The sequence below is a fragment of the Vombatus ursinus genome, unplaced genomic scaffold (assembly GCF_900497805.2).
Source record: "Vombatus ursinus unplaced genomic scaffold, bare-nosed wombat genome assembly UNPS02014799.1, whole genome shotgun sequence".
Classification (NCBI taxonomy): domain Eukaryota; kingdom Metazoa; phylum Chordata; class Mammalia; order Diprotodontia; family Vombatidae; genus Vombatus; species Vombatus ursinus.
Window position 1 is genome coordinate 26031992 of NW_020954577.1, and position 72089 is coordinate 26104080.

The following is a 72089-nucleotide window of genomic DNA, read 5'->3' on the forward strand; positions in this document are numbered from 1 at the left end:
GCCAGTACTCTATCCACTGCACCACCTAGCTGCCCCAGGCAGCCCTTTTCTTCTGTCCTTGAGATTCTCATCATGTCTCTGGCAACTAGTGCTCAGGCATTCAAGGTTCTGAAGTTCCAGGCAGCCCCCAAACACACCAGAAACACTGGAAGGGGGAGGGACAGAGCTAGAAGATTGGCTGTTCTTTCTTCTAGTCAGGAAAGGTCCCTGTCACCCTTCCTAGAGTGCGCTTCTTTGCCAGTCTCTGCTAAACTCTGTCACCATAGCTACCACTGGCTGAAGCTCCGTCCTGTGCTCCTGCTCGATGCCAACTCTAAACCAATTGGCGGCTGCCCTTTTGTTGCTGAATTTGTGGCCATAAGATTGAAGTTGGAATCCTGGCTCCGCCGCTTCTTAGACCTCAGGCAAGTCATTTAACTTTTCTGGGCCTCAGTTTCCTCATCTATAAAATGAGGGAATTGGCTTTACATAATCTCTAATGTCTCTTCCATTTCTTGGTTGAAAGATCTTATGATGACTAAGTTGGGTTTTGTCTAAGGCTGGCTTTTACTTTAAATTTAGGACCTTCCCACAAGGGCAGAATTGCCAAGAACCATGTGCAGACCCAATTCCCTGAACCAACGACCAAAACCCTGATTTAAAAAAAAAATACATTTTTTTTTTACTGATTTTGGGATTTTTTTCTATATTATCAGAATTTCTCTCGGTATTTATACCCCTCCCCCTAAGAGAGCTGTCCCATATAACAAATAATATTTTTAAAGAAAAAAAGAGAAAAAAATCAGCAAAATCAAAATCAACATTGAACTAGTCCGAAAAATCGATGTAATATACCACACCCATGGACCTCCTACTTCTGCAAAGGAGGGAAGTCTCACTCAGACTTTGAAAATAGTGGGGATTTTTTGTAATTCCATTTAATTTTATTTTCAGCTCTGGATTCTTTCTCTCCCACCTTTCCCTACCTGCATTGAGAAAGCAAACTACACAAACATGTGTAGTGAAGCAGAACACATTCCTGCATTAGACACAAAACAAAAATGTAGATGCCTCAGTCTGCATTGAGTCCATCACCTCTGTATTCGAAGGTGTCTGATTTTCCATCTGAGCCATGCAGATGCAAGGCACAAAGACTTTATTAAGGCTAGATAGTCTCAGTTCCTCTTTACACATTTGAGGAACTCGTCCTCCTTGACAATCATCTAGGATAAGGTCTGGCCCCACGTATACAAACAGAAGTTCTAACCACATGTTTGTCTTTGTCTGAAATAGTTTTTGTATCCAACACACACTTCTCTTTTTGGGCCCTTCTAGTCTCACTACTTTCTTTCCTTTCCCATTGCCCCTCTTGTTTTTGTTTTGCTTTGTTTGCTACTATTCTCCAAGTATGTATGCTTTCATCCCTTCTATTAAAAGAAAATGTCTGAACCCTTCACCTGATCATAGTGGTTGTTTCCAACTTCAGAGAGGGGAAAAAAGAGAAGGGAATGAAGGCTAATCAGCTGATCTCCTGAAGTACATCAACCTCAATAACCCCCATGGGCTTAATCGACTAAGAAATATTCCCCACATCAACGAATTCAATTTTGCAAAACTCAGTTTTGTTTATCTATTACTAAATTATTGGTCGGACTCAATATTCCCCTTTTAAGCCCATTGTATTATAGGATAGGGAGACAGACCCACCAGAGAGCTGGAGTGCAAACACAAATCCTCTCACTTCAAATCCAATGTTGTTTCAGATACATCAGGGGCAGAACCCTCCATTTCAAAGGTCCAAGTAGAACTATTTTATAGTCCCTGATTTCTGGTCTTTCTATAGTTGTCCATGAGCTCTTCCTTTTCTTACCAGCAGCATACAGACAAACACACACTGAGATACAGACTGAATAGACCCAGTTGTACCTACCCCCAGAGGGCGAAGGGGAACATGTTGATAGGAACAGCTAGAAAGATGGATGAATCCATGGATGCAACCTCTGATATCAAAAGAATTTTAGGAACCTATGTGTTCATTTCTATCTGACTTCCTAATGATTGGTTCATTCAGCCTCTGGCATCAAAGGAATTCTACCAACCTTTGTGCTTAATCCTATCTGATTTCCTGATGACTAGTGTATTCCAAGAGATGTGGGGTCTTCTTAACCTAGATGGGCACATTTTCAAGGCTCCAGCTCACTTTATCTACTTCAGTATTTAAAAAAAAACTACACAGACACTAAAATCCTAGGGTCATCCAGAGTCAATCTGAGACTGGATAGAGCCAATTTCCTGGGAACAGTTTATATGGGCAACTTCATTTCCCCAAACCAGGGGATTGGGACCAGAGAGAAGAATGAATCAGAGGCATATGTTTCTTCTCGTGTGTCAGTAAGCCTTGTAGTAGCTTAATGTGAACGTTACTGTGTCTATTCTTTGAAATCTTTTGTCTGACTGGAGACAAACATGTACTTACTCATGTGCATGTGGGTAAGAATTTGGTAAGTACTTATGGAATTTCTGTTTGATGAAAAGCACTATGCTAGATGCTAGGGAGATCAGCAGTAATGAGCCATGACTTAAAATGTAGTAGGGAGAATAAAGGTATATCTTAATTGTCTGTATGCACATCCAAGATACATATATAAGTATACATACCCACGTATGTACACACATATATATATATATATATTCATAACATACATACTTATACTCTGTACTATATTTTAGGACATAAACCATTACATATATATGCATATATGTATTATGTATGTATGTATATATATGAGCCAAAAAATTCTAGACCATGATGGATGGGGTCCATGAATTTGGTTAAAAAAAATTTTTTTGACAATTGTATTTCAATATAATTTGTTTCCTTTGTAATCCCGTGTGTTTTATTTCCTTCATTGAAAAACATTATTCTAAGAAGGAGTCTATAGGACCCATGACAAAAAAACCACAAAAGGTTAAGAATGGCCTATTTTAGTTGTAAATTTGGGCTGTTAGTCAGGAGCCAATGTGAAGACTCGCAGAAGTGGCAAAGCTCAGAATTCAGCTATATTGACACTACTCAACAGGCCCCCAAGGATGCTGAATGGCCTCTTCCATACAGTTCCGTCTCAAGGTAACAACAGTCTCCCTGAGATGGAGTATAGCTGTTCACCCCTTAGCCACAGAGAGGAAAAAAGACCTCTTCTGTTTTCCATTGTCAACAATACCTGCTACATGGCAGGAAGGGGGAAAGGAAATAGCATTTATTATGTTCCTACTATGTGCTAGCCACTGTGTTAAGCTCCTTCTGGAAATATCAGGAGCCAAGATCTTTCTCCCTTTTCTCTCCATCTCTTGTTTGAGTATCTGATGAGAATAAATAGTTTCCTATCCTGAAATGGGTTTGGAACTGGATAGGGCTGATACCACAGTGAAGATTGAAGGTCAGGAAAAGAGGCAAAGAGGAAGGAGAGGTGGCATTCAGATGGAGGAAGAGAACAGTGGAGGTCATGTCCTCCATGGAAGATCACAGAACCCTGCAGACTTATCCTTGAGTAGTCTACTCGTCTCCCCCTTAACCCAACCCAACTTCCAATCTACAGAGAGCAATATGGCAGAGACAGGACTTGTGGAAGGAGCTGCCAGAGGATCAGTTCTAGTTAGGTCTATAAACGATGCTGGGCTTTACATGCATCTTTGGGACTGGCTGGGTGGTTACGTGGCACAATGTACAGCGTACTGGTCCTGGAGTTAGGAAGATTCCTTTTCCTGAGTTCAAATCCAGCCTAAGACACTTACAAGCTGTGTGACCCTGGGAAAGTCACTTCACTCTGTTAACTTCAGTTTCCTCAACTGTCAAATGAGCTGGAGAAGAAAATGGCAAACCACTCCAGTATCTTTGCCATGAAAACATCAAAAATGGGGTCACAAAGATTTGGATATGACTGAAAAATGACTTAACAACAACAAATTGAGACTAGTTGTTACTCTCTCTTTGGTTTCCTCCCTTTAAAGCAATTTTCTCTGTAATATTATGAACTTACTCATTTGCTAAAGGGCAAACAGTTTAAGTGTAGTGTGTGTGTGTGTGTGTGTGTGTGTGTGTGTGTGTGTGTTCATATAGGGAGGACATGCAGAGTGAGTACATTTTTCCAGTTATTTTGGGAAGAGAGGATACATACAGAACCTGTGATTTCAATGGCTTATGGAACTTCTGAATGATTTAGTAACACAGGTTGGCATCTTCTTTGCTACTTATAGTCTTAGAGAGTGGCCTAGGACACTAAGAGTCTCAGTGACTTTCCCAGGTTAACACAGCCAGTATGTCAGAGATAGGATCTGACGTCGGGTCTTCCTGGCTTCAAGGATGGTTCCCTAACCACTACACCACATGGCCAACAAGATAAGAGAAGTGAAAATAATTTCCCAAACTATACTTGGTCTTTTTGTGTTCTTTGGAATCTCTGGCCAAAGAGTTACACGTGTGCTATTATGACTTGCTTTCCAAAATAGCTATATTCACTCTTTCTTACTGAGGATCTAAGGATCTGAAACAAAGTGGTTACAAAGGGGCTTGCCACTTCTTAATTCTGCTGTAGGGAGAATAGTACTCATTCATTCATTAGTTTATCCATTTAGCAAGTATTTGTTGAACAAAGTAAATATTTATCTGTGCAAGGCGCTGTACTAGATGCCGCTAGGGGATAAAAAAAATGAATAAAATAAGGTCTTTGCTCTTCAGGGTCTTACTATCTGTGATCATGAATAAGTGACTTAACCTTATGAAGTTTCACTTTCCTCATCTGTGAAATGGGAATAATAATAATAATAATAATAATAATACCCATAGCACCTATCTCACTGAACAGTTGTAAAGCTCAAATGTGATGCTTTGTAAGCTTCTAGTACAATATAAATGTTGACTATTATTACAATGATTATTATTATTGTTGTCATTATTATTATTATCTAGTAGTGGGGGGTATATAGGGTGTCCAGGGAGGATTAGCACCTCTGGTGAGAGGGCTACTGAGCCCTTTTCAGGGCTGCTCTCCACCTTTGGGGTCTACCTGTCACCCAACTCTCACCTGTGGTTCCAAGAAGCTGTAGCATGTGCAACAGCCACACTTCAGTAATACTGTCTCAGCAGATGGGCTAAACCAGGGTGAGGGTGACCATCAGACCTCAAACCCATTGGTGAGTTAGGGGGAGGTCTACCTCAAGCATGTTAAGACTTCCTCCAGTGGAATGAGCAGAAGAGAGCAATTTGTTCCAATGGCCAGGAAGGCAGCTGAAGCAGGCACCATGGAGCACTTAGAGCTTGGTCAGACATCAAAGATGCCAAGGCCATCCACTGTATCTCTGTCCATCACCTGTCACCTTGACTTTTGTTCTGCCGATGGACTTTGATGACTCTGGAACAGAGAGTGAGGCTGATTACTTTGTGCAGCTCTCTGTCTCACTTCCATTGACCATGGGATGACAGTGGTCCTCTCGAAAAAAGAAGGATGAACAGCAACAGTGGGGAATGAGGCAAGTCTACCAATAAGCAAAAAGAGCATGGTAAGTGACATCATGGAGGCGAAAATGCTGATTTTGTCTCCTCCTAATGATAGCTTACATTTGGAGAATGCTTGTTGATTAACTGGTGGTTGTACCAATTAATCAGTCAACAAACATTTGCTAAGCACTTACTAAGCTCCAAAAGTCATGTCAAGCACTTGGGATACAAAGAAAGGCAAAGTTGACATTTGAAAGGGGAGATGACAGGTGGAAGTGGTGTGTACAACATAAGATCCTAGTTTTAGAATTTGAAGGGACCTTAGGGGTTATGTACTCCATCCCTCTCATCTTACAAATGAGGAAACTGAGGCCCACAGAGGTGAAGGGATTTCCTCAATATCCTAGAAGTAGTAGTGACAGCCCCAGGATTAGAATCTAGATCTTTGACTTCCAATCCAATATTCTTTCCAGTGGACTACACTGCCACTTATTCGTTATAATATTTTCATATCCATCACTTCATTTAATCAATCAGTTATCCAACAACTCTCAGAAATAGGTAGTTGATTTATAGAAACTAAGTCTAAGAGAGAGAGAGAAACAGAAAGATACAGAGACAGACATCTACAAAGGCATGGGTTGGGGGGAGAGACAGAGGGATGGGTGTGGTACTGTCATGGGGAGCTTCAGACAGCAGAGGGTAGCTTCTTGGCAGGACAGTGGACGAGCACTAGAAACAAATTTGCCTAGGGTTGGCTCTGCTCTTAATTATGGAAAGTAAAAGCCAAAGAGAAAGAGACAGGATAACTCAGGCTCTGACTCCTGCCCATGAGAGGACCTTCAGAAACCTATATGGGGATCCATGCCCATGTCAACTTGCAAAGGGCTTTTAGTAAAGGATAAGCTAGTCTTCATTAATCACCATGAAGTACTTTTGAATAGCCTTGCAACCAAACCCTCAACTTAAAAAAAAGTTTGATGGTGTGAGATTAAGTCAGTCGACAATAGTACCATGAACATGACCCATAGAACTATCTACATCTCATTCCATTCATCTTTGAATGCAAGGCCCTTCTATGGGTCACACTATCCAACAGGTACAGACAGCAAGGCATTTTTATCATACAAAAGTTTTCACCTGTTTTTTAAATAATAAAAACTGTAACAAAGATTTCTTTTGAATATATATGTATAATGTTCCTCTTTGTGTCCCAGAGGGGAGAAAAGGAGAGACAGAGAGACAGACAGAAAGAGACAGAGAGAGAGAAGAGGGAGGGAGAAAAAGAGGAGAGAGAGGAGGGAGGGAAGGAAGGGAAGGAGGGAGGAAGAGAGAAGGAGAAAGAAGGCAGAGAGAAAGAGAGAAAAAATGAGGGAGGGGAGAGAGGAGAGAGAGAGGAAGAGAGAAAAAGACATACACATGTAGAAAGACAGAGATAGAGAGAAAGAGGGAGGGAGACAGAGACAGAGAGAGAGAGAGACAAAGACAGAGAGAGAGACAGAGACAGAGAGAGAGAAGGAGGGAGGCAGAGAGAAGGAGAAAGAAAGCAGAGAGAAAGGGAGAGAAAAGGAGGAAGGAGAGAGAAGAAAGAGAGAGAGAGGAAGAGAGAAAAAGACAGAGAAAGGGATGAGAGGGAGGAAGGAAGGGAGGGAGGGGAAAAAGAAAAAGAGATGGAGAGAAACAGAGGGAGAAAAAGAGATGGGGTGGGTATATATACATATACATATACATGTGTACGTGTATGTGAGTGTATGTATATACTTTACCATTTTTTACTTTACAATTTGTGTGTATACACATATATATGTATGTGCTGCCTGCCTCACTCTATGGAGATAAACTGAGATCATACACATAAAGTGCCATATAAGTGTCAGAGTTCTTCTATGTGTTTGGGGTCCAAGCCTATGTTTTAATTAAAGTGGAAATTCCTCGAAGATCCAGCTCAACAGTTCATCTTAGCCTAGAGTTTTAGAGGGTTGCCTGAAGCACTGAGAAATTCAGTGATTTGCTTAGGGTTGCTCAGCCAGTATTAGTAAGAAGCAGGACCTGAATCCAGGTCTTTCTAAGGTCCGAGCCTCCTCTCTATCCTCTACACACTTTTGCTCTTGTTTTGTGTTATTAGTAGTAACATATCTGTAATTAGTAATTAGTTATTAGTAATAACATAACATACAAAAATAATCTGTGGTCAGATTTAAAGGCTATGTTTCTGTTACTCCAAATCCTAAAGTAGCCTGGCATGGAACCACTGGCCTGATGACCTCTAGAGTCATCTATCAATTCTAGGTCAAGGTCACAGAGTTAGGGGGCAGAGTCTGAATTCGTGTTTCTTGGTTCTTAAGCCATTGTCGCCTCAGAGATCCCTGAAGTCTTTAGGCCATATTTATGAAGCATTTAAAATATTTATTATTTTATCAATTTTATTTTGAGCATTTTTACTCATTCAAGTAGATATTTTGATTCACTAAGTCAATATGGTAATGGCAAAGAAATACGGTCCTAAAGAATGTTGGTTTAGAAATGGTATGTGATATCTAAGTGCTTTGGTGTGGGATAAAGGAAGCTCACCTCTTGCACCCTGAGAACGTAGACACAAAGAGCTCATATCTTAGCATAAACAGGAACAGCCTTGCATAATGCTATTACCAATGATCTCTGTGTGTACATCTTTTGTGTATTTGTAAACAAAGTCTAACATGGTATTACTTTATACAATAAGAAAGGCATTCTGGAAAACCAACTATCGAAGTCATGGTATTCAACAACTGTGCTAGCTTCTGGGTTCCTGTCCTGAGAAAGGAAGGAGGAAGAAGGTGAAATGGATTTACGTAGTAGTTAAACCAGCACATGAGGGAAATATCTCCTTCTTCCCTAGTCATGATGCCTTGTCAGGATAGAGAGAGGGTGGATGAGAAAGAGCAATTAAAGAATTTACGAGCATAGATTCCAAGAAGAGTGACTCTGCGGGAATGTCCTGCATGTGGTATGGGATTATAGAGTAAGAGCTGGAAAGGACCTTAGAAATCATTTTATTCAGCCTCATCATTACCCTGCAGATGAGAAAACTGAGGCCCCAAGGAATGAAGTGGCTTGCACGATATTATGTGGGGAATAAGTCTCAGAATCAAGATTTGAATCCATATCCTCTGGTGCACAAACCCTCTCCCCTCATGTTGCTCTTCTCACTGCACCATCCAGTCAGGGGGATAGCCCCTCCCATGCCCACTGTGTCACCTCAGAATCCAGTGATTCGATCTTTGAGCATTTTCTAAACCATGGAGTTCATAATCTTTATTGCCTCATGGAACCCATCTGGGTTGAATACCTAACCAGCTAGCACAGCTGGCATAATTCCAATCCAGACTATTCAATTGGACTTCACTACTGCTTCATGCCTTGTTTCCTATACCAATATAAATGCTGAGTACATGAATGATTCTGAGAAAAAAACAAATGCCTTTGAGTAACCAACATATACCCCAAATTATACCACAAGGAAGAAAGAAGAAAATGCTTTACTGGTGAAAACTCTGGACCTCTTCTCAGAATAATATTTTTCAATGTATAAAATAAAAGGCATAGGATTAAAAAGGAAATCAATTATATTATATTATATATGTCCAGAAACAGACATTTCCACAGTCACCCTGCCCTGGGCACAGGCCTGGTTACCTGTCACCAACACCCCTTGAGGTGATGTTCACTAAAGATCCTCCCAATTCAGACCAAACATTTAAGATCCATCTGCTATCAGAGCTGATGGCTTCACTTGCTAAATGACTTGACCATCCCCTGCTGATGCTCTTTGTGAAAAGGATGCAGTGAGAGAGTGTTATGCTTCTGTCCTTGATTCTAATAAGCATTTCCTTCCCCACGGTTGTGTCCTCTGTCTGATCTGTTCTTTCTTTTTCTGAGAAATTGGTAGTACCATCCATAAATTTTCTGAATTCTTAGTTTTCTCCCCAGAGCTCTTCTCCCTCACATGCTGCCATGGGAATCCATCATCTTCTCTTGTTCAGAGGTTTCTCTGATTTGTTTTAAGGTGAAAGCAGGATGTTGGACTTTTTAAAGAGGCACCGCTGGGTTTTTCCAATGCTTTCCCTTGACCAGAAGCTTGGAGCTAGAGGCATGAGGCAAAGCAGCAAAGGGGCCCTGCCTGGCCAGCTCACACCCAAAATCTGGTGTGGCAAAGCAGAGAAGCTGTGGAGCCAGAGAACCTGGGTTCTAGTCCTGGGTCTGCTACCTGTGTGACTTTAGGCAAGTCACTGACCCTTTCGGGGCCTCAGTTTCCTTAGCTGTAAAATGAGGAGGTTGAACTTAAATGATATCCAAGGTTCCCTCCTGCTCTAGCCCAATGATCACTGGATGAGGAAGCAGAGGCCTGGGTGTGAGTCCTGGCTTTCCCTGTAATTACTTGTGTGAGCTGGGGGCAAGGCAGAAGGGACCCCAGAAACGATTTGTTCCAAACCCTTCCTGAACAAAATCTCTTCTACAGCCTGACTGCCAAGTGGTCATCCCCCCTCTGTTTGAAGGCCTCCAGGGATGGGGAACACGCAGCCTCCTGATGTGCAGCTCACTCCACCCTAATTGTTTGGTTTTTGAAGGCATTCTTCTCCTCATTGGCTTTTTGGACCTCTTTTGCCATTTGGATTAGGCTATTTTTTAAGGTGTTATTTTCTTCAGTATTTTTTGGGGTCTCCTTGAGCAAGCTGTTGACTTGTTTTTCAAGATTTTCTTGCATCACTCTCAGTTTTTCCTCTCTTTCTCTTACTTGTTTCTCAAAATCCTTTTTGAGCTCTTCCATGGCCTGGGACTGATTCATATTTTTCTTGGAGGCTTTGGATGTAGGAGCTTCGACTTTGTTGTCTTCTTCTGGTTGTATGTTTTGATCTTCTTTGTTACCAAAGAAAGATTCTATGGTCTGACTTTTTTGCGAGGTTTGGTCATGATCCCAGTCAATTACTTGAGTTTTAAACTCTTTGTTAAGATAGGGGTCTGCTTCCAGTGTGGAGAATGTACTGTCCCAAACTTTGGGGGTTTTGTGCAGCTGTTTTCAGAGATACTTCTAGGGACTCATGAATTTTCAGTTTTTCCAAGGTGGCGTGATAAGGGGGGAGGTGTTTACTCCTTTCCTGGCCTGTGCTCTGGTCTGTGAGTGACCACAAGCACTCTTTTCTGTCTTGGAACTGTGAGGAAGATTACCTCTCCACCACCACTACAAGCTCCACCATGCCAGCACTCCTCCTCGCCCTGGGACCACCACCCAGAACTGTGACCCAGATCCAAGCACGGGCAAAGCAAGAGATTCCTGCCTCAGCACTGGCAAAGAGATTGCTGCAATCCCCCTCCAATCAGCCACTTGATTACCCCTCAGTCTGTGGGCCGGAAGTTCCGGGGGTAGCTGCCGCCCGGGGACCAAGCTCTGTGACTGGGGCTAGGACCGAGTTTCTCTCTCTCACCGAAGTCACAGACCTTTCCCACTGACTTTTTAAGTTGTCTTTAGTGTTCGTGGGTTGAGAAGTCTGGAATTGGCTACAGCTGCCCATGATTCAGTCCTCTGAGGCCTGCTCCAGTTTTGCTGAGGCCTGTTTTGCCAGTGCATCCATGCCAAACTGCTCTCCTCTTCCCGCCTGGCTGATACTTTCCAATCAACCATCTAGGCTGTTTTGGGCTGGAAATTTGTTTCACTCTGTCTTTTTGTAGCTTCTGCTGCTTTAGAATTTGTTTAGAGCCATTTTTTACAGGTATTTGGAGGGGTTTGGAGGAGAGATCAAGCAAGTCACTGCTTTCACTCCGTCATCTTGACTCTGCCCCTCACCCTAGTTGTTTGGAAGTTCTCCCTTGTATCAAGCCTAAGTCAGCCTCTCTGCAACTACCACCCAGCATGCCTAGTTCATGTTCTGAGGCTGAGCAGAGTGGGTCAAAGCCCTCCCACTTCCTTCCCATCTCTCTGACCCTCCAATTTTTCATTTGTAGAATGAAGGGATTGCAATAATTGACTTCTAAGGTCCTTCTGGCTCTGGTGTTCTGGGCCTCAAGGACAGGGCAACAGAGAAGCTTTGGGGGCTGCTTTTTTACCATTCAGTCCTGACTGGCATCAAATCCATCCACCCATCCATCTCCTCCTCCTTCTCCTCCTCCTCATCATCATTATTACCAAATGGTGTTCTATTAGCATCCTATTTTATGTAATTATTCTTGCTGGCTAAATGTGATCATGCTCAGTTATTCCTAAGCTATAGAAACCAGCATTCTCGGCACTCCAGCACTCTAATCACCTTCACCCTAGTTATGCCTCTAGTTTGAGGGGTTTGGGGAGAGAGGACACATACATAAACAGATTGGGTGATATAGACTGTCAAGTGGGAGGGAGGATGGTGTGAAGGGCTGTGTTGAACTTTGAATTCACAGGACACAAATTCAAGCTCAAGTTTGACCTTTGCCATTTGCTATCTGTGTGACCCTAGGCAAGTCACTTAGCCCCGTTTGCCTCAGTTTCCTCATCTGTAAAATGAATTGGAGAAGGAAATGGCAAACCACTTCAGTATTTCTGCCAAGAAAATCCCAAATGCGGTCAGTAAGGGTCAGACATGACTGAAAAACAATCGAACAACAACTGTCTGTGTGACCATAGGCAAGTAAGTTAGTCCATCCAGACCTCAGTTTCCTTATCTGTAAAGTGGAGAGATCGGATTAGTGACCTCTAAGATCCCTTCAATCTGTGATTCTATGATCCTAAGTAAATGATACCGATGATTAGCTCCCTAGAAGCTCAGAGGAGAGTTTGATTAAGAGAGAGGGCAACCTGGAAAGATTTCATAATGGGAATTTGTTTCATTCCCATCATGAAATCTTTCCAGTTGGACATTGGAGGAAAGGGTGCAAGGGCACGCCAAAGAGAGGCCATATGATAATCAAGAGTGTGTTGGTGTGAGGAGAATACAGTGCTCTAAGAAATAATACACAGCCTACCTAGTCCAACTTAAAGGGAACTTATATGAAGGAACAAAGATGAGGTAGGAGACCTAGACCAGAGAATCGGGGCATCTGGAGTGACTTTAGAGGTTCCCAGCCCAAGCTTCCCCAAGAAGTCTCTTCTGTAGCATCCCTGATTGGTGGCCATCCCACTGAGGTTTGAGAAGCTCTTTCATAAGTCCATTAGGAGTTTCCCCAAACACAGCCATATTTTGGTTGGTCATCATTCCCTGATGTTTCAGCTTTTGTTTGCTTGTGGTCATTAGAAAACAGAGTGCTTGGACCTGTGGTGAGAAGGAATTGAACTGCAGAGTACAACTCAAATTTCAGGTTTAAGGGGATGGTATAGAGTGCCTTCTTAATGACAATTATTTTATCCTTGTAAATTTCATGATACTTCACTGCTGCTCATTCTTGTGCTCAGAAACCTTCCATGGATCCCTGGTGCCTGCTGAATTACATTTACACTCCCTGACCTGGAATCTAAGGCTTTTTATATGAGGGTAGCAGGCTATTTTTTCAGCCCTATCTCCTATCATACACTCACTCAATAAATTACAAGCATTTATTAAGCACTTGCTATGTTCTAGGATCCTTAGGAGAAGGACCACTGCACTTTGCATATGGCATCCCTCTGTATTTTAATGAATCTGTGACATCTCACCAGGTCTGATTCTTGCCCAAGTCCTCCCATGAAATCTATAGGAAGGATCTAACTAAGGTAGGTGATGGAGGCTTTTCTCTGGGTCTTTCCATAATCTGTGGGTGATGCCTGGGGCTATTTTTACATAGCTTTCCAACCTCCCTTTCCAGTCCTACTTTTCCTGGATGGTATCTTTTCTACTGCCACTTAGTCAAATGCTACAAATTACTTACACCCACCATGTATCTCTCCATTACTACTTGGGTCAACCACAACTTTGATTCTTCAGAGATTGTGGTGTGCTATAATTCACAGGCATCACCAGAGAAATCACTGGAAGAATTTCAATTAAAAAAAAACAACACCAAAACACTCCCTTGGGTTTTTGTGTCGGGAAGCATTTGAGGACCACTAGAAGTGCTGAACAACTTCCCAAATGCAATTCAACCTGCTTTCTACCTCTTATTGATTTCAGGGCTTATCTCATAGTCCGCCTCATGTCCCTTCTGAGATAGATGGACTCACTGAATGTGCAGCCCATTCAGCTGCATGTTACAGCCGGGGAAATAGGCATTCTCCACCACGTTAGTTTTCCCTATATTTGTTGTCAGGATTATTTCTTTGGAGTGGTCGGGAATCTTGTGGAGAAGACCTTATCATATTTTCTGAGGCTTGATACAATCAATACCATATTATCTGCGAGTATAAACACGTGGATAACTTCACCATATGGGAATTCCCTTTCAATTAGGACTCTGCACAGAATATATTTGTTCTACTCGGTCCTAGAGGGCAGAACCAGGAACAACAGTTCAAAGTTGCAAGGAGACAAATTTATGTTTCATAGCAGAAAAAAACATTTCTTACCAGTAAGAGCTACCCAAAAGTGGGGGCAGCTACATGGCACAGAGCATACAGCACCGAGACTGGTGTTCAAATCTGGCGTCAGAAACTTACTAGCTGTGTGACCCTGGGTGAGTCACTTAACCCTTTTTGCGTCAGTTTCCTCAACTGCAAAATGAACTGGAGAAGAAAATGGCAAAGGGCTCCAGTATCTCTACCAAGAAAACCCTACATGGTGTCACAAAGGGTCAGACACAACTGAAGCGATTCAACAACAACAACAGCAAAAGTGAAACGGGGCACCTCATGAACTGGTGGGTTTCTCCTTCTCCTCCAGAAAGGTCTTCAAGCATTGACTGGACGACCACATGCTAGCTAGGTTATAGCAGGGGTGCCTTCTGAGTGTAGACTGGACTAGGTGGACACTGAAGTCTCTTTTAACTTTCATCTACTGTGACTAAGTCTGTGATCTTTTACCGAGCCATGTGTAAATAATACCCCCCAACCTGAGAGAGAAGGAAAGGACATATGGTCATCAATACTTTGACAGAAGCAAAGACAAAGCAAAGAAGTTTGTCCATAGGGATAGGAATTGGATCTGTAATTTCATTAGTACAGGGAACTCCTAGATAAGGAAATTTCCTCTACCAATGCAGGCCAGCATCTTCTCCGCCATTTATAGTCTTAAAGAGTTTCCTAGATTGCTGACTTGCCTCGGGTCACGCAGCTATACATGCAGCGCTCAATACATTTTTATTGAATTGAATACTCCCCCTCGAGGTTGTCTATCACTTCACTAGACCGCTAATTGCTAGAAGATTCTTGTTTATGTCAAATGGAAACTTCCCTCCCAGTAACTTCCCAGTGATAAAAGCATAATTCAGGTAATACAAATCTGAATGACTCTGGTGGGGAAGAAAAAGGACAGGTGCCTAAAGAGACCACAGGACGTAACTGGGGATAAATACAGAAGATTAAAGGGAAGACAAAATCCAAAAGACATGGAAATTAGATTAAGAAGGCAAAACTGCAAATAAACCGAGCTTACGGGTGAATGCTAAAGACAACAAAGACATTTTTTAGCTAATCTGGGGACAAGAGGAAGATTAGGATGGATGGGATGATGGCAGCAGATGAGAGAGAAAGTGGAGGCTGCCCTAGCTTCCTTCAAGTCCCAACTAAAATCCTGTCTTCTACAGGAAGTCCTGACCAATCCCTCTTAATTCTAATGCCTCCCCTCTATTGATTATCTGCTATTTACCCTGTGTACATCTTGCTGGGTGGTTTCACCATCATTAGAATATGAGCTTCTTGAGAGAAGGGACTGTCTTTCACCTTTCTTTGTATCCTCGATGCTTAGCATGGTGCCTGGCATTTGTTAGGCACTTAATAAATGTTTATTGATTGATATGTATCCTTTCTCTGATTTCTGTTTTACTATCAATTTACATAAATCAGCTTATTTGCTATTTGCTTCATGTGTTCATTGTAGAGCACCTGGTAGGAAGGGACTTAAGTTTTGAATATTTAATTTGGGGGACTCTTTCCACATTAAGGGATAATAATCAGGATACCAGCTTGAACCTAAAAATTATTTCCCTTAGTCTAACAACATTTATGTTTAGTGACTGACTGAAAAAAAATTCACTGAATTATTTTGCTCCTGTTTTCCCTACTATAGATAATGATCTTTAGACTGAGACAAGAATAGAAGTTAAGGGTCAGAAGAAATTTCAGTCCAACATTTAGTCCAGCCCATGCTTCCAAAAGAATCTTCTCTACAATATAATTGGAAAATGGCCAATATTTGCTGAAAAAAGAATTGATTAACAGGTAATTAAAAGCGGGTAGTCGGTGCAGTGGATAGAGCATTGGGCCTGGATTCAGGAAGACTTGTGTTTAATTCCATTAGATTGTAAATTCCCTGAGGGCAGGGACCATCTTTTGCCTTCTTTTGTATCCTTAGTGCTTAGCACAGTGCCTGGATCATAGTAGGCACTACATAAATACTTACTCCTTTCCCTTCCTAAAACCCAAGATTGATGAGGAGAAGGTAAAAAAAGTTCAAACTATCAGATCCAAATGAGTCAAATCCTAGGTTACTAAAGGAACTGGTGGTTGTGATTACTTAACCACTGTAAAACAAAACAACACAACAAAAAGCAAAAAAAAAAAAAAAAGAAGTGAGATATGACAAGGGTAGACATGGGCAAATGTCCAACTGTTCAAAAAAGTAGGTTCTGCTTTTTACTAAAGGTCAATAAGCTTAACTTTGTGGGGGAAAAATCTAGAAAACATTAAAGGGATGGTTTGTAAGCATTTGGTAACAGAAGCAATGATCACTCTGAGTAGCATGGTTTCAGTAAGAATAAGTCCCAATGCATATGAGGGATTCAGAGAAACATGGGAAGACTTTTATGAACTGATTTAGAGTATATTGAACAGAACCAGGAAAACAATATATATATTGTGCCTACAATAATGTTAGGAAACAGAACAATACACTATATCATTAAAATGGCCACTTTTTGGCCACTTTGGAGAAGTTATGAAGATCTACGACTCTGCTTCTTTCATTGGAGAGGTGGTAGAATATGAAAGTGAGCCCTGTCACATAGGGTTGCTATGCTGGGTTTTTTGTTTGCTACAAGGGAAAACTTATGGGCTGTGAGGTTAGGGAGCATATATACAGAAATGACTGTAATATAACAATGAATCTTTTCTTTAAAAAAAAAAAAAGACTAAGTCATAGCATATTAAGCTCATCTCCTTTTTCGGCAGGGTTATTAGACTACTAAGTAGGTGAGGTGTCATTAACTTAACTTACTCAGATTTCATCCAGGAATTTGACAAAGTTCTTGTGATGACCTTCTGGAGGCAGGGGTGGTGAACCTGCAACTTGGAGGCCACATGTGGCCTTCTAGGTCCTTGGGTGCAGCCTTTTGACTGAGTCCAAGTTTTATAGAACAAATCCTTTTATTAAGGGGATTTGTTATGTGAAGTTTGGATTCAGTCAAAGGGCCACACTTGAGGACCTACAGGGCCACTTGTGGCCTTGAGGCTATGGGTTTCCCACCCCTGTATCTAGACAATGTCATGGCACAGCTGGCCTGGAGCCATGCTAACATGTCATTTCAGAACAAGAGCAGGAAACACAAATAGTCATGTTGAGAAGAGAAAAAATTAAAGTCTGGGGAGATCAGTGGAGTCAGAGTTAAGTCCTCTCCCAGCCCCTCCCGTTTCAGTACTGGTCTCTCTAGAACTGCTATTACCTCCAGACCCAGAGGGGCTGGCCTCTTGGCTTTCATCTGAAGTGTTTGCCCCACTCAGCTCAGTCCCTTGGACTATGGCACTGCCAAGAGACCCTGCTACTAATCTAGCCTGTCCTTCTGGTTTACATTGGCACACACGCCCTGAGGTCCCTTTCAGCTCCAGATTTAGGAGCAGAGAATCCTACGTATTAAAACAGATCCTCTCTCCCCTGGGGGAGGTAGCACTCCTGCCCTACTCTGATTTTCTTTCTTAACACCAGCACTTAACGGCCCTTTCATGAGCAGATTATTACTGATTCTATCTACCATCCTAGCTTTACTTAAGGGGGCAGCTAGGTTGCTCCATAGATAAGCTCTGACCTTCGGAGTCAAAAAGAGCTGAGTTCAAATCCAGCCTCAGGCACTTACTAGCTATGTGACCCTGGATAAGTCACTTAACTTCTGTCTGCCTCAGTTTCCTCATCTATAAGATGGGTAAAAACCTATCTCCCAGGGTTGTTGTGAAGATAAAATGAGATAAAGTTCATAAAGCACTTTGTAAACCTTGAAGTGTTATATATCAATACTAGTTATTATTACTATTGTTGTTGCTATTATTGTTGTTACATTTTGGAAAAACATAGAGCAAATTCATGCATTTTTTTAATATCCCAGCACTTCAATATTTGAAAATGTCTTTCATGTATGCCCTTAGCTTTCTTTCCCTCCTCCCCTCTGCCTCCTGGCTTCCCTGGCTTCCTTCAAAAGACTTGGTTAAATCCTACCTCTGCAAGAGGCCTTCTCTGGTCTTTCCCTCCTGTCTCCTATATCCTCACTGTTGGCTCCTTCCCCTCTGAGGTTCTCTCCCATCTACCCTGCATGTATCCTCTATGTACATAGCCATTTGTGTGCTATCTCCCCCATTAGAATGTGAGCTCCTTGAGGACAGGCACTGTGTTTTTGCTTTTCTTTGTAATCTCCATGCTTAAAATAGTACCGGGCACATAGAAAGCATTTTAAAAATGCTTGTTGACTGACTGACTCCAGTTCCTTCGACTTCTCCTTATATGACACAATATGGCATCATCATTCCTTCTAGATGAACTCAAGTTTGTCAACGGTCCTATTTTTCAATGTGGCAGCCAGGATTGTCCTTAAGACTCCAAATAGGCTCAAGCCAGTACAGAAAACTCAGAGCACAGTAGAATCTTGGTAGGTAGGTGGGATCAGATTGTGGAAAACCTTGAATGCCAGACTAAAGTAGATTGGCTTTATATCATAGAAAACAGAAAACCATTAAAGACTTAACAAGATGCAGGTGGTAGGGATGACATGTATGGGGCAGTATTTTAGGAAGATAAACCTAGTCTTTGACCAAAGGATGGATCAGAGAAGTGAGACAGAAGAAAGGGAGAAGCACCAGCAAACTATTGTTCTAGTTCAAACAAAAGGTGTGACCTAAAAGGTGACGGTGAGTCAGAATTTCCTGCCCTTATTAATCTATGTTGTTTTTAGTGACTTGGAAGGCGGAGGAACTGTGGAATTATTACTGCTACTGCTCAGGGAAAAGGAGAGAGGTAATCAATCAATAAGACTTTATTAAGCACCTGCTATGTTCCTGGCACTGTGCTAGGCACTAGAGATACAAAGAGAAAATTGAAATAATCCCTGCCCTCAAAAAGTTTGCATTCTACGAAGGAAGGCAACACATACATAGTAAAGTATATGTAAAATATATAAAAATGTGTGTGTGTGTGTGTGTGTGTATGTAAATTTGAGAAGGGTGGATCAGGACAGGTCTTACGCAGAAGGTGTAACTTAGATTAAAAGTCAAAGGAAACTAGGGATGGTTATTCGCCAATGAGATCCAAAAATCAACCAGACTGATATTAACATACTGATGGTGGAAATGTGAATAGGTCTGGTCATTTTGGAAAGCAGTTTGGAACTATGTCCCCCCTAAAATATTTCTAAACTGTGCAAACCTTTTGACTCAGTAATACCACTACTAGACCTATACACCAAAGAGGAAAGAGGGAAAGAACCCATATGTACAAAAACATTTATAGCAGTGTTTTTCTTGTAGTCAAAAATGGGAAACTGAGGTGGGGGGAATATAAATTGGGAAATGGCTGAACAAAGTATGGTCTTTGAACCTAATGGAATACTATTGTGTTATAAGAAATGATGGGCAGAACTGGGAAAACCATTTATACATAAAGGAATATGTCATAGCACATAGCACATTATACAAAGGAAATCAATCCTCTACACAGAAAGGAAAAAGAAAACTTTGAAAGACTGACCAATTCAGTGACTAATGACCATGATTCAGGATGGAAAAAGAGATGTGCATTTTTGGATATGGCCAATGGGGGGATTTGTTTTGCTTGAGTACCCTCCTCCCACCACACCCCCGGAGGAAGATGAGGGGAAAAGAAGATAAAAGCTTTTTAATTGATTTTTTTTTCTAAAAATCGACCAGACTGGGTGAACATACTTTACTAGCACACTGATACTTATTAACGTGGTTCTCAGTGAAGTTTCTGATGTGAGTGCATGATGTCCTGAAGAAGCGTAGTTACTGATTAAACTATGGGTTCTGGTTTTTATTTCAGTTCAATTGTATTTGTTCTCTAATTTTTTACTGGCCCATGTTCATTTCTTTTGAGTCGCTGACTTGGCTGTACAATGACCATAGCTCAAGTGACTCTGGTAAATAAGGAGAAGGGCACCTACCCAAAGAGACTCAAGTGTCTGCGTAGGATGAAGGTGTCTTCATAAAGAATGAAAGTCAAGTTTCCATTCTTAATGTAAGGGGGAAATTTTAAGCGACTTTCATAATCACCTCACCATACCCAATAAAGTTCAAAAAAGTGCAGAAATGCACTTTGTGACTTGAAAAACTGTTAGCCCCCTTATTAACATCTCCTGATGACTTTCTAGATGCACAGCACTTACAGTTCTGAAACCATGACCCTTATGATCTCCTGGGAGGGAAACGCTGCTCAGTAGGAAGATGGAGCAATGATGCCAAACTGGGTATAGCGATGGTAGGAAGACGGACTGTAATGTTACTGAGAGCATGGCCACATGGATCCTTGATGCCTTCTAAATAAAAAGAACATCAATGAAAGGCAGAATGAGAGGCAAGCAGCGCAAAGAAGGGCTAATAAAACCCACCAGGGATGGATGAGAATGGCAGAGGTGTGTGTGTGGGGGAGGGGGAACCACCAATGAAGAAGAGGCAGAAAGGTAAAGAATTAGCGTGGGAAAGAAGTCAGAAAAGATGCGAATCCCAGGGAGTAGAAACCAAAGGAGAAGTCTTCAAAAGAGCCACAAAGATCTTTCTTGAAGAGAATACCTAGTCCTTCTCCTTTACTAGGGCCCAAACCAGAACAGTATTTACTATACAAAAGAAGGATGGTGAAGGTTCCTAGGAGGAGGTTAACTGGAAGGCCACTTGTCTCTTCTGCTTTTGTCTCTCTAAGGGCTCACTAACTAACTTTTGCCCCTGTTGGGGCCACACCCAGTACTGTAAGTCAGGAGGATTTAACAAGTCCTTGAGGAGAAGCAATAAACTACTGGAAAGGAACTAGGATTTATGAACTTGCTATGGATTCCTTTCTGAGAACTTTCTGGTCTCACATTGTGTGAATAAACCTGTCGCATGCCTTGTGACCCTGAGTGTTTATAAGGGGAAGTGATGGCCATCTTTGGGAGAGTGTAATACAATGAAGTTCCTGGCTTCCACATATATGAGGCCAAATGTAACACAGAGGAGTCTGGAATACTAACTGCCCTTGGGGAAAGTGCCAGATGAGGATATTTTCAGGTTATACCTGGATGGAGGCAAATGAGTCAGATAAATACAGCCTAGATTCCCAAAGAGTACTTGGGCTTTTCATGTCAGTTAAGGGCTATATAATTACACATAGACCATTATAAGTCACAGCCAGCTTCCTGATCTCTGAGATGAGGTGTGAGCTACACTGACGTCACATGAGTGTATGTAGGAACCCTGTACCGAGCTAACACTCTTCCCTTTCATCACTCACCCTCTAATTGTATCACTGCAGTAAGGAGTGTTCACAAAAGCAGCATCAGCTAGTCCTGACCACTTGTCACAGTGGTCATTGATAGGTCATTCTCCAAGAAGTCCCTAACCTAGTCTTAAGGGACCCATGCTGACTCCATGTTAGGCCTGTATTCAGTACATGCAATGTGCTAGACCAATGAAGAGAAGTGTGCTTCTATTCCTTTGTCCTTAACAGCCCAAAGGGTCAATGTGTCAACAAGTATTGTTACTACTAATTAACAGAATATGAGGTAAGAAAGAAGAACAATGTCTATGACCTAAAGAGGAGTCCACCGGCCACTTCAAGACCAGGCATGGAAGTCAATAACTCTGCCCCTAACCCAAGTTATGTGATTCCTTTCTAAGAGGGTTTTTTAGAGTATTTCTAAGGAGGGGTGACAAACAGGGTGCCGGGGAAGTGGTATGCATCTGCCTTATCTCACAACATAATAGAGGACAGCCTTTCCTACAAATGAAAGGAAAGTTTAAGTTTAAGAATATATCAGAAAAGAAGAACTGCACCATGCCTCATGTTTTTCTAAAAGTTTGTCTCAGTCAAACTGAGACCTGGGAAAGACCTTAGCTTAAAAAGGCCAAGGTCTCCCACTGCACCCAGGGCCATCGCCAGTCGTCTGATCCATATCTGGCCACTGGATCCAGATGGCTCAGGAGGAGAAAGTGAGGCTGATAACCTTGCAGAGCCCTCCCTCACTTAAATCCAATTCATTTGCATGACATGGCATCACCTCCCTGATGTCAAGATCCTCGAAGGACAAACAACAAAAACAACCTGAAGCATGTGTTTATTAGCACCTGGAAAGTAAACAGCAGCCCGGGATTTGGGCCTTGGGAGCTGATTCACAGGCTAATTAATAAAGCTTCTGTCCTCTACCTTTGACTAGGTTTTGGTGGTTCTAAACCTGTTTTCTGCATTGTGGACCTTTTTGAGGCAGTTTGGTGAAGCCTGTGGCTCCTTTCTCAGAATCATGTTTTTAAATTCATTAAAAAAAAATACATAGGATTACAAAGGAAACCAATTCTATTGAAGTACAGTTAGCAAAAAAAAAATTGAGTTCCTAGACTCCAAGTTAAGAATTCTTGGTAAGGTATCCTTAGTCCCTCTCTTCTAAAAATCTCTTCCACACTGTAAGAGCTGTCATGCAAAGGCTGCAAGGGGAGGGAGAAGGGGTGCTTAGCTCTTATCTACATTATGTGGTAGGTTGTCCCACCAAGAGAATGGTATTCTCAAATATCAGAAAAGAAGAACTGCACCATGTCTCATGTTTTTCTCAAAGTTTGCCAAACATTCTTAAACTAAACATCTCTAAAAGAGGAAGCTAAGTGTTTCCTAGAATCAAAAGTGGTCTCCTCTTCACTGGTGACCAGGTCCAAGATATCATTGGGACGCATAAAGGACTTCCCCACAGTGTCAGGTATTTGCTCTTCTCATTCTTTTCATCCTGGTATGGGCCAGGATAGGGTCAAAGTCAATACAGCCCATTTATGTGGGAGGGGGCCATCTGTATCCAGTGTTCTTTCCAGAACATTGTGCATTCTTAGTGGAGGGAATGGCAAGGGACTGGCAGAGATGTGTTCCAGGTGGTGGTGGGGGGGGGGTCGGAAGATATGTAGGGATTATGATAAAGAAACCTGGTGCCCAGGAATCTCTGGGTGGGGAAATATGTAGCTGGAAGTACCCTTCCTTCTATGTCTGACTTCTTTTGCCATTAATTTTGCTCATTTCTCCAATTCCACCCATCAAATTATCAAATGAGTTAATATTTGTAAAGCACTTAACACAGTGCCTGGAAAACAGTAGGCATTTAATAGATGGTTGTTCCTTTCCCTTGTTCCCTTCCCTTGCCTGTTCTGTGTGTCTTTAGTTCTTAGAAGTTGTTTTTGTTTAGTCGTTTTTCAATTGTGTTTGACTCTTTGTGACCCCATTTGAGGGTTTTCCTGGCAAAGATATTGAAGTGGTTTGCCATTTCCTTCTCCAGTTCATTTTATAGATGATGAACTGAGGCAAACAGGGTTAAAAGACTTGCCCAGGGTCACACTGCTAGTAAATGTCTGAAGCCGAGTTTGAACTCATGAAGATGAGTCTTCCTGATTTCAAGCCCAGTGCTCTATCCACTGTGCCATCGAGCTGCCTCTTAGAATTAGAAAAGTCTTTTTTTTTTTCCTTTCCTGATGCTTGACCAATGTTCATTTCATTAGCAGGGGAAAGGGTAGATGTCAAAGAGAGTACAATTTTTAGTAAGGGAAAGATTTTTCAAAATTATTTTTTACATAGAAGCAATGGCTGCAGGGCTAAAAACAACCTTATTCACCCTATCTCTCCTAAGCACACACTCAGGAAATTGCTTATGATTCGAATTTACCAGTGACCAAGATAACAGCAATAATAAAAGCTAGCACCAATATAATGCGTAAAGTTGTCTCGTGTTATCCTCACAATAACCCTAGGAGATCGGTACTATCTTTATCCTCATTTTACAGAGAAGAAAACTGAGGCTGAAAGAGGGTAAATTACTTGCCAAGGGGAACAGCTAGTAAGCATTAGAAGCAGGGTTGGAGCTCTGGTCTTCCTCACTCTGACTCTAACAGATTATCCACTGAGTCACTTTGGCTGCCTATCCCTGTAAGGTTCTAAAGATAACTGCATGTATTCCTTAGATGAAGAAGTGTCTTTAATCAATTCTTTGATGACCAATTTAACTATTTTTCTCTTCCCCCCCCCAAAGAATTGTCTGAAATAACTGGTTGTTTTGGCTGTAACTGAAGCAACTAGAAATGTGTTGGGGAGTTCTTTGAAGTAAGCTTCAGGTGAAGATGGTGAGAATAGATAGTTGTTTTTGTAGCTTACAGGGTCTAAAGCATTCTACAGCTCAATGCTGACTATGAAGTTATCCGTAGGGTCTAGTGCCTAGACTGTCTTTATACATCTACCAGAGAATGAGTCCTTTTTATAAGAGCCAGAAAAATGAGCTCTTAGAGATCTCACTTAGAATTCACTATTCAACATTCCCCACCCAGGAATGCTCAGCCCATGACACAGCACAGTATGCACAACTGCCAGAAATTTTGCAATTCCACTGACTTGGAAATCCAGGAATATCACCTCACTCAGTAGGGAAAGATCTAGGATTACAGGATCTGAGTTCGGATCCTGACCCTTGAGATTTGTGGGACCTTTATGGTAGAGTCACTTCATCTGTAAAATGAGGGGGCCAGTGTAGATGATCACTAGTGCCCCATTCTAGCACCATTCTAGAAATCTATGACCTTTTGGCCCAGATAGAATGAATGAGATTACACAGATGTCCCTCCTGGATTGTACTGTGCCACAATGGATTTGTTTCATCCCGTAAGTCATTGATACTATAACATCGATAATTACCTCTTTCTTGCTAAAAAATTGTACTATCTTTAACATCTGCCATTGAAGAACTGAAAATCTATTTCATTGGCAACACCTGCAGGTGGATCCACATCCAGTCTTTGAATTTCCTGTCATAAATGTTAAAAATATCAACAACTTTTTAGCAGGTGGATGAAACTGGCTAGGTCAAAGTGGATCATGTGTTAAGTTATTGCTCAGGGTAGGATGCAGTATAAGAAAATAGGATAAAATCCCTTATTTCACTACTCAGTATTTAATGTTTGAGAACAGTGGAAACCCAGTAAAGACTACCCAAAGTCACCTTAAAGATCAAATGCTGGTTGATGCTGGCAACTAGCAAAAAACAAGTTAAGCAGTTATCAGAAGAATTGCAGAGATATAAGGGACTTTCAAGGTCATCCATTCTAACCGTTCATCCCATACAGGAATCCCCTCTGAAGGCACCTATTCATTGAGCCTCTGCTGCAAAGCTTTCAGAGACAGACATTTTATTTTTATTTTATCTTATTTATTTATCTATTTATTTATTTATATCATTATTTTACAGGGCAGTCCATTCTATCACTGGTCAGCTTTGAATGTTAGAAAATTCTTCCTTACATTAAGCCCAAATTTGCCTTCCAATGACATATTTCTTAGACATACTTCTAGCCTCTGGAGTAGGCATTCTCTTTTTTTTTTTTTTTTTTTGGCTAGGCAATGGGGTTAAGGGACTTGCCCAGGGTCACACAGCTAGTAAGTTGGAGCAGGCATTCTTAACCTGAGTTCCATGAACATTTTTAAAAAAATATTTTAGTAACTATATTCCAATACAATTTGTTTCCTTTCTAATTCTACGTATTCTATATACATTTAAAATATTATTCTGAGAAGGGGTCACTGGGCTTCACTAGATTGCCAAAGGAATCCATGACACCAAAAAATTTAATAACCCCTGCTCTAGAGATATTTATAAGTCTATTTTCTCTACTACATAGCCTTTGGAATTTTAAATATAGGCATTTTAGCCCCAGCCCCCAGCCATGTCTTTACCTTTCCAGATTGAACATCTCTAGTTCAGAACATTCATCATTCTTTTCTGAACATGACCCAGTTTGTCCGTGTCTCTCTTAAAATGTGGCAATCAATCAATCATCAATCAATAAACCCTTATCAATCACCTACTATATGCCAGGCACTGTGCTAAATGCTGGGGATATGAAAGAGGCAAAAGATCATCCCTGCCCTCATGGAATTTATGGTCTAATAGGGGCACCCACAAGCCAACTCAATATTCCAGATGTATTAAACCCAGTATGAGGTAAGTGTGCGTGAGATGAGGGTGGGGGGAGTAATCATCACCTCACTGTTCTGTACATTTTGCTGTACAGTTTTGCCACAAGCTAGTCTTGAGATCTTAGGCAAGAAATCACCTAATCTCTCAGAACCTCAGGCATCCAATCTATAAAATGAAGACGACAAAAACACTTGCCTTACTTAACTCATTGGGTTACCATGAGATCAAATAAGATCATGGGTAGAGCTTTGCAAACTATAAAGTCTTACTTATACCATACAATAAACATTTATTAAGCACATACTGTGTGCCAGGCACTGTGCTAAGAGCTGAGGATATAAAAGGAGGCAAAAGACAGTCCCTGCCCTCAAGGAGCTTACAGTCTAATGGGAAAGACAACAAGCAAAGGAATATATACAAAGCAAGCTACACACAGGATAAACAGGAAATAATTAACAGAGGGAAAGCACTGGAATTAAGAGGAGCTAGGAAAGGATTCCTGTAGAAGGTGGGATTTTAGTTGGGACTTAAAGGAAGCCAGTGAGGTCTGTAGTTGGAGTGGCAAGGGAGAGCATTCCAGGCATGGGGATCAGCCAGAGGGAATGCCTCCTGCCAAGAGATGAAGGATTTTGTTTGGGGAACAGCCAGGAGGCTAGTGTTACTGCATTGAAGAGGACATATCAGGGAGCAAGGTTTAGGAAGACTGGAAATGTAGGAGTAGGCTGGGTTATGAAGCAGAATATTTTGTATTTGATCCTGGAGGTAAAAAGGAACCACTGGAGTTCACTGAGTAAAGGGGTGACATGATCAGATTTGGGACATGTCATATGTACACATTAATTAGCAGTAGCACTTCCATAGCCTTTTTTACATAGCTTCATACAACATTAGCTTATTTAGCAACCAAGTCACATGACTGACTCATCTTTAGCCTGCATTCCTCCAAAAGCCCCAGATCTTTTTCAGATGAATTGTTGTTAAGGGGGAATCTCCTTCATCTTTTATTTGTGCACTTGATTTTTAGAATTTCATTGCACTATTTTATCATTAATTCTCATTAAATTTCATCTTGTTAGCTTCAGCTCATTTCAGCACATCAAAAATAGCTTTGAATCTGGATTCTGTCATCTAGTATAGGAGCTGTCCCTCTGAACTCTTCCTTCAGTCATCTGGAAGGCTTGAGAAGGATGCCTCCTTAGGAGCTCGAAAAGCACATCTTCATGAGAAGTTGACTTTGTTTTGTTGTTGAGTCATTTCCAAGTGTCCAAGTCTCTGTGACCCCATTTGGGGTTTTCTTGGCAAACATACTGGAGTGGTTTCCCATTTCCTTCTCCAGCTCATTTTACAGATGAGGAAAGTGAGACAAACAGGATTAAGTGACTTGCCCAGAGTCACACAGTTAAGTGTCTGAGGCTGGATTTGAACTCAGGTCCTCCTGACTCTAGTCTCGGCTCTCTATCCTAGCTGTCACACATACCTAAAACGGGAGTGTGCTGGAACCAGCTCATGCTGTTTTCCAGAGCTGATTGTTAGATGTTTAGTGTGAGCATTTACACTTCAGAAAATTCTACACATCAGAACTTGAGTTATTGTTTTATTAATTGTCTAGACTTAAGATGCAGAAAATGTTAATAATGCAGATTAAACTTAGAAGTGTGTCATGTATTCATATTTTTCAGAGAGCCGGTTGTTAAATATTTATCAGCAGATCCCTATACCTAACTATTAATAAAGGGACTAGTGCTGGGAACATTGATAAACCACTGGAGACCTCCCTATCCAGTTGATAGTGTCTGAAAGTAGAATAACTATGGGCAGCAGTACATGAGGGCACTGGGATTTCCTGCTGTTTCCAGTTATTCCCCAGATCTATTTGAAAGCATCCGGAAGCTCAGAATCTATTGTGACTTTCCCAAGGTCACACAGGTAGTATGCAGAAAAGCCATGATTTCAAACCAGGTCTTCTACCTTTAAATCTAGTTCTCTTTACCAGACAATACTAGTAGTTTCTACATGGAAAAATGGGAATACAAAGAGAAGAACAAGAGAGCCCAGAGCTCAGGAGGCAACAGATCCAGGAATCAATAACATGCAGCCCTCCCCTTTTCTCAAGGAACAGGACCACCCATCACTGTGGCTTTATAAAAAAACATTTTTAGAACCTTACTCTCTTAAGCAGGCATTCTTAATTTTATTTTATTTTTTTGTCTCATGGTTCCTTTAGGCAGTGAAAGCCAAAGTGAAGCTTCTTCATAGTAAAATGTTTTTAAATGTATAAACTATATAAGATTACAAAGGAAATAAATGATAATAAAATAGAACTATATATGTATATTTACATATACTTCCATATATATCTATATCATCTATATCTTTCCATCCATTCATCTGTCCATCCATCTATCTATCATATCTGTCTGTCTATCTATCTATCTATCTGTCTGTCTATCTATCTATCTATCTATCTATCTATCTATCTATCTATGTAAACAAGGTCATGGACCCCAGATTTAAGAACTCTTGTTACTTTACCTTCTGAAAAAAGCCTTTCCCACTCCTCCATAACCTTAGTGCTCTCCCTCCAATTTACCCTCCATACATCTTGTTCATAAAGAGTTGTTTTACCCCTTGTCTCCCATTAGACCGTGAGCTCCTTGAAGGTAGGGACTGTCTTTCGCCTTTCACTGCATCCCCAGTGTTTAGCACGGTGCCTAGGACACAGTAAGAGCTTAATAAATACTAGTTAACTGTTTCTGAGTGATTCAGGTAATTTAAAATTTTTTGTCATTTTGTTTGAGGTGTGCATTTCACTGTGCTTATTCTCTTTCTAGGCAATTACAAATTCTAGGGTATGTCTCCTTTCTTACAACACTCATGAAGTTCCTACCCTGTGCAAAGTAGATACAGATGGAGACCAAGGCCCTCTGTGAGAACAGCACAAGGGGAAGCTGGGGCAACCCACTGGGCCCCATCCTTTTTCTCGTGGTTGGCCAGAATTAAGTTGAGACAGTCAAGGTCATGAACAGCAAAGCTATTGCCTACCCCGAGCAAAGGTTGAAGAGCATGGCCAACACACTCTCTCTGATATGGTTAGATAGCCCAGGGCCTTGCATCTGTCAACATTCTGGTTTGATATGACTCTCAGACTCCCCCCTGCTAGCTTCCTGACCCACCCCTTTGGTTCCCTAAAACAGGAACTCTGTCTATATTATACAGCACACTGAGTACTACTGATTGCCACTTCCCTGACGGAACCATGAGCTTGACTTTTGGTCTTGAATGATTTGCCTTCCTTCCACAGTGCTAGTCTACACACAGGTGCAAACAGACCCTGTGTTCCAGCCTGGTCCGACGAGGCAGTTCTAGATTGGTCTAATGAAATCACTTATATTCATGCTTTTTTTTTTTTTTAAAGAAAGATGATCTTTTACTTACTTAGGTAAGCATCTATGTCTTCATCATAGGTGTCAGTAAACTGACAGGTCATGCAGTTTGCAGGGTAGCAGGTTGGATATGAAGACATGGGTTTGAAACCTGACTCAGACCCTTACTAACTATGTAACTCTGAAAGAGTCATTTAACTCTTTTTGGGCCTCAGTTTCTTCATTTGTAAAATGAGAAGGTTGGATTTCTGGTCCCTTCCAGCTATATATCTCTGAGCCCTGTGAAATGCAAGATGTGTGAGTTTCAAGTATATTTGTGAATTTTCAAATATATTTCAAACATATAATAATAAATATATTAGTAAATATAACTTACTAATAACCACTTTCATGAAACTAAGATCATGGATGGTGTTAGTTAAGTTATTAAATAACAACAGAAATGTAAACAAGACCCTGATTAATCAATTAGGTCATTGCTTTTCCCTAAGATGGATAGAATTCCATTCAATTGTTAGACCTTAAGGGCAGACTAATTTTTTTTTGTTTTTGTAAATTTAGTGAAGGACAATATCTTTGTAAACTGTAGGCCCTTAATGAATGCTTATTGGATCGAATTAATTATAGACTTATAACATGTTAAACTTAAACCCCTAGTTGGTCATAAGAGGCAATTCAGGACCAAAGAGGGGTCAATGACTTGCTCAAAGACACATGTTAGTGGCACTTAGGCCTCCAGCCTCCCTGCTTAGTGGTCTGTTCAATGTGAAACATTGATTCTCATTGGTTGGCACTCAGTCATTGCCATGATATATACATGTCTATTGGCTTGACCAACAACCATACTATATGCATTTAGTAGACAGTAGATAAATTCATCACATTTAACATATTCTCTGCACTGGCCCTGGATTCGGGAGGACCTGAGTTTAAATCTGGCCTCAGACAAGTAATACTTACTAGCTGTGTGACCCTGGGCAAGTCACTTAACCCCATTACCTAACCTCCCCCCCCCCAAAAAAATATATATATATACACACACACATATTCTTTGCACTCTACACAAAGCTTAGGAGTATAGTCAATAAATAGTATCTGGTTTTAGCCACCTGGCAAGAGCTCATGAATATTTTAACCCCTAAAGAATCATTGAGAGAAGGATGAGTAATACAGAGATTGTTGAAAATTAGCTCAAAGTGCTACTTGAATGTTTTGCTCATTTCCTAACCTGGTTATATATGGGAACCTTCTTATATATGAAAAGTCACAAGTTTTAAGCACATTGTTATTAGAAATCATCATTTATTTGTAAAGTATAAATCCACAAGGGATAATGCTGAAGATGTTGAAGGTAGCTTTCCGTAAGAAGAGTCACAAGACATTAGACTTTTAGAGCTAGAACAAATCAATTGAGCAAGCATTTACTAAGGGCCTATTGTGTGCCAGGCTAAGCTATGGGGATACAGAGAAAGGTAAAACCAGGTCCTGCCTTCAAGGAGTTTCCAGTCTAATGGGAGGAGACAATGCTATGTACAAATACTATATACACGGGATAAACTGGAGACCACTTCGGTGGGAGGGCAGACATATTAAAGAGGACCAGGGAAGACTTCTTGCCTTCAGCTGGAAGAGATCTTAGATGCTACCTCAAACAGTCCTCTTATTTTATAGATGAGAAAATGGAAAATACAAAATCTTGTCCAGGGTCATCAAGGAAGTACATGACAGATTCTAGACAAGGTTCCCTGCCTCCTCTGGTCCCAATGTTTTTACCTCTCCATTTTTACCTCTGCTACCTCTCCATCTCAGGAATAAGTCAGAGCTTATAGAGGTGTAATTTCTGTATAGACTTCCCCAAGAGATAGCATGGAGGAGTGGGTAGAGTGATGAACCTAGAGGGAAAATCCTGCCTCTGACACTTACCTGCAGTGGGATCCTGGGCAAATCAGCTTCTCTGAGCCTCAGTTTCCTCATCCATAAAATAACACCTGTTATTGTTTAGTCATTTGCAGTTATGTCCAACTCTTGGTGACCCCATTTGGGATATTCTTGGCAGAGATACTACAGCAGTTTGCCATTTCCTTCTCCAACTCATTTTATAGATGAGGAAACTGAGGCAAACAGGGTTAAGTGACTTTCCCAGGCTCACACAGCTAGTAAGTGTCTGAGTCTGGATTTGAACTCGGGTTTTTCTGACTCCAGGCCTGGCACCCTATCCACTGCGCCACCTATGTTACAGGAAAGTTCAAATGAAATAATGTGTGTAAAGAAACTTGAGAGCTTGAAAGCTCTATATAAATAAATGCTAGTTATTATCATTACAGTGTCAGACTTAGCTCCACAATGAGAAACTCAACGCTAGAATCCTAGAAAGCGCTTTCTGTAATACAGAGAAAATTCACAAGATCATAGATTTAGATTCCATCTCCAAGATATTTTTGTCTGTTTGCTGGCTCAGCAGTCTTCCCCAGAATCAACAAGTACCTTATTATTAAGAGCCGACTATGGGGGAATACAATGAAGGGACAATGCCTACGCTGAAGGAATTTGCAGTCCATTGGAATCATGGGAAAATCTCTGCACTGGACCCTTATAAGCACACTGGCCACAAGTATCAGAAACAGCCAGGTTTCAACAAACAAAGAACAGCTTCCCAAGTGGTTTATAAATGACTGCTCAGTTCACCTGATCCTCCAGGAATCAGAGCATCAAAGCCCATAACCTCAGCTGAGGACCTTGTTCAAGTCACAGATCCTTTAGGAGCTCGATGGGCTGCTCCAGACTCCCCTTGTGCTGTACCTCAGTCTCCCTCTGTCTCTGCTCTGCTCAGGGTAGGGACTTAATGAGTGTTGTTGAAGTGAATTAAATTGAGACTCCATGATGTCTGGTTCTGGCAACTGCTGAGCTCTCAGGTAATCCCCTCTCTCATCCAAGGGAGATACCCTTCTCTGAGGTTCTCTCTCCCTTCTAATTCCTTCTGCTGGGCCTTTGGGTTTTTGAGTTCTCTTGGACACTCTGTTTTGAGAACTGGAGAAATGTCTTTGTAGAGAAAGCATAGGATACTGGCTCAAGATGGAGCCCAAAGAACTGGACTCAAGTTTCAGCCAGACATGGGCTTTGAAGAGGGCAAATTTGGGGGGACTAAGGAAAAGGAAAAGGACTAAATTTGAAGGAGGAGAAGTAATTGAAATTAAGGAGAAGTTGTAAGACTAAAGCAGAAGCAGAAGGAGAAGAACAAGAAGAGAAGGAAGTGGGCAAGTCAAGGGAAAGGAAGCTGGGCATGGCTCTCAAGGTGCTAAACGGCTGTGAAGATAACAGAGGTAAGAAGAGTGACACCTTCAGAGCTAAAACCCCTGTCCAAAGTGTTTCCCACAGGAGGGAAGCTACTAGCAAAAAAACCCCCCAAAGGCCTGATTATCTCACTTCTAGCAAATAGGGAGATTAGGGAGATGTTTGCAGTGACTTGCATAGAATGTGCCATATTCGGTCTTGGCTATGACCAAGTGATAGATATCTGTGCCTGCTGTGAAGGTAGGCCTGCTCCATAGAAGAATGGATAAAGGGACTCAAGGAGCCCCTTTTAATTATTAATTTATTTTTAGTTTTCAACATTCACTTCCATAAGCTTTTGAGTTTTAAATTTTCTCCCCCTCCCTACCCAAGACGGCCTGCAATCTGATATAGGCTCTACATATACATTCCTATTAAACATATTTTCACATTAGTCATGTTGTAAAGAAGAATTAGAACCAATAGGAGAAACCACAAGAAAGAAGAAACAAAAAAAAGAAGAAAAAAAAAGAGTGAATAGTATGCTTCGATCTGCATTCAAATTCCATAGTTCTTTCTCTGGATGTGGATAGCATTTTCCATCATGAGACCTTTGGAGATGTCTTAGATCCTTGCATTGCTGAGAAGAGCTAAGTCTAATAAAGTTAGTTAGTCATTGCACAGTGTGTTGTGTACAATGTTCTGCTTCTGCTTAGAGAATGAAGTATTCTTTTTAAACAAAAGAAAGAAGGGCCAAAACTTAAAAAAAAAAAAAAGGCTTTAAAGAGACACATGTGAATCCTGAACTCTGGAAATTGGGGAGTAAAAGAACATAGTACAGAGAAGAGGAAGAAGGACCACATGGTTTCCCACCCGTATTCTAAGCAATAGACGTGAAGCTTTTCTAAGAGAGGAGACAGACGTATCCTCTGAAGAGAAAACAGTTGATTGTCCTCTAAGGAATATGATGTGAATCCACAGGTACCATAATCTAAAAGACCATTCACAAAGAGTCAAAGGAAGGAGAGATGAGTGACTGTATTTGAAGTCAGGATAATCTAGTTTCAAATCTCGCTTCAGACACTTACTAACTATATGACCTTAAGCAAGTAACTTACCTTCTCAGGGCCTCAGTTTCCTCATTTGTAAAATGAGGGAGTTGGGTTTAACGTCCCCCAGTTCTAAATCTATGATCCTATAATCTATCTCTGTATTCCTATAGGTCTATGTCTTCCCCAGGGTATGAATTTGGAATAAGATGGAGAACCTCCCAAACCTTGTCAAATCTGACAACTACTACCCACTTCTGTTAATTCTTGTGAGCACAAATGATGTTTCCAGAAGGATTCCAGAATATATTTCAAAGAATTATGTCTTGGGAAAGAAATATAATCTTGGGGCAGCTAGGTGGCACAGTGGATAGTGGAGTCAGGAGGACCTGAGTTCAAATCTGGCTTCAGACACTTGACATTTACTAGCTGGGTGGCCCTGGGAAAGTCACTTAACCCTGATTGCCTCACCCCCCCCCCAAAAAAAAACAAAATAAAAAAAGAAATATAATCTTAGCAATTCAGGTGCTGTATGAACCATTGCTGCCTACTGAAAGGCATCAAAAGGAAATTTAGGAATTTAGGAAGTGAGCAGCTGGTTGAGAACATGATGTCTGAGAACCAAAACTGGATTTCTGGATCAAGGCTTAAAATAAAGGCATGATGAATTCTTGGCCATGGATGGGGTGTATCCCAACACTAGACAATCACTGCCTTCTCCAAGCTTACCAACAATCTCATAATTGCTAAACTTAATGTTCTTTTTCTCAGTCCTCCTCCTGACCTAAATATACCTTCAGAAGGATGCTTTCAGTAGGTTTGTTGTTTTTGTTTAGTCATTTCAGTTGTGTCTGACTCTCTGCAACTCCATTTTGGTATTTCATTGGCAAAGATATTGAAGTGGTTTTCTATTTCCTTCTCCAGTTCATTTTACAAATGAGGAAACTGAGGCAAACAGGATTAGGTGACTTGACCAGGGTCACACAGCTACAAGTGTCTGAGATCAGATTTGAACTCAGGAAGATGAATTTTTATGACCTTCTCCTTTGACCTCCTCCTCTTCTTAGACACTCTTTGCTCTGTCACTTTTCATAATGTGGTTCTCTCCTGGTTCTCGTCCTACCTATTTAACTGCTCCTTCTTAGTCTCCTATATGGTATCATCATCCATGTCCTTCCCTTAAGTTTGGGTGTCTATCAAGGCTATGACCTGGGGCCTCTTCTTTCCTTTTTCTATACTCTTACTCAGTAATTTCATCAGCTCCTATAGGTTTAATTATCATCATTATGCATATGGCTATTCAGTCCTAATTGTTCTCTTCAGCTCCAGTTCCATACCTCCAACTATCTGCTGGATATCTTCACTTGAATGATGCATAGGCATTCCAAGCTCAAAATGTCCAAAATGGAACTTAGTAAATTACTCCATCCTTCAGATTTCCCAATATATTTTTTTTTAGAGGCAACTGGAGTTAAGGGACTTTCCCAGAGTCACACAGCTAGGAAGTGTCTGAGGCTGGGTTTGAATTCAGATCTTCTTGATTCTTGCTGCTCTATCCATTTGTGCCACCTAGCTGCCCCAAACTTCTCACTATCTTCTGAGAGTACCATCATCCTTTCACTCACCAGGTTCACAATTTTAATGTCATTGTTTACTCTTAGCTCTCCCTCAATATCAATATCCAACCAATTGCCAAGGCTTGTCAATTCTACCTCTACAACAGGGGTTCTTAACCTGAGATCCATGAACTCATATTTTTAAAAATATATTTTGGTAACCGTATGTCAATGTAATTGATTTGCTTTATAATCCTATGTGTTCTGTTTATGCATTTAAAACAGTATTCTGAGTGTTCTCAGGCTTTGTAAGACTCTCAGAAGGGCCCACGACACAAAAAATGCTTAAGAACCTTTGTTCTAACTGGTAAGAATGGTCAGGCAGGTGAGGTTCAAGGTCCTTTATAAACTTACATGATTTGTGCAAGTTTCAGTCTAGTCATATACGAAATGAAGTCTGTGCTCATTGATTAGACACTTGGGGAACGGAATACAGCATGGAAATGTATGCTACTTTAAGGAATGGGGTGGTTTGAGCTCTTGTAAACCTACTATCTGTATGAGAGCATACTGAGTATATATATATAAGGGGAGCTAATTGATGCTGCAGATGGAGCACCTAGCCTGTAATCAGGAAGACCTGAGTCCAAACCTGCTCTCAGACACTTACTAGCTGTGTGACCCTGGGCAAGTCACTTAATCTTGCCTGCCTCCGTCTCCTCATCTATAGCTGGAAAAGGAAATGGGAAACCACGCTAGTATCCTTGCCAAGAAAACCCCAAAATGAGGTCACAGAGAATCAAAACAACAACAACAACAAACCTACTGAAAGCATCCTTCTGAAGGTATATTCGGCAACGATGGAAATCATTCCCTACCCTTTTCCCCTACTATATTCAAGCACTTGCATAGCACCAGTATTCAGACTTAGTCTAGACCGCCTAACTTCAAAAGGATCATAGATCCAGAGCTAGAAGGCAACTCCAAGGCAACAAAGTTCAGCACTCCAATTTTACAGTTTTACTTACAACTGAAGAGACTGAGGACCAGGGCAGTAAAGTTGTTTGCCCAAGGTCACACAAGTAATAAGCCCCAGAGTTGGGTTCTGAGTCCAGGTCCTCTGACTCCAGAACCATTGCTTTTTTCACTGTATCATACTATAGAAAACAATTCAGGGGTTGTGGCAATTCTGTACCAAATATTATCCTCATCGAAAAATGCGAGAAGGAGGGTGTAGCTAAGATGGCGGAGAGAAAGCAGTGACTCGCTTGAGCTCTCCCTCAAACCCCTCCAAATACCTGTAAAAAATGGCTCTAAACAAATTCTAAAGCAGCAGAACCCACGAAAAAACAGAGTGAAACAAATTTCCAGCCCAAGACAACCGGGATGGCTGATTGGGAAGGCATATCACACCAGGCGGGGAGAGGAGCACAGTTTGGCGTGGGCACGCAGGCTGCAGCAAACCTGAAGCAGGCCTTAGAGGACTGAATTGCGAGTACCTGTGGCGGTTTCCAGACTTCTCAAACCACGAACACCAAAGATAACTTACAAGGTCAGTGGGAAAGGTCTGTGACTGTGGTGAGAGAAGAAGCTAGGTCTCAGCCGCCCCCAGGGCAGCGGCTGCCTCCTGAGCTTCCAGCCCACAAACTGAGGGGGAATCAAGTGGCTGATCAGAGGGGGATTGCAAGGATCTCTTTGCCAGGGCTGAGGCAGGAATCTCTTGCTTTGCCCATGCTTGGATCTGGGTCACAGTTCTGAGGGGCAGTCCTGGGGCGAGGAGGTGGTGGAGCTGGTTGTGGCAGTGGAGAGGAAACACCTCGCCCCTTATCATAGCACCTTGGAAGAACTGAAAATTTTCATGTCCCTAGAAGTATCTCTGAAAACAGCTGTACAAACCCCCGAAGCTTGGGACAGTACATTCTCTACATTGGAAGCAGACTTTTACCTTAACAAAGAGTTTAAAACTCAAGTAATTGGTTGGGATCATGAGCAAGCAGTGCAAAAAGAGTCAGACTATATTATCTTACTTTGGTGACAAAGAAGATCAAAATATACAACCAGAAGAAGAAAACAAAGTCAAAGCTCCTACATCCAAAGCCTCCAAAAAAAATATGAATCAGTCCCAGGCCGGGGAAGAGCTCAAAAGGGATTTTGAGAAGCAAGTAAGAGAAGTAAAGGAAAAACTAGGAAGAAAAATGAGAGTGATGCAGGAAAATCATGAAAAGCAAGTTATCAGTTTGCTAAACGAGACCCAAAAAAATACTGAAGAAATTAACACCTTAAAAAATAGCCTAACCCAAATAGCAAAAGAGGTCCAAAAAGCCAATGAGGAGAAGAATGCCCTAAAAAGCAAAATTGGCCAAATGGAAAAGGAAGTCCAAAAGCTTATTGAAGAAAATGCTTCCTTAAAAATTAGAATAGAACAATTGGAAGCTAGTGACTTTATGAGAAATCAAGGCACTGTAAAACAAATCCAAAAGAATGAAAAATTAGAAAACAATGTGAAATATCTCATTGGAAAAACAACTGACCTGGAAAATAGATCCAGGAGAGAGAATTTAAAATTTATTGGACTATCTGAAAGCCATGATCAAAAAAAGAGCCTAGATATCATTTTTCAAGAAATGATCAAGGAAAACTGCCCTGATATTTTAGAACCAGAGGGCAAAATAGAAATTGAAAGAATCCACCAATCTCCTCCTGAAAGAGATCCCCAAAGGAAAAGTCTTAGGAATATTGTAGCCAAATTCCAGAGTTCCCAGGTCAAGGAGAAAATATTACAAGCAGCCAGAAAGAAACAATTTAAGTATTATGGAAACACAATCAGGATAACACAAGATTTAGCAGCTTCTACATTAAGGGACTGCAGGGCATGGAATATAATATTCCAGAGGGCAAAGGAGATAGGATTACAACCAAGAATCACCTACCCAGCAAAACTGAGTATAATTCTTCAGGGGAAAAAATGGTCATGCAGTGAAATAGAGGACTTTCAAGCATTCTTGATGAAAAGACCAGAGCTGAATAGAAAATTTGACTTTCCAGTACAAGACTCAAGTGGAACATAAAGAGGTAAACAGGAAAGAGAAATCATAAGACACTTATTAAAGTTTCTGTAAAGTAACTGTTTGCATTTCTGCATGGAAAGATGATATTTATAACTCATGAGACCTTTGTCAGTATTAGGGTAGTTGGAGGGAAAAAATTATATGAATAGATAGATAGATAGATAGATAGATAGATAGATAGAGGGTACAGGGTGAGTTGAAGATGAAGGGGTCATATCTGGAGGATAAAATTAAGGGGTGAGAGGATTTATACTAGGAGAAGTAGAAAGGGAGAGATAGAATGGGGTAAATTATCTCACAAAAACAACAGAAAAGAAAAGGCTCGTACAATGGAGGGGAAACAGGGGAAGGTGAGAGGGAATGAGTGAATCTTATTCTCATAGGATTTGACTTAAGGAGGGAATAACATACACACTCAATTGGGTATGGAAATCTGTCTTACCCTACAGGAAAATAAGAGGGGAAGGGGACAAGAGAGTAGAAGGATGATAGAGAGGAGGGCAGATTGAGAAAGGGGGTAATCAGAAGCAAATACTTCTGAGGAGGGACAGGGTCAAAAGAAAGAATAGAATAAATGGAGGAGGGTGGGATAGGACTAAGGGAAATAGAGTTAGTTTTTCACAGCATGTCTACTATGGAAGTGTTTTGCATAACTGCACATGTATAGCCTATATTGAGTTGCTTGCCTTTTCAATGAGGGTGGGTGGGGAGGGAGGAAGGGAGAAAATTTGGAACCCAAAGTTTTAAAAACACATGTTTAAAAAAAGTTTTCACATGCAATACAGGAAATGGGTTACAGAAATCTATCCTGCCCCACAGGAAAATAGAAGGGGAAGGGGAAAAGAGAAGGGGGGGAGATAGAAAGGAGAGCAGACTAGGGGAAGGGGTATTCAGAAGGCATGCCATCTTGGGGTGGGGGGAGGGGCGAGATGGGGTGAAAATTTGGAACTCAAAATCTTGTAAATGTTGAAAACTAAAAATAAATTAAATTTATTAATTAAATTAAAAAACTGCTAACAAGTTTTTAGATGGTTCTTGGGGGGAGGAGCAGGTGATCTTATTATATAGAATCACTAACCTACTGATCATGGTATACTCTCTGGAAGTACTATAATTTAGGCCTCGTTTGTTGGTGACTGCCTGAAATTGCCCTACAGGGATCACAACTTCAGAAAAGTAGCCAACTCCCTAGCAGAGGTAGACCAGAAGCCCAGTTGGAGTAGAGCCTCTAAAAAGATGTCAAGGGTATATTTCCTTCTGGAGCCTGGATGAATCTCTTGTAGCCTTCTCCTAAGATTGGAAGGGAGAGTCAAGACGATGGCTACTCATATCTCTGAATCTCTTTTCTTTTAATTTTAGAGTGTGGCTTCCTCTTCAGTTTTTATCAGATCAAACTTCAACTTGTGGTTTCAAGTTCCGAAGGATGTGCTCTCCTCATTGGCTTTTGTGTTTCATTTGTAGTAAGCTTGATTTTCAGAGAGGCCTCATGCCACCTCTTCTAGTGACAAATCAGGGGGAAACACTTGTTTTTTTTGGTAGGAAGAGTCTTGGGCCATAGTTTTAAAGCCCCCAATCCAAATCCCTTCTCATCTCAATTACTCTTCTATTTTTGATATAGGCAATATAGACTGCATTTCTAAGGTCTTCTCTAGTGACTTTTTCCCATTGTTATCCCTGTTTGTCTATCTCTAGAAAGATGTGGGTATTATTCCTTTATTTCTAGAAAACCTCTAGTGTTTAGGCCATTATGAATGAAGAAGGCAGAATGTATTAATAATAGAAGTCAGGATTTGTCACAGAAACTCTCAAAGATTGTTTATCAAGTTGGAAAGGGATTACAATTTATATCAGTGGAGGAAGGACATACATCAACAAAATTGTGGATCCTACAAGTGTTGAAGCTCAGCTTTGAGCATAGAAAGTTCCGTATCTCATCCTTGCTTTTGATTAGAACAATTCGTGACAAGTACTAATGAAAGGAAGTAGCCTGGCATAATTAAAAAAGCACTGAACTTGAAGTCAGAATCCCTGGGTTCAAATTCCTGGCTCTAACACTTTCCAGCCAGGAGACTTTAGGCAAGTCATTTAAAATCTCAAGATGTCAGTTTCCTCATTTATAATGTATGAGAATTAGACATGATGGTCTTTCAGATCCCTTTGAGGTCTTATGTTTCATGACTCAGGGATTATGAAGATAGTTACAAATATTGTATCATGACTGGCAAGACAATAGAACTGAAGATCATGCTTCCTCTGAGTTATCTGGATGATACAAGTAGGCACAATAACTACTAATAGTGCCCTCCACCCTATCTTTCTAGCCTTGTCTCATACTATTCCCATCCACATATTCTGTGAATGGTACCAGATTGTGGAAAATCTTTAATTCTAGGCAAAAGAATTTGAATTTTACTTGGCAGGCAATAGATTTTTGAGCAAATCAATCAATAATATTAATATGGCAGCAATATAAAGGATAGAGGTGGAGAGATGACTAATTGTGGATAGTAATTAGGTCTTGCACTAAGGGAGTGGTAGTAGGTCTAGAAAAGAATGGATGGATGCTAAAGACAGTCAAAAAGGTAAAGGCTATAGGACTTGATAACTGATTAGATGTGTGTATGTAGAGAGAGAGAGAGAGAAGAAAAGAGAAGAGAAGAGGAGAGGAGAGGAGAAGAGAAGAGGAAAGGAGTCAAAGATTACACCAGGTTCATAAAAATGGAAGACTAGGTGAAAGGTGGTGTCAAGACAAAAATAATGATAAATAGGTTTAGAGAAAAGATAATGAACTTGGACAATGCTGAGTTTGATATATTGGTATAAAATGTTCACTAGAATGGTGGAGAAGTATGTCTGGAACTCAGAAGAGGGTCAGAGATGAAGGTACAGATTTGGGAGTCATCTTCATAAAAGTGGTTATTGAAACCATGGAGGTGTATGATATTGACAAAGGAGAGACTATAGAAAAGGAGAAGGCCAAGGACAGAACCTTAGGAAATTCCAAACTTAACCACCTTAAGGAGGTAAGAAGATACAAAGAGACAGGAGAAGAGCAGTTAGAAAAATAGATGGAGAACCAGGACAGTGTGGGATTTCTGAAGCCAAGAGTGGATGGAGTCAATGGTGTCAAATACTTCAGGGAGGTCAATAAGGATGTGCAATGAAGAAAGCCACTGATTTGGCAAGTGGGAAATAATTGATGACTTGGAAAGAGAAATTTCAGTTGAGTGTTTCAGATTACAAAAGACTAACAAGACAGTAGGTGCTGAGGAAGTCAAGGCATTGGGTCTACTTAACTTTTCCTCGAAATTTTACAACAAAGGAAAGGAGAGTGATGGCATGGTAGCTAGAAGAAGTAGAAAGGTCCAAGGATAGTTTTTGTTTTGTTTTGTTTTGTTTTATGACTGGGTAGAGATCTATGTATCTTTGTAGGTAAATATAAATGAACCAATTGTGGAGATAGAGATTAGAGATACATCAGAATGAAAGGGATAAATGATGGAGGCAAGGTCCTGGAAAAGGTAAAATAGAATGGCATGAAGGGTTTAACCTTGGTGAAAAGAAAGGACAACTCCTCTTCTGTGGCCAGAATGAGAGGGTTATAGTATCTAGAGTTGAAAGGAACCCCTGAGGTCATTAGTCTAAACTCTGATTTAACAAATGAATAAACTGAGGCCCAGGGAGCTGAACTGATTTGCCCTAGGTCTTTGAACCCAGGTCCACTGAATACAGTGCCATCACTCTTTCCAAGGTACTCCAGGGTCTTACATTTGCAAGCTGTAACTGTAACTCCTGGCTCCTATTGTGAGTTTTGGAGTATGAGAAACAACTAAGTGCCTATAGCACCAAACAAGGAAGGAAGAACAGAGCATTAGAGAGAGAACTGAATTTGGAGTAAAAAGATTTGACCTGGCCACGTGCCACCTGTTTTACTTAGACAAATAAATCACTTTACTTCAGGGCCTGACTTTCCTCATTTGTAGAACGAGGAGGTTGGATAGGGCAGCTAGGTGGCGCCACAGTGCATAAAACCCCGGGCCTGATGGCAGGAAGACTCATCTTCATGAGTTCAAATCTGGATTCAGACATTTACTAGATGTGGGACCCTGGACAAGTCACTTAACCCTGCTGGCCTCAGTTTCCTCATCTGTAAAATGATCTGGAAAAGGAAATGACAAACAACTCCAGTATCTTTGCCAAGAAAACCTCAAACGGGGTCACAAAGAGTTGAACACAACTAAAATGACTGAACAACAACAAAAGCTGGGATAATCCCTAAGGTACCTTCCTATAAATCTATGATCTGGTTGAGAAGTTCTAAACAACAGAGGAAAGGAACTTTCTTTCCAGTAAAGTAGAATGCTAAATGATCTGCTGGGAATGTGAGTAATGGAGTGTAGTTGGGGGCTTTTGGAAGAAGGAAAGGGTTTGTAACAATGACTGTGGAAAATGAGATACAGAAGGAGGATTAATGAATAGCCCTGAGGAGCAAAGTGGGCTACTGTACCATCAGTTTCACAATGCCATTTCAGTTTTGTGACTTTCTCCAAGGGTGTTCAGCAATCTAGCGACAGGAGCAGAAAAATCAGATGTTGGGGGTTACTCAGGGCTGAAGATTAGAAGGTTGAGAACAGGGAGAGGTTAATCTTTCCTGGACTATTGCAATGACCTCCTAATTGATCTACCTGCTTCAACTCTCTTCTCTACACTATCCACACTCTCTTCACAGCAACCGAAGTGATTTTCTAAAAGTGCAGGTCTGACTTTGTCATTCCTATACTCAACAAAATTCAGTTGTGGATGTTGCTGAGTTATTTTTTAGTCATGTCCAAATCCTTATGACCCCATTTGGGGTTTTCTTGGGAAAGATACTGCAGTGGTTTTACCATTTCCTTCTCCAACTCATTTTAGAGATGAGGAAACTAAGGCAAACAGGATTAAGTGATTTGCCCAAGGTCACACAGCTAGTAAGTGTCTGAGGTCAGATTTAAACTCAAGTCTTTCTGACTCCATGCCTAGCACTCTACCCATTGAGCCACCTAAAATCCAGTGGTTCCCATTATTTCTAAGACAAAATATAACTTCTTCTGTTTGCTTTTAAAAGCTTTTACAGTTTGGTCCCAACATTTCTTTCCAACTTCATCATACATTACTCTCCATCCTACATTCACTCTATGATCCAGCCAAACTAGCCTTTTCCCTGTAAATCTCATGCCAGACTACACATCCCATATTTGCGTCTTTGCTCTAGCCATTCCCTACGTTTCCCCTCTTTCCCCCACCTCTTCCTTCCAGCTGCAGCTCAAACACCACTTTCCATACAAAGCCTTTTCTGATCCCCCAAATGTTCATGCGCTCTCTTACTATCTTGTATTTAACTACTTTGTATATGTTTTGTATTTATTCTGTATGTATTTAGATATGTTCATGTGTCCTTCAAGTAGAATGTAAGCTTCTTGAGGGTAGGAACTTTTCTGCTTTTATCTGTGTATTCCCAGAATCTACCACAGTTCTTGGCACATAGTAGGTATTTAATAAATGCTTGTTGAAAGAGGACAAGGGATTCTAGGGTAATGGCTAAAGAAACAGTAAAGTGTCTGACCACTGGGTCAAGTGGTAGGGAGGCAAGTGAAGCAAGAGTAGGGATGTGAAGATAGAGATGGAGCATGATAAGGCCAAAGGGCATGATTGCTATAAATGAGTGAGTAGGAAAGGAGGAAGGATATATTATTATATTTAAAAAATGGCATTTTAGAATTCAGGATCCTAGACTTGGCATAATTTTGAAGGATCTTAGATATTAGCTACAACAGTGAGTTACAAGTGACCTTAGGGATCATGAAGTCCAGCTCCCTCATTTTGCAGATAAGGAAGTTAAGACTGAGAGAATGTGAAATTTAAGATGAGGCTATGCCGGTGTGTGTCTGAAGCAGAAGATTAGAGAAATGGAAAATAGATTCTTTCCCACAAAGTTTGGAAGTTTCTGTCCTAAAGGCAGACTATAACTTGATAAATACGATATTTTATATGGGGGCGGGGGAGAATTGAGGTCTATAAACATTATTCTGGGCTCAGCAAGTTAAAAAGAAGTGACACATTAAAGAGGTAGGAAAATGAAAATCTCTAAAAGAAGAAATGGAAGGATTAATTAGAAAAGGAAGAGAACTAGGAGAATGTGGTATCTCCAAAGTCAAAAAACTGGAGTACTAAGTATACCACAGTAGACAACCAATGCCCAAATCCTAGAGAGAATTCAGGGAGGTTGAGGACTGAAAAAGGCCATTGGATCTGAACAATGGTGATCTTTGAAATGGTCATTTTAGTAAAGTGGTAGGGGTGAGAGTAAGAGTGCAAGAAGTCAAGGGGTCAGTGAAGGAGAGGCATTGGGTGCAAAAAAATTTTTCCAGAAGTTTAGCAATGGGCTAAATGAGAGGGGCGGTCAATGGGGAGGAAAGTTGGAGGACTACTGGTTATGGCAAAAAGTTCTGATAAACAAGTCTACTACTTCTTCCAGTAAACCTTGAGTGTGCAGTGGACAAAAAAGCAAAACTGGACCAGAGCTATTGTCCACAACCTCTATTCATCTTTCATGTTTACTTCTTTATCACCCTAAGTCATTGGTTGCTTAGCCTGTTCTTTGGTTACTGCCCTCCTGGAAGGACTTAGCATCTCCCCCAGCTGCCATGTCATTGCAAAGAGTTTGATAAAAACATTTCACTTCTCCAGAATAAAAATTTAGACTGTTTCCCAGTTCAATATTTCTAGAAAGGAATGATAACTGTCTTAGCCAAAACAGTAGTTTGTTTCTGACTTTCTAGCATTCTGTTTATTCTTTCAAAAATCAATTCTACCTCCCTTGACTTTTTTTTTTTTAATATTGAAGGTCGGTGGTCAACGTCTGGACTGAAAGTCAGAAGACTACTACTGATTTGCTGGTTGGTCTTAGGTAATTTGTTGTTTCTTGATCTCCACCATAGGAATAAGGGATCTAGTAATCCTTGTGATATCTCAGAGAGATGTGATGATTTGGCATTATGAAAATCACAGAATTTCAGAGCTAGTGGGAACTCAGTAACTGGCTTTTAATTGAAGACTTCCCAGAACTAGGAATCCACCACATCCCAAGGCAGCTCATGTGACTTTGGCACAGCTCTCACTGATTGGAATCCTTTTTTGAAATCAAGCCTAAGTCTGCCTCTTTACAGGTTTCCCCCAGCTTTACTACAAGATCACCATTATGTTCTGATTGGTGTTGCTTGGCTATTTGCTCTCCTTTTTGTTTCTTCCCTCCCCACCCCGCTTCAGGTGCTTTCAGGGTCATTATTCCTATGGCTCTTTTCTTCTTCAGTTTCCAGTTCTTGGCTTCCTTTCTCATTGCACTCTGCACAAAACTACTGAATTTCAGTAGTTCTAGTTCCAGCTCTGGTTTTCCCTCCCCTCCTTCCCCTCACAGAATATCTGAGCTTCCTATGAGATCTGTAGGAATATTTTACTTTTAAGAAGTATAAAGCCTGTTTAATCATGGTGCTTCTACTGGGATATAGAATATTGCCAGAATTCCATTTTATTCCAACTACATGTTAAAACAAAGAAAAATCTCTCTCTCTCTCTCTCTCTCTCTCTCTCTCTCTCTCTCTCTGTCTGTCTCTCTCTCTCAATCTCTCCTTTTAATGTCTATCTTCATTTCTCTGTCTGTTTCTCTCCTTTCTGTTTCTGTCTGTCTCTGTCTCTCTGTCTGTGTCTCTCTTTCCAGAACACAGCAACATGGCAACATCTCTCATGGACACCAGTGAGGAAACAACCACATTTGACTATGACTTTTCAATGCCTTGCCAAAAGATGAACATAAAGACTCTAGGAGCCAAGTTCCTGCCTCCTCTGTACTCCTTTGTGTTCATCGTGGGTCTACTGGGCAATGTCACGGTGGTGCTGATCCTTATTAAGTACAAGAGATTCAAGAGTATGACCAACATCTACCTCTTCAATTTGTCCATTTCAGACCTGCTTTTCCTGTTCATACTTCCCTTCTGGATTCACTATGCTAGGAAAAATGACTGGGTTTTTGGTCATACCATGTGTAAGATCCTCTCTGGCCTTTATTATGTGGGCTTATACAGTGAAATTTTTTTCATTGTCCTGTTGACCATTGACAGGTATCTAGCTGTAGTCTATGCCGTGTTTGCCCTGAAAGCCAGGACAGTTACCTTTGGCATCTTCACCAGCATTATCACGTGGGGCTTGTCAGCCTTGGCAGCTCTTCCTGAGTTTATCTTTCATGAGTCCCAGGAGGACTTGGAGACTCACATATGCAGCCCTCGTTATCCCGAGGGCCACGAAGACAAATGGAAGCGCTTCCAGGCTCTGAGAATGAACATCTTGGGACTTGCTATTCCATTGACCATCATGATCATCTGCTACACAGGAATCATCAAAAAACTGCTCAGATGTCGTAATGACAAGAAGTATAAGGCAGTCAGGCTCATCTTTGTCATCATGATCGTCTTCTTTCTTTTCTGGACCCCCTATAACCTCACTCTTCTTGTCTCTGCTTTTCAAGCATCTTTTTTTAGCGGGGACTGTGAGAGGAGCAAACAGCTGGACATAGCGATGCAAGTGACTGAAGTAATTGCCTTCACTCATTGTTGCATCAACCCCGTGATTTATGCCTTTGTTGGAGAACGATTTCGGAAATACTTCTGTCATTTTGTCCGCAGACATATTGCAGTTCATCTGTTCAATCATATTCCATTCCTGCTTGGTGAGAAGCTGGAGCGAGTCAGCTCTATTTCTCCATCCACAGGTGTACAGGAGCTCTCTGCTGCATTTTAAGTCAGACTTACATCAACCTTCCCTAAAAAAAACAAAACAAAACATGATGGAGACCATAGTTATCTTGGGCACTTGGCTGTCCAGACCAAAATTCCAGACTCCAAGCAAGAAATATAGGCTCTAGGGGCAGCTAGGTAGTGCAGTAGATAGAGCACTGGCCCTGGATTCAGGAGGATCTGAGTTAAAATCTGGCCAGAGATACTTGACACTTACTAGCTGTGTGACCCTGGGCAAGTCATTTAACCCTGATTGCCTCAAAAAAAAAAAAAAAAGAAAAAGAAAAGAAATCTTGGCTCTGGGACAAGGTCAAATACATAAGCAGAAGATGGAACTCTCACAGAAGAAATGTGCTTTCCATTGATTCACTAATCAACAACTAACCTTGGAAAGCAAATGAAAAAATAAAAAAGGTTTTTTTGATGTCTTTTATTTTTATATAATTTTCCTATAAATTGCCCCTGTACTCCAGAATAATCCCCTCTTGGGACAAAGAAAAACAATTAAGCAAAATCAGCTGGAAATGACTATATCTGCTATGGTGTACAATATTCTGTCCTGGTAATCTTCCACCTTTGTGTTATAAAGGGAAAGGTAGGTTTCATCATGTGTTCTACAGGACCTTCAGTTTTCAGTCATGGAGGGTTCAACTTCACTTTAGGGATTTTTTCATTCATATTGTTGTAGACACTGTGGATCCTTTACTCTTCGTTCTACTTATTTCACTCTGTAGCCATTTGCATAAATCTTCCAATTCTTCTCTGAATTCCTCATCTGTCCTTTTATATGGATAGTAATATGCCATTATATTCCTAAATTGTAGTTTTTTCAGTTATTCCTCAATCAATGGATACCCACCCACTTTGTGGGAAGCAGACTTTAAATTGATTCTTTAAATCAATTCTAGTCAAGAAACTTAATATACTTTGTTGTTCAGTAATTGCCAATTACAACTTTGTAAACATGCAAGAAGGACTCTATTTTTCAGTATCATTTTTTTGAATAATTTTTTTCAATTTTCTGTCTACATAATGCATTTAAGTTAACTTAAATGAAATTAGTCTTGTGTATGTGGTTTCTCAATTATTTTATTTGAACATGCATCTCTCTTCCTCTGAAGGGTCAATGTCTAATATTTGTCCCTTCTTGTTATGAAGCAATACGACTAAATAGCATATCTATTTTGATGTTAATAGCATTCTTAATAGTTAATTGATTTGATGCATATTTAGGCAAGGACAACTCATGGAGGACTTGATTTTCCACAATCGTGGGAGGGTGAGAAATTCTCTGTCCTTAAGAGGAAAGTCATAACACTACATCTCCCAGAAGGCTTTGTGTCACCCCATGCTAACAGACTTGCTACCTATGCTCATGGTAAACATAGTCCTGAGACTTTTCGCCTAAATGGCAAAGGTCACAAACATTACTTGAGTGTTTGTAGAAAACAAAGTACCTCCATGGGCCACCCATTCTGCATACAAGACGAATGACAAGGCATTCTCCTGATTGAAATTATAGGAAATGAATAGCAAGGTGGTGGTCTCAACATGAGAGCTACAAACCTTGTACCTAGACCCTATACCTAACCTTAACAAAGGACAGGCTAAAGCCAGCCTGTGTCTCAGTTGGGCTAAGACTCTAATTATAAAAGGGGACTCGTTAGGTATGGATAAAGGTTGTTAGGCTTATGGACAGTCTCAATATCCCTGACTGAATCATTCATAGAGACACACAGGCATCTTTGAAACTAAGACATATGTGGATTTTGTACTTCCCAGGAGAAAGTTGTGGAAGTCTTTTCATCCTAGTTTATAATAAAGAGAAGAAAGGAAAATACCAAGCTTGGATTGTAATTCCATGAGGCCAAACAGTTAATCTGTAGTGGGGGGAAAAATCAGTCTAACCAGTTTCAAGATTGATTTGACCTGACAATTAAGTCAAAATTGGTGAACTAGACATATGTCTAGTTCACCTACAGTGATTTCCAAGATTAGCTCTGTCTATGTCATGTTCCAGAAGAGATGTGTGGAGCTCACAAAAGGGAAAGACCCTTTCTTTGTGGTAACTAAGGAGACAGCCCAAGAGACTATACCAGAGAGAAGCTCAAGGGAGCCTTTGAAAAACAAGAATTTCAGGACTTCCACTCTTCAGCCATGATAAAAGACTAGGATCCTGAAGCTTTCATACAGGTGTCCTTCTACATTTGAAGAACTTAGGTTGTTATTTACAAAACATCAGACAATAGAATCTCTTTAATAAAAACTCCTGGAAAATGAGACAGCTAAATAGCCAAAAATGGATTCAGGGTCATACCTTGTACCATATACCACAGTTAACTCTAAATGGATTTAAATATGTTTTTCAAAATACTGAAAGACAAAGGAATAACATATACTATTAACTCTGAAGAGAAGCAGCATTTTTATCTATGATACTTATGAACCGTATGTAACATTTTGTATGTATACCACAAGATGCTTGGGGCTCTGCAGAAAAAGCCATCCAGGTAACCCCAGTGCTACTTTCCTTAAGCTTTCCAAAATGCAGGCCAAGTGACATCATGGATAGAGTGTTGGATTTGTAGACAAGACTAGAGTTTAAATCCAGCCTCAGACACTTTACTAGCTATGTGATCCCGGGCAAGTCATTTAAACTCTGCCTCAGTTTCCTCATTTTGTAAAGTGAGGATAATAACACCTACCCCACAGGGTTGTCATGAGAATCAAATGAGATAATATACATTAAGTACCTTGTAAATCTTAAAGTGCTATGTAAATACTAGCTATTATTATAAATTTTTATTATGAAATTTTGGTCAAATATTAAAAATAAGAAATCTAAGAAAAAATAGAGATAAAATCAATAGGTTTGATTAAGTAAAGATAAAAGGATTTTGTACAACAAAAATAATATTTCTAAAATTAAAACAAAGATACATATTGGGCAAAAGAGTTGAAATAAATAGATCAGATAAAAATCTGATGTCCAGAATTTGTAAAGAATTGAGAAATATCTATAAGACTAACAATACTTCTTAATATAACAACGGTCAAAGGACATGAATGGAAAACTTACAAAAACTATAAATGGTCACATAAGATGGTCAAATTTCCTCATTTCAGAGACAAAACAAACTAAATATACCATCTTGAACCCACTAGAATGGCAAATGTAGTAAAATTAATGATAAAATTCAATATTGGAGGGAGGATTATGGGGAAAATAAACACTCTGACACATTATTGGTGGGACCATAGGCTGGAGCAAACAATTTGAGAACATGGCAATATACAAAAGGACACATAAAACTGATCATATGTTTTGACCTAGCAATTGAATTGCTGAGACTGTATCCTAATGACACAATAAAAAAGGAAAATCAGACCTATTTGAACAAAAAAATCTGTAGTTGCTTTATTTCTACTAGTTAAAAGCCTGGAAATAAGCTGTATACCTAACAACATGAGAATATCTGGATAAACCATAGTATATTATATTGATGTATGTGATATTATAATGCTATAAAAACAAATTTGACCTAGCAATACCACTAGTAGGTCTATTTCCAAAGATGATTAGGGAAAAAGGAAAAAAGCCTATATGTTCTAAAATATTTATAGCAGCTCTCTTTGTGGTGGCAAAGAACTGGAAATTGTGGGGATGCCCATCAGTTAGAGAATGGCTGAACAAGTTGTGGTATATGATTGCGATGGAATACTGCTGTGCTATAAAAAATGATGACCTCGACGATCTTAGAAAAATAAGGATAGATTTGCATGAAATAAAGAAAAGCAAAATGAGCACAAACCAAGAGAATGTTGTATATAGTAACAGCAATATTGTTTTTGTTTGTTTGTTTGTTTGTTTTGTTTTGTTTTAGTGAGGTAATTGGGGTTAAGTGACTTGCTCAGAGTCGCACAGCTAGTGAGTGTTATGTGTCTGAGGCCCGATTTGAACTCAGGTCCTCCTGATTCCACGGCTGGTGCTCTATCCACTGTGCCACCTAGTTGCCCCAGCAATATTGTTTTAAGAACAATTTTAAGCAACTAAGTCATTTTGACTATTATAAATACCCAAATTAACTACAAAGGACATATGAAGGAAGATGCTATCTGCATTCATAGAAAGAACTACTAAATATAAGTGTGTATAGAATGGCTTTACATACACACACATACACACACACACATATATATATATACACATGCTTGTGTCTAATGGTAGCCATCTCTAGTTGAGGGGGAGAAAAGAAAAGGAAATTTACATGATAACCGTTACATATTTAAAAGGTATAGTAAGTTGTATATATTAGATTTGTAGTTCCACATGCAATCACATTTTTTATTTTATAGTATGCTATGGAAATTCTTGTGTTATTCTATAAATTAAAAATTAAATAAAAATTTAAAAATACAAATATGAAGCATCAAAGTAAATATGGAAAGAATTAGGTGAAGTGTTTCAAAACAAAATCAACAGAAACAAAACTGCGTAATTAGAAGGAAGGGAGGGAGGGAGGGAGCGAGGGAGGCAAGAAAATAAGACACACCACAACCATCCAGATACAAAACAAAAATATTTATTTTGCTTGTTTTTTGTTTGTTCATTCATTTAACTCTATTGTTAAATGCTAAAGATTTACGTAAATGTACATTTTTACCACTTATTTGATTATTCATTTTTGTTAGAAATTATTAAGTTATAGGGTAAAAGAGGGAAAATAACTTAGGTTATAGGTCTAATACGAATAATCTGTACATGTCACCTACAAGCAAATATACATATTAGAGCATAAGACAGTCACGTCATACAATCATGCTTAGTATGTTCATTTCTGTAACAAAGAATCACTCCTGTAGATGAGAAAGCAGACTGGATTCTATGGCTAGGAGACTTAAAATCCACACCCTCTGTGAGAAGAAAATTTACCCTCTCATTACCAGGTACATTTTAAGTTGTTTCTATACTACCTAGCACCTAAGTTATGTGAGATTCACAACCTAAGTTATTGGGATCAACAAATTTAACATTTAAAAACTTTAATTTTGTTGGGAAGAAAACAAATCACCATACTCTCCCCTAGATCTCTTAGGTTTGTGTTTTCCTAGTGTTCAAATCAAGTCTACTACTAAAAAATGGGCATTTTACTATAATTTGTCTCCTACCTAGTCCGGAAAGGAAACCACCATATTTCAAATCTGTGACAAGCATTTAATAAGTACCTACTTAGGCAGAGTTGCCTACCTCTTATTGCTTTGTTATCTTGTATTTGAGGGGATAATTTTAGAAGCTGAAAGCTCATTAGTCTCTTCTGCTATTTTCCAATATTTAGCAGCAATCACTTTCAAAATAGGTAGTTATGTGGTAAAGTGTTACCATCAAGCCACTAAGAAATGAAAGAAGAGCCTTCTTCTCACCCCTGTCTGTACTCCTCGGCGCATTGGAAAGCATGGAGCAGACCAAGAGGCAAGGGTCCTATCCCTTTCCCCCTGCCCAGATCCCACCAGGAACAAGAAGCCTCAGAGAAGATTAAGTCATGGGAGCCTTTACCCTTCCCCCACATTGCCTATCCCCAAGTCTCCCTCTCCAACATCCAACCTTCTTGTCATTGCCACTTTTCCCTTTCCTCTTCCCATTGGATGCCAACTCCTATCCTTATCCTTGGGGAGGGTGCCTAGAGTACTTGCTTTACTGTGAACCTTGGACCCATTTCCCCTTACCCAATAGTCACAGGCCTGGGCCCCTCCATCTTCCTAATTTTGGGGTGAACATTGCTTCTTGATGATGAACAGCCAGTCACCATCTCCAATCCTTCCTGGAAGACAGCAGACCACTATGCCTTACCATCTGCCCTGACACTGCACCCTGAGGACAAGAGGTGTGAACCATGGCACACTTGGGCAGTCTACACGCAGCACAACACTCCCACATGCAACCAGAACTAGATTAAAAGATAATTGGCAAATATTTAACAAAATAAATAAAAACACAATATAATATGATATAATATGATATAATATAATATAATATAATATAGTATAATATGATATGATATGATATGACATAATATAATATAATATAGATAATGTTCATTTGTGTTTTTCTAAATTAGTATGCAGGAGTAGGGATCCATTTCTACTTGAGTTTGATGCCACTGCTCTGGACCACTGTGACACCAGGACTTACCGTCTACACTACAGCTCAGCCCTAAAGCTCCTTTGGTCTTTTCAACAGTCCTGCAGCTGAGGTGGCCTTCCCAATCAGATGTGAGCTCCTGGAGAGCAAGGGTTATCTCACTTTTGCATTTGCATCCTCGATGCACAGCACAGCATTTAGCACATGTTAAACACATAATAACAGCTTTTCATTCATTCTATTAACCTATCCACCCATTAGATGAGTTGTTTATTGAAGGACATAGTATAGCCATCTGGGTCCCAAGATGATGGAGGTTGCCACAAGAAACTGCTTCTAGGAAGGAATCTTCAAGTCTCTTACATGTGTGTTAAAGCAAACAATAAAATCTGGAGAGGACTTCTCAACAGTGTATTTTTGAGACTATGTTGCCCTTGTTTATACAGGGGAAAAAAAGCCTCTCTTCTTTTGTTACTTAGCAAATTCTTGCTTTCTCTGATCTGGCCTTGAAGATTTGAGGAGTCCTGATTGGCCAGCATATATATAGCTGTCTTTTCTGAATTTATAATTTGTGGCCTTAAAACCATGTGACTGTTATTTGGACAGGAGGCCTGTAGTAGGCAACCTAAGGATGACACATTCAGAAATCTTGAGAGATGGCTGCTATCTCAGGGTGGAAAGTTTGACCAGGGCAGAAGCTATCCCAGAACGACTTGAAAGAAGATGGTTCTTAAAACCACTATCTTAGGGGGTGAGTTTGTAAGGGGTGGGGAGGGAAGGACATGCAAAGCCCAGTTTGACTTCCTGAAAAAGTTTCAAAAAGGAAAACAACTGTTGAGTTTTTAATATGCCTGCTAAGAGGTTATGACCTAGTTCAAAGAAAACTCTTAATTAACATGTAAGAGTAAAGTATTTTTCAGTCTTTCTCCCATCCTATCAGGGCATTGTTCCAGGGGAAAAAACCCTCCTATGGTGAATTTTCATAAGTCAAACAGGTAATTACTATTAATTTCAATGGAAATTCTTCCTGCATTCCGAAGCGCCTAAATTTGAGCTCGTTTTTGCTAAAAAAACAAACAATAAAATGACCAAAAACTATTTAAATGGACACAAATAAATGTGAGACTAGGGCCCATGAACATACTCCTCTTTCCATTCCACTCAGAATGAGTTGGTTTCAGCCTCCATCCAACTTTGCCTTTGTTTTTCTCTTTCCTGAGATGTCCCAATTGGACTCTCGTCACCCACTGGGAGCATGGATCTTGAAGCGCTCCACAAAAATCCAAAAACCTTTGAGAAGTTCTCCCTATTGGGATCCAGAATCAGACTCCACGTTGACCCTGTGCACTAAACGGAAGGGTTGTTGTTGTTCTGTCGTTTCAACTCTTTCCATTTAGGGTTTTCTTGACAAAAATACTGAAGTGGAGGAAGTGGTTAAAACCCTGCTCCCAGGGCTGCTGTCAAGATCCCAGAATAAACTTCTCCAGGTTTAATGCTTAAGCTTCTCCTGATTTGCTGCCTTCCCCTGGATGGTCATAGGGAAGGCTGGGCGGGGGGGGGGGGGGGGGGTGGGGGGAAGGGGGCAGTGATCATCACAGCTGGGATTCATCAATCCTCAAACAATGATAAAGCATTTTTGTTTTGTTTTGTTATGAGAAGAAACCCAAGTCATGTGGCCAATCATATAACTACAAAGAAGATGCCATGCTTGAGCAATTGTTATGGCACTGGGCTCCTCCAGAGCCACACAAAATCCAAATTAGTCCTTACACATCCAAAGAAACACCCTGTAAGCCAAGGCAGAGGTATCACATGAAGCTCCTTCTAAAGGGGAATCCTTGTAACCCAGATGGGCACATCTCAGGATATGACTATAATTCACTAAAGTGTTTTTTCTACTTAGGAACTTTCCAAAGACGGGGACGGCATCGTTGGTTGTATTATACAAGTGATGAATGGCTCCAATTACACACAGGGTTCATCACTTAGCCTTGAGACATATGAATCACGAGGCAGGCTGTGGCGGTCACACAAGGCATTGCTCCAGGTAAAGGCTACTCAGACATGGAGTCAGAACAAATCCAGCCTCCAACCTTGCTGTCAAGTTGCTTCCTCTCTCTGATGATCAGCTTTCTCATCTGTAGAAAGGAGATAATAAATTCACGCTGTGTTATCTCACAGGGCTGTTGTGGAAAAGTGCTCTGCAAGCCTTAAAGAATGATAGAAAGGGGAATTCTACTGTTATTATAACCAGCTGGCCTTTGTGTGCTCAAAGTGACTTGGCCAAAGTCACACGGGTACTAAGGAGCAGTGACAGAATTTAAGCTCAGGTCCCCTGATTCCATCCAAATCCAGCACTCTATCATTGTACTGTGCTCTATTTAGCTCGCTTTTTGGGATTGTACCTGTCATTTCATTGATTTAGGGAGCTCTGACTAAAGAACTCTCTCTACCAAGGCAGACAAGCTCCTCTCCTATAATTTACAGTTTCAGAAGTCAAGTGACTTGACCAGATTCACACAGCTAGTGCATGTCAGAGGCTAGGCTTAAACCCATGTCTTCCTGACTCTGAGGCCAGCACTCTCACCATTATACTGTGCAACTCCTTAACACCTTCAGATCTACCCCTTACTCTTTCACCTCCTTGCATCTTAGCCCATCCCTCAGAGACCCTTTGTCTGCACCAACTCTGATCTTCTGCCTTTACACAGTCTCTTTAGAGACACTTCAAAATGCTGCTGAATAAGTCTCCAATCAACCTATCTACCAACACATCTTTACGGGAAACTTCAGATGAGCAAGACTCTGTGGAAAATGCAGAGACGTATCACATACAATCTGCAGTCTCCAGTAGCTCACCATCTGTTAAGAAGTTGCAACTTCATTTGTTAGGCTAGAGGTTTTAGGACAATGGATCACACAATGAAAGTGACATTTTAAGATTTATCTGGCTACTAAGTAGTAAGAAGTAGTTTAATCATGACTGTATCAATAATTATGCAGCAGAGATTATAAATCTTTCTCTCCGTGGGGCATTGAGAGTATCAAGAATAATGAGTAGCTCCTTCCTGTACTTTCTTGCTAGTTCAGGAAATAGACTCAGGCAATTTGAATAACTCTTTGGAGCTGCCCAGAGGCAAGTGGAAGAGATGGAAAGACCACCAGGAAGAGAGTAGACTGTTCTTCCTGAGCTTCTAGACTTTGCAGTGCAAATAAAAGTCACATTCTCCAGGTGCTAGGGGAAATAAGACACAAATCATAATAATTCATCATGAGCTTATATGGAATTAAGGAAAGGGTGAAACTTGGAGGTGTGGGAACTGTTATACAAAAGATTAACAAAGGGGAAAAAAATAGGTGTGTGGGTCCGGAGTTCTTGTTTTTGAACTCTGCACACGTTTGTCCCCAGAGCGTTCGTCCCACGTGGGTTTGTTGCTACAGAGCTGGTCCCCTAGGAAAGGGAACACGCACCCTCTACTGGAGGCTGAGGAGCATGGCAGGAGGAACTGCAGAGCAACGGAGGACTGGGAGGAAAGATGGCTTATAATGAAGACCATCATCCACTGAGAACTGAGGAAAACAGAACAAAGTAAAACCGCAGAGGGTGGCAAAGGGGAATACTATTATGAAAGAGCAGACCTCAATCACTCCCTCCTAGAACCCAGGGCAGCTAGATGGCATAGTGGATGGAGCCCCTGGCCTGGAGTCAAGAACACCCGAGTTCAAATCCAGCCTCAGACACTTACTAGCTGTGTGACCCTGGGTAAGTCACTTAACCTCATTTGCCTCAGTTTCATCAAATGAGCCGGAGAAGGAAATGGCAAACCGCTCTAGTAACTTTGCCAAGAAAACCGCAAATGGAGTCTTGGAGAATCGGACATAACTGAGCAACATCAACACCCAACGCATTCCTTGACACTGCCCTGGTGCATGGGGCCGAGGTGACGGTTGCTTGCTAGCGGTAATTGTTACTCTGTATGGATCTTGTCGGCTGACTTGTAAAACGAATCTACGTTTTGAGTTTTGTGAGGTTTGTAAAGGGTATGTGGGGCTTGGCAATTCCTCCCTGGGTAGGGTTCCTGATCTTGAAATTCTTAGGCAAATCCAGAGAAGCAAAACCTCTCCCCCTTTGTATTAGGAAGGAAGCTGGGACATAAGGGTTATAATAATAATAACAGGCAACGCATACTAATGGTACATTAATTCATCAACAATGAATGGTGGCTTTTCCTGCAATCAGGAAGCCCCTAGTTGAAATCCTGCTTCAGACACTTACTAACTGTGTGATGCTGGTGATATCACTTAACCTATGCCTTAAGTTTCCTCAATTGGGGATAACAATAGCACCTACTTCGAAAGGTTGCCCTGAGGATCAAATAAGATATTTGTAAAGTGTTTTAGCATAGTGCCTGGCACATAGCAGTCTCTATATAAATATTTATCCCCCTTCTCTTCACCCCCATCTTTTCACCAAAGGAGCTTATGACATTAATGGAACAAGCAATTAATCATAAGAATCAATAAAAATCCAATTTAATTATTTTTATATAAACAAAACTAGAAGAACTCCATGAATGTGGTTTTCATGTTTGTTGTTTTACAGGTGCTATCTGTAAAAAAAAAATCTGATTTCCAGGAAATAGATAAAGGGCTGAGGATTGCCCTCTACTAATTTAGCAATGGGAAGGACCACGATCTCAAACAAGCAACCAGACATTTGACCTCTTGCATTCAGGGCTGTGTCCCTGACAACAGGTGACTTGCAGGGACAAAAGGACTGTCCTACAAAATTTGGGCCATGCAATAACTGTCCTGAGAAAAACACAGAACAACCAAAGGTACGGAAACGTACTCAGTTCAAGATAATATTGAAAGGTGACCCCTTACACACTGAGAGTGGGCCCTCACACCAAGAGGGGAGATAGAAATGTCAAGGAAGAGGAGGTTGATTGCACCAGACTTATGCAATCCCTATTGTGACATTTCATATTAAAATACCCAAGCCAGTGCTCTTACTGGCACGTCTGAGTCAAGAGGAGTTGTGGTAGATCTGGCCCGTGACCCATACTGCAGGAGTGGGGGTGGAGCCACATGCAGCTGTCCTCAGAGGCCAAAGCTTTGGAAAGAAATTCTGTGTCTGCTTCCCCACACTTCTCTTATCTTGCTTCCTTATCCAGTTCTAACCTCTTGGCCTGAATTTCAGCTCCTGAAATGAATATCCTGCTTCCAGGATATGCCTTTAGATTCTGACCCTAAGAAACCCTGCCTCTGGCCTAGATGAACCTTTTGGTTTACGCTGGCTTGAACCAAAATTCAGATCCTACCGTTCTTCCTGAGAGGATTGTCCCACCTCTGCCCTCGTGCTTGACCTAATTACCAGCACACATGGAGTATGATGGTATTTTCCGACTTCGTAAGCAAGAAGAGATGATACTTGTGCTATGGCCCCCAGAAAGGAGTCTCAGAGATCACAGAGATGCATCGACAAAAGGTATAGCTCTCTGAGAAATTAGCAGTACCAAAAGACATATTAGTTATTCCATGAAAAGCCATCTGCTAATCAGAAAATCTAATGTCTTTTTTTTTAAGAACTCATGCTCTAATCTGCAGTTTTGGACACTCTTGACTACTCCTTTGTATTGGATACTCTCCTGTTGGCTGGCTTTAAAGCAACTCTACTCTCTTGGTTCTCCTCCTACCTCTCCCATCATTCCTTTGTCTCATCTCCTGTGTCCTCATTCTTTTCACCACACCTGAAAGTAAGTACGTCCCAAGAACATGTCCTTGACTGTCTTCTCTATTCTCTCCCCCTTGTTAATCTCATTCTTTCCTCTGGTTTTAACTAACATTTGTGTGCAGGTAACTCTCAAAACTATAAGGCTGGCCTCTTCTGATTTCCAGACCTACACCTTCAATTGCTTACAGTACATCTCTGCCAGGATGCCCCCACTGATTCTTCTAACTAAAAATATCCAAAGCAGAGTCCATTATCTTTCCCAGATAATACTGACTTCCATATTTGTCTATAGTACCACCATTCACCCCATGTCCCATGTTCATAAACTGAGAGTTGACTGACTCTTTCCTTACAATTCCCTCTGGCCACTTATCAATTCCTATCTCTAACATTATCCTTTGCCTCTTTCTCATCTCCTTCCCCACTAACCATCATGGTAATTCAAGAGCTCATTATTACCCATCTGGATGATTGAAATAGTCTCAACTCTTTACCTTTTCCAATCCTTCCATCATTTCCAAAACTATTTTTCCTATGCATAGACCTGGCCATAACTCTTATGTTGAAAAATTTTCAGTGGTTCGCTATCATCTGCCAAGTAAAATTCACTCTTTTGTTTATCATTCAAGGCCTTCCACACCTTAACCTACCTTTCCAGCCTTTTCTCATATTACTGTCTTCTACGTCTAGCTAAGTGTCTCTATATTCAAATATACAACTGAACAACTCTCTATATTCAAATATGCTCCACGTTCATCTCTGTTTGCCTTTGTTCAAGCTGCTCCTGGAATAGTTTTCTTTCTGATCATTGCTTGTTGAGATCTCATCCATCCTTGAAAACCCAATCAAATGTCACTCTCTCCACAGAATCTTCTCTGAGTCCCTGTTTGAATTTTTCTATTAAAATCCAAGAAATATGGAACTTATTATTTAAGAATGTTTACTGACTAATCAATTAAGAATCATGCTTCCTATCAGTTCTCACAGAGAACTGCTTTATACCTCTCCAATGTGCTTACTATGGCTAGGTTGAATATTTTGGTCTTCTGTGGTTTTGTCTTATTTCCTAACTAGACTGTAAGCTTCTTGAGGACATAGATTTTTGTCTTATTTAAACTTTGCATCTTGCCCAGGACCTAATCCAATAGATAGTGAAATCTGATGGGTGACTATGCCATTGTGTGGCTTAAATAGAAAAAGAGGCCACTGGAGTTGAGGCCAGTAAGATTTTTAGCGGGTTGTCAATATAAAAATTGAAGCCCTCAAAGATAATGGCAGGGAATGGGGAGAAGAAGAGACCAGGCACCACAATATAATGGGAAACAAATGGAAAATTTTCTTTCAAACCCAATATTGCTTTCATGAATGCCAAATCACACCATTTTGTTAACGTCAAGCCCCTTCAGTCTTACAGGTTTCAAGAATTCAGTATATCAAGACCTTTTGGGTCACAGCTTGGTGGCCCATCTCCACAGCACCCTCATCTATTCCAACTATCCCTCCCAACACCACAAACTGATCAAAGTCATCCTCTAGCATAGATAAGAGTATCTGCTATTTGTCAAACAGGAGAGATGCACTGAGGAAGGGGTGGAGTTTCTCAGGTACAAATGAAGAAGTCTGTATAGATCCACACAAGACGGAGGTATACTGAATCCCTACTTCTGGAAAAGACCTATAGTGATTTTTCTACTTCATGGGGCAATCTTGCCCATTTATTTACAAGTTCTCCACCTTGACACTATCTTTGTATTTTCAGCCCCAACACCTACCATAGTGGCTGACACATAGTAGACACTTAGCTAAATGCTTATTTATTGGTTGATTGATGGAAATCAAATGTAGAACTACAAGACAGTGTTTGCCATCTCTGGGTGAGCTCACCAATTTAATAAGTACTATACATAATGTGCATACAAATGGAGGAGTGTATGAACAAATGAGTGTCTGTGTGTTTGGATGACTGTGCTTTTACTTAGTTATGAAATCTTCAAAAAGCTAAATTCCAGGGCAATTGGTGATTTGTCCTAATCTAGTCATATATTTACTTGCATCGCCCAATTTATGTCTTTGTTGCTTTAACTTCCGTGTATAGAATGAATTGTAGAAGGAAAAGATTGGATGGAAGGAAGATTAGCATGAGATTATTTTAATAGGCCATACATGAAATGATAAGAACATGAACTTAGGTGCCACCATTTTAAGTATTTCATTCCAAAGTGAATGGACAGCCCATTGGGATTTTTCAAACAGTTATATGACTATATCTATGTATGGGGACTACATCTATGATTCCATTGGTGAGTGAGGAAATCTCTACAAGTTCACGTACCATGACTTCTAGCTGCCTGATAGGTGCTGCAAACTTTTCTGTAATTTGTAATCTTAGAGAGCTGAATAGAGCAGTGAGAGGTAAATGGTTTTGCCCTTGGTCATGTCAGAGGTATGACTTGAACCAAGGCTGTGTGTGTGCGTGAGAAGGGGGAGGGAGGGAGCGAGGGAGCGAGAGAGAGAGAGAGAATAGAAGATAGATGATTGATAGATGACAGATAAATTTGTGGAAAATTAGTCTGGAAATAGTAGGATGAATGAAATGGAGAGAGTAAACAGAGGAGGTAGGAAGGTGTCTTAGAAAGCCACTGTATTCAAGGTAATAATGGTGAGCTGTATAAAGGCAGTAACAGTGAGAATAGGGAGGAAGGGATGAATGGGAAAGGCACCAGAGGCACGGACTTGACAGGACTTGGTGACTGACTGGAAGTTAGGTAGATAAAAAAGTCAAAGAGAATACCAAGGTCATAAACATAAGAGATGGGGCCTCTGAAACTGATGAGTAGAAGGTCATCAGTAACACTTGAGAGGGTACATTCAGTAAATTGGTGGGTAGAGAGCAAGAGATTCCTAAACTGCGGTCCACAGACTCTGGAGGGATCTGAAACCATTCCTTCATCCATGACATTATACTGCCTCTCAAACATAATAAAATGCTGACATTTATGTAACACTTGAAAGGGTTTCCAAGGATTTTCCTCATATTAGTCCTGTAAGGTAGGTCGGGTAAATAATACTCTCCATTTTACAAATAAGAAACGTAGGCTGTTAATATTCTCAGTCTTAAAGCTAGTAGGTGAAATATACAGCCAGGTCCTCTGGTCCAGGTTCAACCCTCTATCTACCTTTACAAATACACACAATTATATTCTAGACTCAAAGGTAATGACAGAGCACATCAGTGCAGACATGAATCAGCTTTTAAGCATCTATCAACATCCTGGGCCAATTAAGGATTGTGTTCCTTCTCCTGGAGGAAAAGCATAGCTATTTTATCCCCAGTTGTGCCTGGATACCAGGAAACACTTTCACCTCCCCTTCTTATTTTTTTTTTCAAACAGGGCTCAAGATGCTGAGCTTTTAGAATCTGAAGGTCACACCTTGATGAGATAAAGAAATGAGAACTGAACCACTTCAGTGTTGATCATCGTTGAAAAGGATGATTTTTCACACAAAGCTAGATTAACAGTGAGATTAAGGCTCTGCTTTCAGAAGACTATTTGTGAAAAGGAAGGAAAGAAAAAAGAAAGTACCTGGTGTTTCCCCTCACCTCCTAAAAGAAAAAAAAATCCTCATACCCCAATATTATCTATGGCTGTTGGTGATCTCGGCGTTTTTGGTAAAGAAGGCTACTTGTAAATGTTTTCAAGAGCTGACCAAGGGATTCCTGAACCATTTGGGGATTTAGTCACAGGCTCATTGAGACTTCAAGATGGTGCTGAAAGGGACCTCAAAAGCCACTAGTATAACCTGATCATTTTATAGATGAGGAAACTGAGACAGAGGAAGGCTAAATGAGTTACTCGAGTTTTTACAAGCAGTAAGAACTTTATAATTTTCTCCTATCTCAAGTGACAACACAAATTTTTCTATACAAAAATCATTTTGATTAATTTTTATTTACAAAAATAAATACATGCCATGCAATATTCGGGTGGTTGTCTGGGATTCTAGAGTGTATGCAAGAGAGTTTATGAAATCAAACAATAGTGACATTATTATTTTAATCAAATAATAAATAATAATAACTGAAAAGAGGTGGGAATCCTTGGTGTGTTATGGGTAGATGGAAAAGCAAGAAAACATGGTTGAAGAGCCCTATGGAGTTTGCTGTGTTAAAGGACCTCAATGTTCAACCAGAAGAATAACAAATAGAACCCTTACAATTTGCTAATTAGCTAGAGCTCTAGCTAGGCAGCTGGGTGATGCTGTAGTACATAAAGTGCTAGGCCTGGAGTCAAGAAGACTCCAGAAGTTCAATTTCAGCCTCAGACATTTACTAGCTATGTGATGGGCAAGTCACTTAACCTGTATGCCTCAGTTTCTTCATCTATAAAATGGGGATAATAATAGCACCTGTCTCCGAGGGTTGTTGTGAGAAACATATGAGATAATAATTGTAAAGTACTTGACACAGTGCCTGACACATAGTAAGAGTTATATAATATTAGCTAATATTATTATTATTATTATTATTATTGTTAAGTGATGAGTCTGGAGTCACAAAGACCCAAATTTAAATCCAGTCTCAGATGACCTCTAGCTATGTGACCCTGGACAGATTATCTAACCTTTGTCTGTCTCAGTTTCCTCAATTGTACAATGGGAATAATAATAGCATCTACCTCATAGTGTTGTGAGGATCAACAGTGCCTGTCACTCTCATTTCTCAAATATATAAAGAACTGGGCCAAGTTTATAAAAATAAAAGCCATTCCCCAGTTGATAAATGGTCAAAGGGTAAGAACAGGCAGTTTTCAGAAGAAGATGGTTACATAAAAAAATGCTCAAAATTATTATTGATTAGAGAATTGCAAATTAAAACAACTCTGAGGTACCACCTCACATCAATTGGATTGGCTAACATGACAGAAAAAGAAAATGATAAAAGTCAGTGGGGATGTAGAAAAATAGGGACACTAATGCACTGTTGGTGGAGTTGTGAACTGGTCAAACCATTCTGGAGAACAATTTGAAACAATTCCCAAAGGGTTATAAAATTGCTCACAGGCTTTTACCCAACAACACTACTATTACACCTGTAACCCAAAGAGAAGCGGAAAGGACCTATTTGTTCAAAAATATTTATAGCAGTTCTTTTTGTGGTGGCAAAGAATTGGAAATTGAGGGGATGCCCATCAATTGAGGAATGACTGAACAAGTTGTGGTATATGATTGTGATGTAATACTATTGTAGTATAAGAAATTATGAGGGGGCTGGTTTCAGAAAAACCTAGGAAGACTTGTATGAACTGATGAAGAATGAAATGAGTGGAACCACGAAAACATAATACACAATAACAGCAATATTGTAACAATGATCAACTGTGAAAGACAGCTACTCTGATCAATGATCCCTGACGATTTCAAAAGATTCACGATAAAAAATAACATCCACCTCCAGAGAGAGAACTGATGAACTCTGAGTACAGAGCAAAGCACACTTTTTAAAAACTTTCTTTTCTGGGGTCTTTTTGTGTTTCCTTTTACAACATGGCTAATATGGAAATATTTTATATGTTTTATATGACTTGTCAGGTATAACTGATAAAATTGCCTTCTCAAAGAGCGGAAAGGAATGAGGGGAACAGTGAGAATTTGGAACTCAAAATTTTAAAAAAGGAATGTTTTTTAAAATTTACATATAATTGAGAAATATTGAACAAAAAAATTTTTTTTCTAAAAAGTAGCTGGCACATAGTAGGTGCTTAATATAAATGCTTATTCCCTTTTCCTTCTCTACAATTTAGTATCCTAGATACCCTCAGGCTAAAATGGCAACAAAGCCCTTTTGACTCAGTGTCCTCAGATAACAGTAGAACCAAATTCCATGAAATGGGGGCTTTTTTTTTTTTTGGCTTATTTTCCTTTTCTTGCTGGGTTCCAAATAGGAGTAAAATTTGAAAGATACGCATCTATGAATTTATATTTATGTATATACAATCTGAAAAAGTGATTCAAAACAGCAAATACTTTGTCTTTGGCTCAAGCCGCCAGCTCAATGAAAAGTTGAGGAAAATGTCTTTTGTTCTTATTAGGGTTAAATTCCCCTTTTTCACTTTCAAGTCCCACACTCATAAGCTTGGCTATAATTCAAAGAAAAAACTATGGTTTAATTAGTATCTGTAAGTAACATTTGTTGTTGTTGATGTCCAACACTTCATGTCCCCATTTGGGGTTTTCTTCACAGAGATATAGGAGTAGTTTGCCATTTCCTTCTCTGGTTCATTTAACAGATGAGGAACAGGGACAACTAGGTGGTACAGTGGATAGAATGCTGGTCCTGGAGTCAGGAAGACCTGAGTTCAAATCCAGCCTCAGACACTTGACACTTACTACTTGTGTGACCCCGGGTAAGTCACTTAACCTGAATTACCTCACCAAAAAGCAAAACAAACAAACAAACAAAAAACAGATGAGGAATTGAGGCAAACAGGGTAAAGTGACTTGCCCAGAGTCAACAGCTGGGAAATGTCTAAGGGCAGATTTAAACTCAGGAAAATGAGTCTCCCTGACTCCAGGACCAGCATTCTATCCACTGAACCTCCTAGCTGCCTGTAAGTAACATGGAAATTCTAATAAGCATATAAAAGGAATAGGCTTTAAATTGTGGGTTGTAGCAAAAATTTTACCTCATTTTCCCATCCTATGCTCCTCCTTGTGCTCTTGCTAGGGTAATAGGAAGAAACTGGTTAGTTAATTAGGTAATTGACAGCTTCCACTGGCTAAACTCCCATTAAGGAAGTAAAGCCTAGGAGAGTTCCAAGTAGCCCCAAACATCACCACAACATACCTGCTATTACCATGCTATCAGACCTCAGCAGTCTCTAGCCAGTCCTTGGTCCACTGATAGTCACTGCCTTGGACCTCCCTACTCTCCTTAGCTCCTTCTGCCCCTAGCTACTTGTTGAGAGATAACAATCTGCTAATCCTCTGGTCCCTGGTTGGTCAGACAATATGGAGACTAACTCAGCATGACCACGTTGGTTTCTATGTAGAATAGTGGTCTCAAACTCAGATAGAAACAGGGACCACTAAACTATATATAATAATCTTCGCGGGAAGCAAATTTACTTAGAAAGCCACATATTACTGCTATCTAAGCTCTATTTCAGTTTTATTTATTTTCTTAAGTATTTCCCAATTACATTTTAATCTGATCACTGATCTCAGAAGTGTTTGCCACTTCTGACTTAGAAAACCACACATTTATATATTAGTTTAAAAAAAAAGTTTGTTGTTGCTCAGTCACTCTCTTCATGACCCCATTTGGGGTTTTCTTAGCAAAGATACCAGAGTGGTTTCCCTCTCCAGCTCATTTTACAGATAAGAAAATTGAGGCAAACATAGTTAAGTGACTTGCCCAGGGTGACACAGCTAGAAAGTGTTTAATACGTCAACACATTGAAATTAGATAGAAACCACATTTTAATCTGGTTTGGGTTTCCAATTGTGGACCATTTATTGGGTGGGGTGTGTGTGTGTGTGTGTGTGTGTGTGTGTGTGATGTTTGACACCTCTTATACAGAAGACCATCACTCTTCAGAGCTACCAAGAATTGGAATAAACTACATCTGAGAGTGCACATATTCTCTAGCCTTCACTGCCCAAGAATTAGAATAAACAACAGCTCAGTGCACATACTCTATAACCTTTGGGAGTCCTGACATTTCATTGGCCCTTGGAAAGGACATTACAGATGATGGGGCCTGTGAGTGGCTACTGCATGTCTAGCCTCTAGTCAGTCAATGACAGGAAGGAAGGAAGGAAGGAAGGAAAGAAAGAAAGAAAGAAAGAAAGAAAGAAAGAAAGAAAGAAAGAAAGAAAGAAAGAAAGAAAGAAAGAAAGAAAGAAAGAAAGAAAGAAAGGAAGGAAGGAAGGAAGAGAAAAGGAAGGAAAGAAAGGAAGGAAGAGAGAGAAGGAAAAAAGTAAAAGAAAGAAGACAAGAGAAAGAAGGAAAGAAAGAGAGAGAGGGAAAGAGAGAGGGGGAAGAGAGAGAGACAGCGAGAGAGACAGAGAGAGGCAGAGAGAGAGGATTATGAACGAATGCAGGTCCACATAGGCAATGCAGTTTGCCGAGATACCACAGCTAATGTTACATCAGGCTAAAATGGGAACTGGCTATTAGAAAGAATTTTAGAAGCCATAATGAATCAAAAGCGGCAAACCTACAAGGAGGGAATTACCCAAAACAAAGACTGATGGTTTCAGTTCATTAGGGACCAAAAAGGCATAGGAACTGAAACTGTGAAGAGCTGCCAGGGCAACAGAAGGCCAACTTGAGGGACTACTCATGCCCCTCTGCTTTCCTTTCTCGCCCCTTCAGGGCCCTTCTGTCTCATTCCTAACCTAGAGTCCTGACTCTGCCACAGAATAAATGCCCACTGTTTCGGTCCAAGCCGGGAAGGTACAAAACAGTCCTGTTGTGTGGTTTTTCTTGTTTCAGTTTCTTGCCTCACCTTAGCCAACACAGAAAATGGGTCCCAGATATGGTGCCAACCAACATGATGCAATGGAAAAAGCACCAAGTTTCAAGCCAGGAGACCTCCATCTGAGTACCGGCTCTCTGCCATTTTCTCCCTGTGTGACCTTGGAGAAGGAATCACTGCACATCTTTAGGTTTCAGTTTCCTTACCTATAAAATGAGGATATGGTCCTAGATGATCTCCAAGTACCTTTTCTAGCTCTAAGCCCTATGACCCAATTGATTAATATGTATTTTTGGATTACCTAAGTGCCCAGGACTGTACTTTGGGCTATATGAATCACAAGGGAAGTATAAGATCCAAATACTGCCTTCAAGGAACATGAAGAGGCAGCATGGAGTAGAATGGTGGATTCAGAAAGAAGAAGACCTGCATTCAGATCTTACCTCTGATATTTACCAGCCATGGGACCAGGGGCAAGTCATTACTTCTTTGAAATGCACTTTCTTCATCTGTAAAAAGAGAATTTAAAACACCTGTAGCCCCTACCTCACAGGATTGTTATATAGGACAGTGTAAAGGCCGTGTATGTATTTGGTGCTATCCTATATGACACCTAAGGTGTTATGTTAGCCACTCACACCAACTTGTGCCCTGCCTTCTGTAAGCCCACAGGAAGACATGGTGTTACTTTATTTTTTTATTTTTTATTCATTTTAAACTTAAATACAAAACAAAAAAAGAAAAACCCCACATATACAGCAGAACATGAGAGAGGATTCAATATAAAACAATAAATTTCTATTTCTAACTATTTACTTTTTTCTTTTGAAAACCTATGTAATAAGTGCTAAACATTGTTTTCAAAACTACCCAGCTTTTCTGTGCTTCCTTTTAAGTTTTCTTTTGTTCTCTGCTGTGCACTTTTTATTTTATTTTATTTTCTCCCTCCCTCCCCACCCCACCCTCAAGAAGGCACAGTGCTTTATCCACTGCACTACCTAGCTGATGACAGAGTCAGACAGACACAGACAGACAGACAGACAGACAGAGACAGAGATCTTGGACACCAATACTTAACAAAGGAATCTGATACAAAGATTACTTCCCGTTTGACCAACTCCCATCTTGTCCTAGGTGCATTAATGTTGCCTACGAAGAAGCTTTCCAATTTCAAGTAATCAAAATTATTTATCTTTTGTAATTGCCTCTATCTTTTGTTTGTTTAGGAATACATTTCTTACCAATAACTGTGAGGTGTATATGATCTGTTTTTCTTCTAATTTTTTTATAGTATGATCTTTAATATTAAGGTCATATATCCATTTAGAATGTATTGTGATATGTGATGTAAGGCATTAGGACAAGCAATTTTCAATGGACATATGGCTTATCATATATAGCAAAAATTGCAAAGGGAATCATTGAATACTCCCCTCTTCGGGCAGTTCACCTGATAGCCTCTGTACTCTCCTATCTGCAGATCATGGAAAAATAATAAAAGTGAAGGATGGTGTTTCTCTCCAAGATTTGACTTTAGGTTCTGAACCATAACAGTGAAAGCAATAAAAGAGGGGAGAGAGCTGAGAGAGGCAGGGGAGGGAGAGAGAAAGAGGGAGAGGGAGAGAGACAGAGACTGAGACAGAGAGAAGGGGAGAGAGAAGGAGAGAGACAGACAGACAGAGAGACAGATGGAGGCGGGAAGAGAGAGACAGAGACAGACAGAGACAGAGAGAAAAAGAGAGAGAGAGGCAGAGAAAGAGAGGGAGAGGCAGAGAGAAAGAGAGGCAGAGAGAGGGGGAGAGAGAGACAGAGAGGCAGAGGCAGAGAGAGAAGCAGAGTGCATAGGCCTAGGAAAATGAGTCTCACTATATTTTGTCCCAGTCAATCACAACCTAGGCACTATTTTCGGTCCTGAGTTTTATATGTTAGGAAAGAAATACCCCAAATGGGGAGCATACAGAGGATTTTAACAAGGATGGTGAGAGGACTGAAGAACATATCTCATCTAAGGATCAGTTTAAGGAACTGGGGACATTTGTCCCAGGGATGAGAAGTCTTGGTGGGACATGGTAACTGTCCTAGAGGAGAGAGGTTAGAATTTTTTTTCTTAAGTCTCATCAAACAGAACAGAGCAAAAGGACAGAAGATAACAGAGAAGCAGATTGAGGTTTGATGTAAGAAAAAACTCCCCAAACAGTTAAAGCTATTCAAAAGCAGAGTAGGTAGTAGATTCTCCAGCTGGCAGATTCTTCCTCATTAGAAATCTTCAAGCAGAGGCAATGAGATAATATTTGTAACGTGCTTAGCACAGTGTCTGGTACTTAGTAGGCATTATATAAATGCTTATTCCCACCCTCACCACCCCCCCCTTGTTAAGAGATCTTGTAGAGGGGATTCTTGTTCAAGTATGGGTAGGACCAGATGGCCGTTGAAATGTCTCCTACCCTCGAAATTCTGTGATTCAGTGAAGAGGCTTTGGGGGCCAAGGAGGACAAACAGGCTTGAACTAACTCCTTTCTTTTAGCCTGTAGAGTATGGTATGTAAAGAAAGTGACCTGTTATGCCTCATAAGATAACAGTATTATGTTTATGGGTTAGAAAGGAAACTAAGACGGAACGAAAATGAAGCCACAGTCTATAATGAAAAGCCACTGGGAGTTCTTCAATCAAAATAGTGACTTCTTCATAGCTGATGTTATTGATAGCTAGCTAGAAGCAAAGCTGAGGAAATTAGACACAAAAGTAGCGGGGGTGGAGAGGGAGGTTCTAGGAACAGGGAGGGAGATCTGAAGGTGAAGGTGGGAGTACAGTAGACCTCAAAACGGATAGATGACTATGTGACGGAATTTTAGCGGCAAAGATAAGGCATCTCAGGCCCCAAAATATCTCCCCATTGGCCTACAATTCCACTAGTAAGGGATTTATGTCTTCAAAAGGTTTCCTAAGAAAAAAAAACAATATAAGGATGGAGATTGGGTCAATCAATCAAATTACTCCCGCCCCACTTCAGCTAACAATATTACACTTTGATATCTTAACCAAGTTAGAACACTTCTCAATTAAATAATTAATCATAGGCTTAGATTAAATATGAAAAAAGCTTTGACCACTTGAGATGTCCATGAAAGCCATTGGATAATCTGGATTGACACTGCCCTTTGCACAGGAAGTGTGTTTAGATTGATTGAGGAAACTTGGTCCCATATTAGGGGCCATCTTTGAAATAGCAAGGGTAGCTAGGTGATATAGTGGATAGAGCACTGCGCCTGGTGTCAGAAGACTCTCTCCCTGAGTTCAAATCTGACCTCAGATACTTACTAGCTGTGTGATCCTAAGCAAGTCACTTAACCCTGTTTACCTCAGTTTCCTCATCTGTAAAATGAGCTGGAGAAGGAAATGGCAAACCACTCCAGTATCTTTGCCAAAAAAACTCCAAAATGGGGTGGCAAAGAGTTGGACACAACTGAACCACCTGAATAACAATAACAAAATAAAATAGTTAACCAGTTTGGAACATGGGGATTTGAGCTTTTGGTAACTTAGTGGTAGAAACTTTCAGCCAGCCTCCTAGGAAGGAATCTTTGGCAGCTGCAGGTGGGAGGAGAGTGCCTCAAACTCCCCCTGCCTTTGATTAGAGGAGGGCCTTGGGAAACTCAGAGGACCTGAAGATTTGGACTTTTTCATCAGTGCCCTAGCATGGAAGGTGATGCAAAGAAAGCATCCCCTTTATTTCATCTGTGCATCAAAGAAAACACAGAACAGTAGCAAGTGATGCAAAGTCTACATTGGGGGCTGAGAACAAACTAGATGCACCAGGAACAGCACCCTCTGAACTCCACAAAGAGTCCAAGAAAAAAACTAGAAGGGACATCTTCATAGTGACAAAAAAGGGATTCCTAGGTGCAATGAGTTAGCCGTTTGTCATACATGCCCTATAAGCATGAACTTGCTTTCTCCTGGACTCTATGTATTGGTGAGAGAGTGTGTCACAGACTTTTGGGGAAGTATTTTGCACCATCCTTTCTTACTATACCACCTTAGAACAAATATCCCTTTCTAAGGGCAAGTTCAATCTTGCAGACTAATTGATAGTAACTGATAATAATGGAGAAGGGAAGCACACTGCAGGGAGTTTATAAGTTATACCATTAGATAGATGACCCTACCCTCAAGTCTATCCCTAGACTCCAAGAAGACAAGTAGTCACTCCCTGTGGACCCAGCCTGCCAGTACAAATGGGGTTTGGTAGAGTGAGCTCTGGAGCACACATCACACAAATTCATGGAAGGAACTGACACTGTTACTTTAATGGGGACGCCCTCATCTGGGCATCAGCACTCTAACTGCACTTTTGGCTCTGCATATACTTTCTTTACTCTGCTACAAACAGCTTTCTCACACTTACAGGCCCAATTCTAAAACCACCTCTCTCTGCATAGAAGGTATAAAACAGGACAGAAGTTTTCAAAGTTGACTTACTGGTACTTAATTTTTGTCTGCAGAGACCTTTGAAACCTGACTCTGTGCTCCTCCTTCACTGGGGTTCTCATTTCCTTTTGATGAGGTTAAACCTAGGCTGTGATTTCTTAGATGGAGATACTCCCAGTGAGGAAACTCCCTCTGCCAATGCAGATCAG

At 40.5% G+C, this 72089-nt stretch overlaps 1 protein-coding gene across 1 annotated transcript; it reads left to right on the forward strand.

Moving 5' to 3' along the window:
- The first annotated feature begins 22627 nt into the window (after positions 1-22627).
- On the forward strand, positions 22628-47280 carry LOC114050644 (C-C chemokine receptor type 3-like). Its single transcript, XM_027872485.1, has 3 exons — positions 22628-22699; positions 45155-45217; positions 46025-47280. The coding sequence occupies exon 3, from the start codon at positions 46036-46038 to the stop codon at positions 47098-47100; it is 1065 nt and encodes a 354-aa protein (XP_027728286.1). The 5' UTR covers positions 22628-22699; positions 45155-45217; positions 46025-46035; the 3' UTR covers positions 47101-47280.
- Positions 47281-72089: the final 24809 nt, after the last annotated feature.

Coding starts and splice junctions, on each gene's coding strand:
- LOC114050644 (XM_027872485.1), top strand. CDS start 46,036: ATGGCAACATCTCTCATGGACACCAGTGAGGAAACAACCACATTTGAC.